This window comes from Anastrepha ludens, chromosome 5, assembly GCF_028408465.1.
Source record: "Anastrepha ludens isolate Willacy chromosome 5, idAnaLude1.1, whole genome shotgun sequence".
NCBI lineage: Eukaryota > Metazoa > Arthropoda > Insecta > Diptera > Tephritidae > Anastrepha > Anastrepha ludens.
The window spans coordinates 83,079,852-83,151,940 of NC_071501.1; positions in this window are offsets into that span (position 1 = coordinate 83,079,852).

A 72,089-nucleotide genomic window follows, 5' to 3' on the forward strand; every position below is an offset into this window, starting at 1 on the left:
CAGTTTTATTATTCAATTAGGAAAATTTTCTAGGACAACGATATTGGTCGATCGGACGGCTCTGGACTGCTCTCTGGGGAAGAGTGGACTAGCCTCCCCCCCCCCCCCTTTATGTAAATGGAGGCAGTCAAGAAATTCGAAATTCTACTCGTTGGAAAAATGTGGGTAATTTAGAACTGGAAATTATAGTCATACGAAAAACGTCTAAGAAGAAGTTTTGGAGGCTTTACACATTGTAGACTCGTGCTAGATTTAGATTTACTGGAGGCTTGCACCTCGTCCACTGGGTCTTTTTTGTCCCATACTCCTGAGTCTGGGTAAGCTTCCTGAGTCATTTTGACTCAGACTGATAACAGCTCTGACAAAAATCAACCTTTATTGTTGTCCAGAAAAATTCTATCTATATTCTTCATACTTTAATATGCTTATTCACGTCATGGACGGACAAAGAGAAGATAAAATATTTTTTTTTTTTTTTTTTTTTTGAAAATTGGTTTAAAATGGAAAAATAACTTATTTTTTGTTTTTTCTTTTCCGAAAATTTTATCTGAAAAAATCATGCCTATTATATGAGAATTTAGTTGAAGCTTCGTAACACCGAAAGGCGATTTTTCACGTCCTAAGTCATTCTTCAGCGCCCTAAAACAATATATTCCTGCAACTGGTGGTAAATGAGAACTTGAAGTGGGTACATTAATAAAGCTAATTTAATTTATGCTCAAACGATGGAATTGGAGCAAAAAGAACTCTGAAATCTACAGAAGTTACGGAGATAGCAGAAATCAAAAACGTCTCAAACAAGAATGCCCAAATTGGAGGTCATTGAGAAGTTGATACATCAAAGAGTATTATTTGTTTTTTTTTTTTGTTTTTTTTTTTGGTTTTTGATTATCTTCATAATATTAACTCTTACACTTAACACTTACGATTGGAATTAAAATAAAATAATAAAGAATTTGTACAACAAAAAATTGTGTAGGGAATTTAGATAAAGTATGGTCTATTATAACATTTTGGGAGCATTGATTGCTAGATTGGTTTGAACTTTTGCTCAAAAGAAAGGACTAAAACTTAAGACAATAAAACTAGTCCTGATTAAGACATAAGGGCAGTCCAATATTTCTTGATTAACGTTACAGATAAAAGTTACTGATAAAGTAGGCCTACAGCTTTCGAGAGTTTTCAGATTTATTCACCTAAGGCGAGAAGTGTACGATGGCATATGAGGTTCACAATACAGGAAGCGAAGAGAAAATTTCAAAAGAAATTTTTATATCCGCTCTATTCTTGCTGTAGAGAGTTGATCGTAAGGTCTCCTTATAAATACAGCAAATTCATATTCAATATTTTGCGAATCTTTTTAAAAAGTGATATTGTTGCCTCAAAGCACGCCAAATTACATGATCCACATTGAAACTAATCTACCTCCGGAAGATTTGCGTACTCTTTTACACTGCTTTTCTCTGCCAAATGACAGACTTCCACATATCCTTGCTAAAAAGAATAAGCGCCTTGAAGAACAATGGGTTAAAAATAGGAAGATTTATCGCAAACTGTGAACATGGAACCTCTAAATTTCTCTTCATCTGCTTTTTGAGTATTCATTCCGCAGCTTATAAAAAAACTAAATGTGAGAGAGTTCTCGGCATTTCTAAACTCAGCCAAAATATTTACATCTCACGATTTGTGTACTGGTCTCCTACTTACAAACTTCAACTATTTCAGTGCCGACTTGCGATGCTTGCGCTATAAATTTGATATATCGTGCAAGGAGAGGGCTTCTTAAGCTAAATGCAAGCCCTTTAAACAAGTACCTTCCACCACTTGTCCAGCTTGTAAATTGAATGTCCGAAAAAATATTCAGCACTTCTTTGGTGCCTGTGCTGTCTATACCAATTTTCGTTCTGAACATTTTGCTGAATATACATTAGATGTCTTAAATATTAACATGGCTTTGAACCATGGAGATTATAAAGCTATGCACAAGTCCTTCTCTAGCTACCTCAAATACAGGGTGCTTGTTTTTAATACCTACCATTCGGCGTGCGTAGGCTCGAATCTCCATGTATGAAACACTAATACCCTGCGGCAAGCAATGGCTAATCTTTCTGTGTGTTTCTGCCACGGAAAAGCTCGTCATAAAAAAATGTCTGCCACTCGGAGTCAGCTTAAAACTGGTCCCTCGGTCAAACACCTAACAGAAGTGGACGCGCTAATTATTAATTTTATTTTATTTTATTCTTAATGAATTCGAGTAACTTTCTTGTTACTTGTTGTACACTGATCAATTTATATTTTCATTTTAGTACTAGCCTTTGAATAAATTATGTTGAAAAACAACAAAAAGAACATGAAAGCACAACAATAACATACTCCATATTACCTTTTTTGTTTTTGTAAACCATGGTCATTAAAAATATATAAACTTACCTTTTCAATCAGATATTTTTCGAAATAGGGCTTCAAATGCTTTAGAAGTTATGACTTCTAGAAGACACACTACCCCACCTTAAAAAATAATAATACATAAATAAAGATAATACTACTGTGGGCAAAAAGTAAGGTGAATTTATTTGTCAAACTTCGCGGGATTAAAATTTCGCTCCAGTTATTTTTTTCATGAGTTGGCAGCACTGTTAATAACATCTGAGCCAACTTTCATGTGAATGTCATTATCAGTAATATATTTACGCTTGTGTTTACCAAACGACCAAGAGTGCATTTTTCGATTTTTACAATGTCTGATTTGATTGAGCAGAGAAGTGCCATCAAATTTTGTTTGAGGAATGAAACTTCGGCTGCGGAAACGTTCAGCATGTTGCAGAAGGCATTTGGTGATTCGACCATGTCGCAGAAAAATGTTTATAAATGGTACAAAGACTTCAAAGAGGGTCGAGAACGTGTTGATGACTTGGAGCGATCCGGACGACCATCGACGTCAACAGATGACCAACACGTCTATAAAGTGAAGGAGTTAGAGCTCAAAAATCGTCGGTTGACTGTTAAAGACCTTATTGATATGATCGGAATATCATAAGGATCTGTGAAAACCATTTTGAAAGACCATTTGGGCCTACGAAAAATCAAATCTCGTTTGGTACCGAAAACTCTCAATTTCTTGGAAAAAAGTCGTCGCGTTGATGTGTGTGAAACAATGCTTTCAGACTATCAGGACAAGCTCAAAAGCATCATTACGGGAGATGAGACTTGGATTTATGCTTACGACCCTGAAACGACCGACCAATCAAGCGAATATCGTTCTAAAGGCGAGGCCAGACCGAAAAGAGCACGTCAAAGTCGTTCAAAAATAAAGGTCATGATGACAGTTTTTTTCGATTTTCGTGGTGTGGGGCACTATGAACTCCTTCCACCTGGCCAAACTGTTAATAAGGAATATTATTTATTCGTTTGCGTGAAGCAATTCGTCTAAAAGGGCCAGAATTATGGGCCAACAACTCTTGGTTTTTGCATCACGATAATGCACCGTCTCACACTGCACTCGTTCTTCGTGACCATTTCGCCAAAAATTCCACGCATATCGTTCCGCAACCACCGTATTCGCCTGATTTGGCTCCGTGTGACTTCTGGCTATTCCCAAAGCTCAAGAGACCACTCCGGGGAACGCGTTTCGAGTCGATTGAGGAGATAAAAGCTGAATCGAAGAAGGTGCTGATGGCTATACCGGAAATGGACTATTTGGCATGTTTCGGGGATTGGAAAAATCGTTGGCATAAGTGTATTTCATCGAGAGGGGATAATTTTGAAGGGGATGAAATTGATTTACAAGAATAAATAAAGAATTCTCATTTTAGAACTAAATTCACCTTACTTTTTGCAGACAGTAGTAAAATTAAAATTATTCTAATTTTTTTTTTTTTTAATTTTTGAAATTTAATATAGAACAACTCTATTGCGCCCAAATTATTGCCTTACTATTCACAAAAGAGTTTATATTTCTGCATTTCTGCCATGAAACAGCTCCTCATAAAATCCATTTATGGTTCGGTTCTGTAGGTCCCTCTATGTGTGGAACAGCATCAAAACGCTCGATACAAATAGGAGGTTGTGCTCGGCCAAAAACCCAGCAGAAAAGTAGGCGCCAATTTATTTCATTTTTATTTCATTTATTCACAAAAGAACTTTTTCTCTTCGCATTTCGTTTAGCATTCCTCCCCATCAAGTAATGGCTTTATAGTGCTCGTAATGACCAAGTCGGCTGACCACTTTCGAGCAACTAACTAACTTCGCCTCAGAAGCATACAAATTGCTTTTATTATAAATTTCAAATAAATTACATTTTATTACATAACCGTCTTTTAGAATTTATTTGGGAAAATGCTTGCACTTAAAATCTAACCATCTTCAAGAGATACCCACCATTTCCAAAAAACCAGTTCCATTACAAATTGCTAAAGTAGTAGTAAATTAAAATAATTCAATTACGCTTTGAAATCTAAATTTTGCACACAAATACAACAAGATTGCCAAAGATAAATTTACTTTTTCCAACCGCACTCAGACCTACAACGGACTCGTGCCACTCCATGTAACTCACACTCTACACACTACTCACACATACATACAAGTAATACATTTTACAATATCGGTGTGGAGAGAAGCAGAGCAGTCATTTGCCATTAATTTTGAAGTGAAAAGATCAAAGTAAAAACTTAAAGACCATAAACCGGAAACCGCAAAACATCGCACTAAACACAGCACAAAGCAGAGAGCAAAACAGAAACCGGTGCGGAGATTAAAGCAGTCAAACGTTGAGCAAAGCAGTGGGCCAACGCCAGCGGTGCGGTGTGGGAATGGCAGACAAAGCGCAATAAAACTTGAATGTTGTAAGTAAAAAGGCTAACAAAGCAGAAATAATTGTCTAGTTCTGGGGTCGCTTTGGCTAGGCTGAGGCGCACCAGCAGGCAACCGGACAGGCGTACAATCGAACGAACGCAAAGGCAAGTACCACAATTTCAAGCATTGAGCAAATGGTTAGATGCATGAAGTGAATGGTAAGACACATGCAGTGTCCAGGAAAGGCGCTGCAAATGTAGCAAAAATTTAAATTTCACAGACAAGCGGCACAGAGGCTGAGGCATGAGCTGGACATTTGCTGAAATGACATGATCTTAGAGAAGAATGCGCCAAACTAAGAGGGAGGGGTTAGGAGGAGGAGGATATGCAACCGCATGAATGCATGTATTTACATGTACGTATGCACATTAGGGTGTGGTCTATCAACAAAACTTGAACTTAAAAAAAAGGCATTATTTTTTCAACGGATTTATGAAGACTTATTATACTTTAAGACTTTTGATATATGAAGATTCACGTGAGCTGAAGGCACTTGCAAAAATCTGATTACTTCGTTTCCTTTGATAACATTTTCAAACATTTTTATGCTGACATTTTAAGCATAAACTCCTCTGGCTCAAGTGACTTTTTTGTTAGAAATATTTTTACAAACTAATTCTATTCACAGATACGAAACTGACACTGAAGTTATGGAGGGATTATTTAGCCAAATTACTAATATATCTGGCGATGATGCTCTTAATATCGCCTCTAGGCAAATGAACTCGGTACCACCAATAGAAAACGACAGAAATCCACTCCACCTAGGTATGACAAGGTCAGTGCCGCTATCCAGCGACTGAAGAAAAACAAGGCAGCTGAAGCACATAAACTGCCAGAAGAACTAAAGTAGTTGACTGGGTGCATGCATCAGCTCATGAGTAAAATATGGCTAGTAGAAAGCATGCCCAATGATTGATACCTCAGTCTCCTTTGTCCAATATTGAAGAAAGGTGATCCTACTATATGCGCCAATTACCGGCCATCTAATAAAAGGTTCCGCAGGCCGTATTGCGTAAAACACCAAAACCATATGCCTACTCACTGACTGGACCTTATCAGTGTGGTTTTAGACCTGGAAAGTCCAACATCATCCAACATCGACCGAATCTTCACACTACGCCACATCCTGGAAAATAACTATGAAAAAGATAACGACATAACCCCTCATTTATTTCTCGATTATAAGGCTACTTTTGATAGACCAATATGGGATCGCCTATACGCCACAATGTCTGAGCTCGTTATTCCCGCAAAACTGATTCGACTTTGCAAAATGATATTGAGCTACACGTCCAACTCAGTCAAGGTAGAAAAATACCTCTCCGAGTCTTTCAATACTGAGCAGGGTTTCAGGAAAGGTGATCCACTAGCTTGCGACTTCTTCAACTTCATCTTGGAAGGGGTACTGCAGTGAGACGAGGCACTATTTCCACAAAAAGTGTCCAGCTCCTTGCATATGCTGCTAACATTGACATCATAGGGCTTCTTCTTCTTCTTCTTAATTGGCGCGATAACCGCTTACGCGATTTTGGCCGAGTTTAACAAGTCGTTTTTTTTCATGCTCATCTGCGCTAGTTGGAAGCACCAAGTGAAGCCAAGTCTTTCTCCACCTGATCTTTCCCACGCAGAGGAGGCCTTCTTACTCCTCTGCAGCCACCAGCTGGTATCGCATCGAATACTTTCAGAGCCGAAGCGCTTGTATCCATTCTGATGACATGACGCAGCCAACGTAGCTGCTGGATCTTTATTCGCTGCACTTTATCTATGCCGTCGTAAAGCTCATACAGCTCATCGTACCCTCGTCTGCGATATTCGCCATGGCCAACGCGCAAAGGTTCAAAAATCTTCTGCAGAATCAAACATTCCAAGTGACGCCTCATCAGATATTGTGATCAGAGCTTTTTAGAGTGCAAACAAGATGTTACCGCGGTTTTTGCCACTGTCGAAAGAGAGTGAACTAGAAATGGTATTGCGGATAACGAGGACAAGACGAAGTATATGTTGTCCACTAGAAAAGATACACGGCGTTTTGGATACAGTGACAAATCACGCTCGCTGATAGGTGTTACTATAGTCTCAGTAAGCAAATGTGCAGCAGAGACCTTTCACGCCCAACGAAACTAACACTCTGCCAGACGCTCTGGGCCACGTTCAGCGTATGAATGCAGAAACTTCAACAAAGAAAGTGTTCAGATGGCAATTTAGAGACCAACGATACAGGGGCAGACCATGTCTCCGATAAAAGAACCAAGTCGTGGGAAGTCTATCATCGCCTGTAGTAACACATTGGAGAAGACGCGAGTAAAGCAGAGACGCCTGGCGAGACTTGTTACAGTCGGCCATAATAATTAATAATTATATTAAAAAAGAGAATAAATTTTTGGAGGTTGAATTCCCTCGGAAATAGGAAATTTTAATATTTTTCCAACATAGTTTCCGAATAGTTTTAAATCTATTAAATTTTATAATTTTGTTGAAAAACCTTCAACTTTTCTTGCTGACTCACCCTAATGTTCATAGTACATACAAATAAATGTATTCAGTGTATGTTTCACATAGAAGAGGCAATATGCACTCGACTGACTGTGCTGTCAGCTGGTAGTCTCACTGGGTAATAGACATGGCTGATATGCTCCAACCGAGCGTACGAATTTCAAATTTCTATAAAATGTTATACACTCACTTTGCTCGGAAATATGCAAATGACAGCGCAGCAGAATACTTGTAGTAGTGCACTGTGCATTTCAGCTACATGCCACAGTGCCTATATGAGTGTGTGTGTGTGTGTGTACTTTAGTAATTCAGCTTGTAGCTGCCACATAATATTGAAATTGTCTGAGCTCGAGTACATAGCAGAGCGGCAAACGATGGCCGAAAAGGAAAATGAAGAGGAAAAATTCGCAAGCTGTGTAAATATTATTACAATTTGGTCAGTGGAAAGTAGGCAAAAGGGACAAGTAAAATGTATATAAAAACAGTAAAAAAAAAATGTTGTATTTGAATTCCTTAGCTTTGCGTGCTTATGTGGATTTTGTTACTAGCATTTATTTGAATATAATTTCAAAAGAGAGGACAATTTAATCCGCTATAAAAAGCGGTAGACTATCAAAAACTAATACCAGTTGTAATCAGTTTTATGACTAAGTGAAATAAACTTTTAACCTGTTTTTTTTTTAATTTTTTTTTTATTTTCTTCTCCACACATATACATATATGTAAATATATATTTTAAATTCCATCATTTGCTGCACCAGCGCTTACGCAAGAATACTCGACGTGCTTTAATTAACTAACGATTTTCAACAACTCCTACCAGAATCGTCCTTGTTCGATGTTCTCAAAATTTTGGTCCATATTCCCAACATTTTTTCCAACAATTTTATTGTTTTTAAAATTTATTTGTCCCAAAAGTAATAAATGAAAGGAACCAAAGACATTTTACTTTTTTTTCAAATTATTTTTTTTTTTTTCAAAAATAAAATGAAAAAAAATTTGATTTAAACTTAATTTCTTAAAAAGTTATTTTGTCACACAAGTAAGAAAAAAAGTGTTTGAATTAAAAAGAACTGTAGGCATTTCAAAATTCATGAAGAACTGTAGATATTTCAAAAAAATATAATTCATAAATATTTTTCTTTCTCAAAAAATTTAGTTTTTTGAAAAGTTGATTTGAAATAAAATTTAAAATGAAATAAACAGTAAAAGACTTATGCTAAAAAACTTTTCTTTCAAAAAACTTCATTTTTCACTAAGTTAATTTGTCCCAAAATAAGAAAAAAAAAATGTTTTTAATTAAAAAGAACTGAAGGCATTTCAAGAAAATAAAATTATTTAAAAAAATTATTTTTTTTTTTAATTTTTTAAAAAGTGTCGTAAACTTATTTTTCAAAACTTAATTTTTTAATAAATTAACTTGTCCCAAAAGTAACAACAAAATGTTTTAAAATGAAAAAGAACTGAAGATATTTCAAAATATATAAAAAAGAAAAAAAAAATTTTAAATTAAATTTTTAAAAAGGTTTTATAAAACTTTTTTTCAAAAATAAATTTTAAAAATATATAAGAAATAAAATTCATTTAAAAAATTGTTTATAGCAAACACTTAGATTAAAGGTTTCAATTTGTTTAAAAGTTTATTTGTCCCAAAAATAGCAATAAAAATGTGTTGAAATTAAAAAGAACCGAAAACTCTACTCGCTCTTCGAAAAATATCAGCAACATTTTTTGACTAAACTATAGCTATGTAATAAATATATAAAAAAAAACAACCCTCCCTATAATATATTTTTCGAATTGTAGTCTAGAAAAATTCAGAAGTTGTGAATATTTAAGAATACCCTACCAAAACCAACAAAATTTTTAAAATAGATAGTGAAATGAATCAACATCTTAAAAGAGAATTTTAGTAAATGAAACTTTTTTCAATACATAATTTGAACGCAAGTTTCGCATAAGATCGACGGCTGTTAATTTCGAAGTCATGAGTGTTAGCTTAAGCTTAAGAATCAACGTAACGAGCTTCATAATAAGTTCAAAGAACTAACGTACAGTCCCATTATATTAAGTATATGCAACTATTCAGCCAACATTTATGTGCCCAAGTGCCAGAACCTTTTTTTGGCATCATCTGCGTGAAGCGATATGTAGAAAGACTCCCTGCCTCCGAACGTGTTTCGCCTACTCCTTATTGTACTATTTTCCACGCTTTTTAGCTGCGCCTGCTCTTCTATTGTGCTTATAACTTCACCATATATATACAAACACAAAATTAGTCCCCTACACTGGAATGTGTTGTTGTGTGTCCTTAAAATGGTAAATCGAAGGATTACATTTTAAAGGCGTTTTCAATTTCTGTGCAATGGTTTGTTGCCTCAACATCCTGGCTGCTCTTAAATTCGATAAGAATTCCTCCTTTTTGCGGTGGCCACCTTATATTCACCTTCTTACTAAGGTTCTGGAGCTCTACACTATTCATCACCGTCCTCAACAAATCTGGAAATATGTTAATAATGATTGCGTCTGGTCTGGATAAAATAGATCTACCTTTATTACTTTTCACAGGTTTTCTTTTTTGGAATTTCGGCCACTATGTACATCTATGGGATGGGAAAGCATCAGCTTCTGTATATTTGTTGTTTACCTTCTTCTTTGCATATGAAGACTTCGCTACTGCCTGCGTTATTGCACTTTTAGGGCTTACTCTATCTCTAGTTCTCTTTTCGGAGATAGTCACAGATGGCACAACTGGTACCTTCAGTGCCGGCTTTAAGTTAAGTCTCGATCTTCGCTCTTCGACTTCAAGCTCCGTAATCAAAAAATTGTGTGCGCTTTATTGTGCTGCACATTCTTCTAATGCCGCCATGAACATTTTTTCGAGGTTCGAAATAAATTTACTTTTCAAAAAGTTAATATGAAATAAAATTTAAAATCAAATAAAATTGAAGAAAATTAAAAAAATTATATTGGGAGGTTGAACTAGTTTTAAAGGTGACACACAGATGGCGCTATTTATCACTTTATCGCGTTGGCAATACTGAATATATATTCATGACAAAGCCTCATCCCTAGGCTTTGTTTATCAGTATCTGTCATTTCGCTGAAGTATAAACAACGCCGTGTTTTCGTGCTCCGAGTATGTCAACTTTCGTGCCGTCGAAACGCAATTTGCGGGAAGCTTTGCTTTTCTGCTTCAGTTTGAAAAAAAAATACAGCCCAAGCCCGTGAATTGCTGCAGGAGGCCTACCCAGACCATACTCCGTCGATTTCAACATGTGAGTACTGGTTTCGACGATTCAAAAGTGGTGATTTTCACACCGAAGACAAGGAGCGTCTTGGCCAGCCCAAAAAGTTCGAGGACGCGGAATTGGGGGAATTGGTAAACGAGGACTCGTGCCAAACCCAAGAAGAGCTTGCTGAATCATTAGGCGTTGATAAATCAACCGTTTGCAAGCGTCTAAAAGCGATGGGAATGATCCAAAAGCAAGGACATTGGGTCCCGTACGAGTTGAAGCTGCGCGACGTCGAACGGCGACTTTTTACGTGCGATTTGCTGATCGAGCGACAAAATCGGAAGGGTTTTTTGCATCGGGTGGTGACTGGCGACGAAAAATGGATCCACTACGATAACCCAAAACGCAAAAAATCATGGGGTTTGCCCGGCCACGCATCAACGTCGACGGCCAAGCAGAATATTCACGGCAAGAAAATCATGCTCTGCATTTGGTGGGATCAGGTCGGCGTCGTATATTTTGAGCTGCTCCAACCGGGCGAAACAATCACGGGGGATCGTTACCGACTGCAATTGATGCGTTTAAGCCGGGCATTGAAAGAAAAACGGCCGGAAACGGTAAAAAGGCACGACAAGGTTATTTTGCAACATGACAACGCTCGGCCGCATGTTGCTCAACCTGTCAAAAAATACCTTGGAACGCTTGGCTGGGAAGTGTTACCCCACCCGCCGTATAGTCCAGACATAGCTCCCTCCGATTATCATTTGTTCCGGCATATGAGTCTCGATTTGGCGGACCAGCGGTTCTCCTCGTACGAGGCTACCAAAATATGGGTTGAGTCATGGATAGCCAAGCAGCGGCCAGAATTTTGGAGAAACGGCATCCGGAAATTGCCCGAAAGATGGGCGAAAGTTGTAGCTAGCGATGGCCAATACTTCGAATAAAATATTTTGTACCGTTTTTTCACAATAAAGCCCCAAATCTTCGAAAAAAACCTTTAAAACTAATTCAACTACGTTAAAATTTTTCTTTTCAAAAATAAAATATAAACATGTAAAAAACTAAAATTCTTATACAATTTTTTTTTCAAAATACTTCATTGTTTAATAAGTTAATTTTCCGAACAGTAACAAAACAAATGTTTTTAAGTTAAAGACATTTCAAAAGATAAATAAAAATTCTTTAAAAAATTGTTTTTTTTTAATTACATTTTTTTTAAACTTCTATCCTAAGCAATCCCGTGTAGTGCATCAGGTTTTGGCGTCGAGGTAAGGGACACCGCTATGCTTTGGGCGTCGTTTTTATTTGGCGTCACTTTATTTTGGAGCCATCTGACATAATTTTCGAGATGTGATGGAGGCGTGCTCCAGTCTATGCCTCCAGTCACTTTGCTTGTTTGCGTCGATTTATGCTTCGTACGCTTTTGATTTGCTTCTGTCAACGCGCTATTCTCTGTTTTATTTTCAGTTGTTGCTTCTGTCTCTGGGGGAACCTGCTGATAACAGTGCTCCTCTTGAAGTCTTTTACAATTCAATTGCTTAAATAAGTTTCGTTATAGAAACTATAATTTCAGTGTAGAATCGAATATAAAATCGAATCCAGAAACTATCTGGCTCCACACTGAATCAACCAAGTCCGGCATAGGTGTTCCTTCGCCCTTTTTTCTTGGGAAAAAACTGGCCAACTCATCTATAGAAGCCAATTTAAATCAAATTTTTCTAACAATGATGTTAGAGGCTCGCGCTCTTTATCACTAAACTTTGGCTTCTTAAGTATTACCTCTGATGGCATAATTCTAGGCATTCATTCTTTAAAAGTCTCAACACAGACAGGCACAGAAATTGACAGCATTTGTCTTGCCCATCTAAAAAAATGTCCAGCTAATCGTTGAAATTAATTTTCAGCATATCTTTAAGTGCAGGAGTATTTCTGGGTACGTGGAAATGAACATTAATTGCCCCAATTGGCTTATAGTAAAAGGGAAAACGTATAATTATTTCGCAGTTAAGAGTTTAACATCACCTCACGGTCTACGCCTACCAACCTAGAATATCCAATTTTTACCAGAATGAAGAATGGAATGGAAAAAGTGTTGGCTAATAATATTTAATACTCTGCACAAAAATCAACGCATGATTCTTTCACAAGAAATTTTTAGTTTTCTTGATTTCTTTCTTTTTCTTTTTTTTTTGGTGCATTGAAAAACGAAATATACTACACTTAACACATGTTTCCACTACTCTCCTATGAGTTAGAATTATACGAATAATAAATTGATACTTAGTAAAGGTTTGCACTGCCACTTTGATAAATATGTATAATGTCCTCGCCTCCTCACAGTCCTGCCTTATTGAGTCTAAAATGGCTTATGTGTATACACGAGCCAAATTATGTATCTAATATTTTTGAGATGGTATTGAATTTGAGAAGCAATATTACTTTGATACCAAAATTCATCCGAACATAAGGCATTGAAGCGGCGATTGAATACTTCATTAACTATAAATATTTACTCATAAAATTACTATAAGACACAAAACTTAACATACAGATAACTACAAGTTTTATCAATGTGCATCATATGGAAATCTTAGCACTTTGATACAAATAGTTTCATATGGTGATTTGTTCACTTGTCCTGGAATAATATTTTGCTGCAAGGCTTACATTCCTATAGACATTTCGAACATGTTTTTAATGCACAAAGTATTCGTATATATGTAAGGTAATAAATATTTACAATTGCAATTGTGTATGTCGGCATACACCTGTCATAATAGCGCTCGTACCGCCGTACCGCCTTGCAGCCACAAGGCGACGTCGGAAACGGAAGTGATACAGCTGCTGGAAGGGCAACCGAAACTGGCGGTAGCTCACCGGAAACGCACTAAGAGCAAAACGCATGACCACTAGTAACTCTACATTATATATAAATGAATATGTAACAAAATGTAAACGGCTATGAACAGCTTAAATATTGCATTAGGGTCATGCATTCTTGTGTTACAAGAAAAGCAGATAACACCTAAGTCGACTCATGTTGTTTTTCAAATATTCATATACAAGTATTTATATGTAGCGGACAAATATATTATTTACACACAGATTTATAAGCACTTGACAGAGGTCATCCTCCTATTTGTGGCGTGCGTCTCGATGTTTTCGACAAATGGAGGAACCTACAGTTTTACGCCGGCTCGGAACGGCAGATGGTTTTTTAAGAGAATCTTTTTCATGCCAGAAATATACTCAAACGTTTAGCATTATCATCCGAGGAGTGGAAAGAATTTGTTCTACAATTTGGTGCTTCGTGGCCAGTGCACTTCCGGATGGTAATCACGCACCAACCTATTCGGGGACTTATTTAACTATAAAACATGTAAACTTATAAGCCAAAATATTTTGAAAATTTATAAAATTAGTTCTAACATAACTCAAGGCAAATAACTGTTGAAGGCCTTTTTTTTTGCTATAATATTTTGAAATGTTGGCTATCTCTCTGCACTATTCAAGTGTATCAGTTATTTACTACTAAAATATTGAAATGAAAATGAACAAAAACTGCTCTTTGTGTGCAGACTCGCTGTGTGCCAAACTCCACTCAACGAGATAAGCTCTAATAAGTAGACAAAGCAGAGATGGTAAACGTATGCCGTCTGATTTCTATATCTGCTGACTTTTCGCTGTGTTTGCTTACTTTTTTTGTTTGTTGCAGTATTAACTTGTGAAGTTACGCTTGCGACTGTTGTTCCAGTTATCACAGATTCGCTGTACGTATTTGAATATAACTCGATGAATTGTGAGAATCCCATTGTGAAACGTTCAGAGCTTACTGAGCTTAGTATCAGCTATTAACAGAAAAAGTAAGAAACCAATTTGAGTTGAGGTGTTATTCAAAACTAAAGAGAAAAATATTTTTTGAATGAAATTTTAAACAAACAACGAGTTCAAAAAAAAATTAAAAAAAAAAATTATAGAAAACTCAATAAAAAACCCAAATCAGAAAAAAAATTTTTTTTTCAAACAAGAAATTAAGAAAAAAATTAATTTATAAAAAAATTGTTTCAATTGATTTATTTTTAAAAAGATTCTTTGCCCCAAAAAAAACAAAAAAAAGTCTTTAAATTACAATGAACAGCAGATATTTGATTTTTTTTACACAAAAAAATAACTGAAAGCGATCAAAAAGATTTAAAACAGTTTAAAAAACTAAATTAAATTAAATTAGAAAAAATTTAAAACAAAATTAAAAGTAATTGTTTTACAAAAAAAAATAACATAAATAATAAAAAAATAATATTAAAAAAAAAATTAAAAATGTTAAATCTTTTTCTCAAAATATAAAGTTAAAATATATGTATATAAAAAATTAAATTCATCAAACAAACAACTTTATTTTTATTTAATTTTTTAAAAAGTTTTTTGGTCCCAAAAATAAAAAACAAATGTTTTTAAATTAAAAAAAACCAAAGATATTTTAAAATATTAATTTCTAAAAAAAACATGTTATGAATTTTATGAAAAAACTTTTTTTTTTCAAACAAGAAATTAAAAATGAGAAAAAAAATTAAATTCATAAAAAAATTTGTTTCAAAAAATTTTATCTTTATACAGGTTCTTTTTCCCAAAAACAGCAAAACACACGTCTTTAAATTAAAATGAACAGCAAATATTTCACACAAAAAAAACAAACTAAAAACGATAAAAAAAATTTAAGAAAAAATTAAAAAAAAAAATTGTATTTCTTTCCCAAAAATAAAGTTAAAAAATATATAAAAAATTAGATTCGTATTACAAAAATCTTTATTTTTATATAATTTTTTAAAAAGTTTATTGGTCCCAAAAATAAAATGTCTTTAAATTAAAAAGAACCAAAGATATTTTAAAATATTAATTTGCTTTATAGAATTTTTTTTTTTTCAAAAATTTAATATATTAAAAAGTTTATTTGCCCCAAAAATAGCAAAACAAATGATTTTCAATTAAAATTAACAGAGGATATTTGACTAAACAAAAAAAAAATAAAACTAAAAGTAATAACAAAATTGAATTAAGCAATTTTATAAAGCTTTATAACACATTTAAAACATATGTAAAAAAAATTAAATTCATACAACAAAATTTTTTTTTTATTTAGTTTTTTAAAAAGTTTATTTGTTTCAAAACTAACAAAAAAAATTGGTTTATATTAAAATGAACAAAAAATATTTGAGCTAAAAAAACTCAATACGAAAATTTTCAGCAGTGAATAAATCCCAAATTATTCATATTTTTCAGTATGCGTCTCAATCGTACAACTAACCAAATTTCAAAAAAAATTTACTATAATTTCCAAAATACTTGCATCAATCGACCAATCAATCAAATGCACCTGATATAGAGCTTCGCATTCCTCTTTGTAAGAATTAAATTCTGCAGAATTAATTTTTTTACAGCTAACACTAAGATTACTTTAGTTATTATTTAAACTTAATGCTGAAGATAAAATTTTATTACTAATATTCCCTAATGGAAAATATAGTAGAATTAAGAAAGCAATCTATCCTAAGAATAATTCTGGAAAGCTATTCTGATGTTCAAAAATAGACACTCTCTTTTGGACCTTTACTTCAATTAATTTGTTTTGAAGAAACCTCAGTCTCTCAAGGACGATGCAGCAAACATTTTAATAATTCTCAAGGCAACAGTACTAAAGGTGGACTATTTTGGATGCATTGCTCGAAAATTACAAAATTCCGGCTCTGTCGAATCGTAGTTTAAGGCCCGCGTCACTATATAGTTTTATTAGTGGCCCCTTCTCAAACTGCTCGCCTTGTAGATGGAACTGGGATCGGTTCCAGTCGTAAATTGAGTTTATCCGAAAATATTTTCCAAAATTAAGTCTTCACATCCGTAAGTGTTTCTTTATTTCACACCAAGTGTGTAGAAATATTTCAAAGTAAGAGAGTACCCCTGATATAGCATATTTTTTAGAGAGTCCCAGTAATTCATGTATTTGTTTTTCCAAACGAATCATTGACCAATCGACCGATTTCCAATCGAAGTTGGCCGGCTTATTAGTAGTCGCAGCTCAAGAGCTAAATAAAATATAATTAATTTCGACATATCGGCAGAATTTTTTTAAATTATAATGCAGATTTATTATATCTGTCTACTCTATCATCTAGAGAAAATTTTGAAAACAAATTTAAGGGATTTAACTACCTCACGGAAATAAGTACATATACCTATGTATGTGCAAAGTTTTCTATACCGATATCTTTTTTGATAGTAACGGTACAGTTTTGTTTGGTATGCCAAAGTCTGTATTTCCAATCCAAGTGAACTATTCGCTTACACAATTCTTCTTTAGTCATTATGCTTAGTACCGTTATTACAAATTTGTGCTGTGAGATTTGGTTTTCATATGAAATAAGTATATGTGCAATCAGAGATCAGTATTGATAAAAAAATGTTGTATTATTTGCATTGGTATCATAAAGAAAAATGTAAGTAAAATAGATTACTTCTTTTGAACAAGGAATAATTGAATTATTGTTGGGTTAATTAGTAGAATGCCACGTGGAAGACATTTATCCCATGAAGAGCGTGGCCTGATTAAAGGGCTAAGCGAAAGTGGCAAAAGAATTCATGAAATTGCTGCTAGAGTAAATCGGCATAGCAATACCAACAGCAACTTTCTTAAAAATCCAGAAACATATGGTCAACTGTAAAGAAGAGGCAGATCAACTAACATCGACAGCAGATGCAAACGAGAAATTCGTTGTTTGGGTGCTCAAAAGGAAATGCCTTGCAAGAAAATCGAACACCATTTAAGTCTTAAGGTTACGTATAGACGAATACATCAAATTTTGGTCGAGAACGGAACACTTAAATATTGTTTGTGGGAGCCGGTATTAAGACTATTAGCACGCCACATTAAGGTGCGGTTAGCACTTGGGTTTTTCAGCAAGACAACGCCCCAAGGCCTTCCTATCGTCAAGAAAAATTTCAGTTCTGGATTGGCCAGCACTAAGTCCCGATTTAAACCCAATTGAGGACCTCTAAGAATATTGTCAGCCCGTATTTACAAAGATGGTCGGCATTTTGAGACAATCAAAGACTTCAAAGGTGCTTAAGTGGAAAAGTGGGATAATATAGGTGATTCCACTCTTCAAAACTTAGCAGACTCTATGCCTAAGTGTATAAATGATGTACTTTTTCAAAATGGAAAACATATTAATCGAAATTTATAGAAACGTTGAAAATAAGTATAAAGGAAGGTCAATGCATATATACTTATGTACTTCATATGAAGTTATTTCAGTTTCTTTTTTAATTTAATAAGTATAGTCAAGTTGAATTTTTGTTGTATAATTTTTTATTCCTATTTGTCCTAACTATATATTTACATTATTCGTTGAAGTAGTTTTCATTTAAAAATACCCTTGCACATACACATATACTTATTTCTGTGAGGTATAGGAAGAAAAACTTTCAAGAAAATCTAAATTTTCAGCAATAATTTCAAACGCAGTACCTCTGTGCTGAACCGGAATTTTATGTATCTATTTTGGTGTAAATGAATATAAGTTTACTCAACTACGTCTGGTTTTTTTTTTTCAATTTGTTTGGTGTTTTGGCCTTTTGGCTCGCTCTGGCTATTTTCAAGAGATATGCAGACTGATGCTCATGCATTTTTCAACTGTCTTGCCCTGCTGTGTTACATATTTGGAACGACGTTTGCCATTTTACTTTTGGTCAAATCCTGGTTAACGCTTTAAAAGCCATCAATGCAGAGCTGAATTCTACTACTGTGTATGTGTATATACTATTGTATATGTATTAGTATATATGTATGTGAGTATTTTTACAAACATGCATGCGAGGCGCGTAAAAGAACTGAAGTGTATGAATATTTGTAAATAACATTTTTATGCATATTTCGGCAATGCAAGTTTTCTGCATTGCTCCCAACTTTGGCAGCTCATATTTTTGGAAATATAATACATATATTCGTTTATGCTCCGGTTCTACAGCTTTGTCTGCTTTTACTTGCTCTTATATGGAAATATTTGGGCACTTACATTCACATAAATTTAAGGATGTTGCGTCTGCTGTTTTCCTCATATATTTAATATGGGACGCAATAAGCATAAGTTTGTTTATAGTGGATTTTTGAAGTACTTTATATTAAATATGTGGTGTGCAATAAATTAGTGCTTAATACTCCATAATGCATAAATATACTATTATATACTTGAATTTAACTGCTTTAACTGTCAAATCCATTATAGTATATTGGTGTATACTCTTTGACATGGTTCAAACGACATTAACATTATTAAAGAAAAATATTTAAAATTTGTTGCTGCCCTTAAGATGAAATAACCGACTATTGACAAATACTGAAATAGTTGCGGGTTAATGCTCATTATGCTTAACCTATTGCCAAAAGAGCAATTCGGCAACCAAACAGCTGGCAAGGCAGCTCTCAGAATAAGAGAAATCGGTTTACTCAGAATAAACCAGAGAGGGCACTCTTCAATTTTAGAAAAATTCCCCTGCATTCCTGTTACAACGGATTTCTGTAAGACCAAGGATATCAACTTAGATAAATACTTCGTCACAGTATTTCCTTCCAAAGAGGAATGGGATATTGTGATTTTTTCTATACAGAGGGCTCCAAACTAGGCCACAGAGTAGGTGGAGGGGTTCACTCCGATAAATTCGGAGTAAGCCAATCTTTTCGCCTACCTGATCATTGCAGTGTATTTCCGGCGGAAGTCATTCATGGCAGAGAGGGACTTACGGTAATAAAAACGAGAGTATAATTCACAAATGAAGTCTTCATATACTCGAACAGTCAAACGGCAATAAAAGCTATAGAATCTAAACCACACTCGTCCAAAACAGTCATAGAACGTTTTAAACTTCTAAATGACGTATCAAAATACTACAAAGTACAACTTATTTGGGTGCCAGACCACAGGAATATAGCAGGGAATTGCAAGGTACAACGCTCGAGGGGATGAGTCGCTGATACCCAGCCTTAAGCCACTTGTAAATTACTTATAGATAGGGAAACCATCAATAAAAGAATACAAGTTGGCAAAGCCTCTCAACATGCGAACTAAGCAGACAGACATCACCGGAATGGAGCAGCGGTCGATCAAAAAACTTGTAAAGACTTAACAGAGAAGCTATAAGAAAAATGATAAGGGTATTAACATTGTCTAAGAGGTCGCCACGCTAGACGGTTATCTCTCCCGTACTTTAATTTCTTCAGAAGCTGTCTTAATACAGAAGAAGAGGAAAAGGTCAGACACCTTTTATGTGAGTGTGAAAACTTAGCAAGAAGGAGGCTCCGCACTCTTTATACGAAATTTTTAACTGATGAAGCGGGCATAGCGTATCCAAAACTAACAAAGCTTTGATCGTTTATTAAAGCTACCGGATGGTTTGAAAAGGAACCCATGGGGTAAGGAGAAGCCCCTGTGGTATCACAATGGACCTGCGAAAGGTCTAAGTGTGCCGTTGCGACAGCCACCCAACCTACCTACCTACCTAATGCTCAAGTTTTTAATAAAGAGCAAAAACTTTAAGTTGTATTTTTGGTTTTCTGGATCGGTTTAATTGTTTAATTAAGAAAACGGAAACAATTTTAAACGGTATCAAGTACGTGCAAGTTCGCTATCATAAAACTTCTACGTCAAAAGGTATATCCTCTTTTTAGTCACACTCTCATAGCGAGGCAAGATAAAAGTAATAATAGTTGCCACTACCAGGGTGTTCGAGTTGGATTCATTTAATTAGAGCTTGAGAGGACAATCTAACTAAGGTATGTGTAGTGGCAGTGGAGCATAATCGACAACAAGAGTGATATATTTTGTGCCTTTGGTGCCTTAAATATGGTATAAAAATCTATTAACCAGAATTGATAGTTTAGAGTAATTTGCACAAAATTCAATGTAGGTATCTTAGATAAAACCAAACAACTTTGAAGAGGTTTAAATTTTATAAACGCTTTGAACATACGAGCTTGCAATTACTCCTAAGAAGCCTTCATACAGCATAAGTCAAAACAGAATCCATTGGAACTATTAGTTTTGTAAATCATTTCAAATAGAATTCCTGATCACTCAACCTGCTCATATACACCTATACATATACATATATATAACATAGAACTCTGCATATGTAACAGCAAGTAAATTCCCATCAAAGCCAATACCAACTAAAAGCAACATTAGGCATCTCGTTGCTAAGATGTAAGTAGACATGAATTCCTGCTATTGCCATAAACATGCAGCTCAAAATTCAGGCCAAAACTGCATTAGTTGTCACAACCACTACCACCTCACCAAACAACTATCAATACCGTTACCATTCCCATGACAGTTGCTTTTATTGCCGCCCATTTATGTCGCCGTCTATTACTATCAGCATTTCAGTGCAGTGGCGTATTGTACATCCACTCACTCACACAAACGCATTCATATGTACATAACTCTTATTTGCAGTTTCCCGTGTCGTTCTCCATGTATGGCAGCAACAAATATATTTTCGTTGCTATCTTGTCGCCAATTTTAGTTTTGCTATTGTCTGTAGTGCTCGTATTTTATGTCAACTGTGTAGAAATTTTATTTGTTTATTGGTCGCGTTGTTTTTCTTGTTTACATCGTGGCTCGTATTTGTGCATATATTTGGTTTCTAGTTTTATGGTAAACGTAAACTTATAGATTTTGACAATCAACATATTTTATTGGACGGAGTAAAAAGTTGTAAATGTTGTTCGCTGGATGTCTTTAGTGAGCCATATCTTACAATGTACATATTTATCGCTTGAAATTATACTATGCGGTGTTCAAGGCGATATATGCGTCAACAAAATTGTTTTGACAGTTTGGTGTTTGGTTAAGGTGCTTTTGTGTCACCTCGTTCCAAATTTAAATGTAAAATAGAGAAGGTTCGGCAAGTTCTTCAGTAGGTTTACAGTCGAGAAGAAAACTTGGAGTATGGAGCCAAAAAAAAATTGGAAAATTGTTCAATTCGATACAGTATCGAACGCAACTGCAAAACGGTGGTTCCAATGACAGTTCGTTCGTTGAACTTGTTTATAAAAGATGGAAATCCTCGTATCAACATGCGAACTCGTATTTCATTGCCCAGGAACTGAAGATCAGTGAATGATTGTCAATTACCTTGCATATTGTCATTAATTCCACTGAAAATTAGTATTTGTAGGTCTGAGAAAATAAGGCGTAAAATGAAAATATTTTGGAAAAAAATTTATAATATGAGCCGTTTTCTTCAAAAGTGGTGTAAGTCCATTTTATATTACATGGCGATATTTAAGAGTTTGCATTTGAATGGTTTGAAAAATATTGGAATATGTTAAAGCACTGATTTTATGTTTTGTAAAATATATAATTGCTTTTAAATTTATAATGTAATCATTTTTTAAGTGTGATTAACAAAAATTTATACTTTTAATGACTTCAGAAGGACTTACACCTCTTTCAAAGTCAGCAAAAAGTAAAAAAGTGAGCCGTTTGCTTTGAAAGTGGTGTAAGTCCATTTTGACAAAAAATTAGTTAATGACAAAAACAATGAAAATTTTAACAAATTTTTTTGGAATGAGTTGATAAATAAAAAGTTGATAGTAAATTGTATTAATTTTTATCATTAACTAATTTTTTGTCAAAAACGGCTCATTTAGAGATTTTATCAATGTTAAAAATTATGGTATAAAGCTTTTACGATCAAATAGACTTAAAAAAAGTAAATTATTCTAGAAAAAAAATGTTCGACAAAAACTTTTTTTAAAATTGTTGTATTTTTCGAAACCTCTCCTCAAATTTTTACTTATTTTTTTTTTTTTTTCAAAATTCTTACATAAACAAATTCTATACGGAGTTCACCATCAGATTCAATGTTACCAATATATTCCAAGCAGAGGCGGCTGATTGGCTGTTCACTTGTGGAATGTAACTGTTACGGAGGTTTACATCTACTCCGACAGCCAAACTGCAATCAGGGCCCTGGGCTCAATGACCGTGCACTCGAAACTGCTCAGGGAATGCCTGACTTCCCTTTAGATTGCAGTCTGCGATTTCTTTCATCTGGGTACCTGATCACAGCGTCATTGCAGGAAACTGCGAGGCGGATGAGCTGGCTTAACAAGCGACCTGTGAGGTAGTTGTACCGCGTAACTTGAGGATCGGTGCTCCGATGACTACCTGCGGTCTGCTCCTGGAGTGGTGGGCTTTGTGTCAACTCAGCGAACGCTAGACAAGTACAAACGTGTAAGGTCGCGCAATATAACTGCTCCGAAAACCTAATGAACTTCATCAGCAGTACGAAACTGTAATTTTTTAATTAAATTTGAACCTGAAAACGGACCTGAAGTTATGCTAAGTTTTTAAAATATTGCTAAACTTTTTACTATTTCTTTTTCTTTTTTGGTTTTTGGGTGTCCAAAACAAGTCGGTCACTAAATTGCTCTATGGGCAGTCAATTTCAAACTTACTTTCATGAAATTAAGTATAATTGAATTTTATAACTAAAGTTAATGCCACACTTTTTTGAACTCACACCGCCTGTCGATTTTGCATTTAATTACGAATTTGACAAGAATTTCTCGTCTTTTAGAGAAAATCAAAACAAAATAATTATGGATTTCCCTAACTTTTGGTGCATGCACCAGTTCGTTTTGTCAATCTAACCCCATCGTTGCTTCATTTTGTATGGAAAATATGAGTCAGTGTATCCTTTTTTTATTTTCTATTTATTTTTCAATGCACTTGGATTTGTTTTCTTTCAACATACAGACTTTTCTTACTTCTCCGCTTTTTATTGCTTCAATTTAATTTCTTCGATGAGGAGTCAAACATATATTTTTTTCCAAGGATTGATGCCTGTTAGAAAACCAACCACTTAAAATTTCTGCTTTCAACATCAAAGCCTACCTCTTAGAAAAAAACGGCTTCTTTCGTTCAAAATTTGACTGAAAGTGTATGCAGAATTAAAAGTATTTAAGCGATAATACAAAAATTCTATTGTATTTTCAGCTGTTTCCATGATTTTTAGTACTTAATTAACCGAGAGCAACTAAATGTTTCAATTATATTCGACTATTTTTCTTTTGTTTTTTTGATGTGATAACGTCTTATAATTCGATTTAGCCGGCTGCACGCACGAAAAAATGTGTCGTTACCTTGCTCATCAGTGTTACCTTGCTCATTTGTCGTTACCTTGCGCATTTGTCGTTACCTTGCTCATTGCCGTTACCTTGAATGAACTGCAAGCGAAAGCGCGGAACGAACAAAGCAAACGAACGGCAACGTTCGACATCTTGCTCTCTCCTACTTAAGTGAGCGTATATATGTATGTATATGCGCATATGTACATATATAAATTCACGTACTTGTATTTGCATATGCCTTCTTATTGATTATTATTAATTTGATTCACTTGAAGAATTTAAAATAAAACCAAGTTTGTTAATAATACCTGTTGTTTTAATGTTATTATTATTAATTTTTGTATTATATATGAAGGAAAAAATGTATGGTAATATTTACCACATACCTTATAAGATATATTGTATACTAATATATGTATATAAACATGCATATACATATACAATTTCGCGCAATTTTCAAAAAGAACAAATCTATATATAAAGATGCATTCAAATCATATGGACATATCAAATGTACGAATCTATTCCGTACGCAAGCAAATGTAAGCTAATGTGCTTGAACTGCAAGCGAGAGCGCGGAACGAACGACAAAGAGCACAATCGGCCCCCGCGTTCGGCAACGTTCGGCATCTGGCTCTGTCCTACTTGAGTGAGCATATATATGTGTGTATACGCGCATTTGTATATAAATTCACATACTTGTATTTGCATAGCCTTCTTCCTGTGTGTATGGTAATGAATCATTTCTCTGTTGAGAATAGGAACATGATAGAAAAAGTAAGAAATGAAAGGGAGTGTTTCGAGTGTAAAGTGTCTTGAAAAAGGCAAATCGATGATGGTGCCTCTTAGTGTTGTTGACTTATTAACGTCTGATGCACAATCGAAATTGAAGATATCTTTCATGAATTTGATAAATGTTTCGTCATTTTTCACGTTTGTGTAAATGTAACTTGACCTATTCCATTGCAATTCCATTTACCTCCTCCTCTATATCCATACAAAATATCTATCAAACAAATAAAATTAAAATTTTGTTTTGAAAATTGCAACCATTCCATCAATATTTTCTTATGACGTTGTCACGTTAAACTATCGTCAGTAAACCGACTTTACAGACAACCTCTTTTTGAAGTGAAAACTTCTTTAGAATCGTTGGGAGTGATTTGAGACTCGATGAAACGAAAAAGCGACACTCTTGGCTACGAAGCGTTATATGTTGATATACGCATATGTGTGTGGCTGCGTACTGCTGTGCCACGCTAGTATAGTGAGTATTGTAGTATGTATACTACACTGCCTATTACTTGCTTTGGTGTTTAGTTCAAGCGTCATACTTATGTATGTTTGTATGTATGCTAGTACGTATGTATTTGTGCGCGCCTGCGTATTACGGAGCCACAGTGAGCGAGAAGGCATTATGTATACCTATACTACACTACCTAATACTTGCTTAGACCAAGCGTCCTACGAATGTTTGTGTGTATGTTAGTACGTCTGTGTAATATACCCGTTACGAGGCTCATAATAGCAACCGCGTGTGCTGTATTGCGTCCGTATTTTTATATTCGTAAATATTTTCATTTTTAAATATTTACCACAATTGCAGGCGGTGTTGCAATATACCACAATCAAAATGACGGTGCTCGTATTGTACCTCCACAGATAGATCTGAATGCACAGCAACTGGAATCACTGTCTGTTCAGCTCTTTAAAGTGGGAGAAATATGTGCATGCGAAACCAGATTGAGCAATGGAAAAACAGTTTTAATTGTGGCAATTTATATTTCACCGAATCAATCAATAAATAGCATCACGGAATTCATTCACGAAAATTTAATAAAGTATACACCAGATGTATCGCGGATACTTAGAAAAGATTACGATAAAGTTCCAATGATTTTAAGTGGCGATTTTAACGTAAATTTTGCATTGGACACAGCGGTTCCTTTAATTGACTTTCTCAATACAACATTCAATTTAAAAATGTGTAACAATCGCACTGAATCGACAACACGATCAAAAACAACAATTGACGCGGTATTTCAAAGATATGTTGACAACATCGAAACCAAAGCATTTGTATCATATTTTAGCTATCATAAGCCACTCGTATGATTTGTTTAAATTGAAAGCATTGAGGATGAATAATAAGAAAATAAAATATGAACTTTATAGCAATATTATAATGAATCTATAATTATCCCGCTCCTAATGCTGCTTTAGTCTCATTCTCTCTCAGTTTGTTTTACGGAAGGTTTCACTTCTATCGCGTCTAACCGTTAGACTTTTTTTTATGATTTTTTTTTCTATAAAAGTGAGCTGATTGTATAAAACAAGCATATAAATCTAATTTGCAAATTCTATCCAAAAATTCGAAACATTCCACAAAATTTGTAATACAATTTCACGTTTTTTTTTTATAGAATTTGCAGAAAATAAAGGATGGTTAAATTTTAAGGGCCGATGTTGAATGTGAACCACACATAAACGTCAAGTATTTTTCTGCATTTTATTTGACACTTTTCAATTTCAGATTAATTCAATTTCAACCATGGAAAGATACACAATCGAGCAACGCGTTAAAGTTATACGTCGATAAGCCAGCAACAATTCACGAGCTATAGGATGAGATAATTCGGCACATTAACGGCATAGAACCTCAATTATGCCGATTTGGCCGATATTTTATTTTATTCGTAATTGAATTATACCAATTTTATTATAATAAAGAGAAATGATAATAATTTCTTAAAAAAATTTTATTTAAACTCAACACCGGCCCTTGAAACCTAACCACCCTTTACAATATTTTGATACGCAGTTTTGTAGCTCATTAAATTTTAGTATGATATGATAAGGTGCAGGTTTCATACTGCTAAAAATGCATTTGATTTTTTATAATTCTTGAAGCTGACAATGTGCACAAACTTCTTCCATATGAAAAAAATTCGTGCATAATTTCTATGAAGAAACTGCGCAACACCATCAAGGGAAAATAAGGTCGACAGAATAGTTTGGCAAGATCAACCTTAAACTCAATTATACTATAGGTTAGACTAGGTTAGGTTTGGCAGTCGCATAGCACATAGAGCCAGCGATACCACTTAGACCACGAAATTGGTCCGCTGTGAGCTGTAGGGGATGGGCTACATTTCCCCTTCCATACTGAACCATCCTGAGTTTTGTCCTAAAAGAGGTTGTTGACACCTAAAGTGTATAAATTATACATATTCTTAAGGAGTAGGAGTTCAAATATCGGTTTCTGCTTCTGGATAGGGCCGAGCATGTGCACAAAGGATGTTGAATTGTTTCCAACTCCTCTTTATTCCTGCAGCTACGACAGAGATCATGCATGTAAACGCCTAATCTTCTTGCGTGATTTTCTATGAGACAATGTATTGTGAGGGCCCAACTACGATCCTAATTTCTACTCAATTTTATTATATTCTTGAAGTGACGTAGACTTAGCCTTGGTCAGGTTTGCCTAGCAATTTCCACTTCTGATTAACAGAATTACGTAACAAGAAGCTTACAACTTGCGAGAGGTACCCTCATAAAATTATTTATTATTTAAAGTACTTTTAAATTATTATTTAGGTACCATCTCTTGCAAGTTGGTGAGCCCTATAGTTTCATGGTGTATCTCTGTTGCCTGGAGTCCACCATAAGATAATACGATATTGTTTGGCTCTCTCATTAAGAGATTGGCGACAATGTAAGACACTCCTTCAAGTTATTTGGAATATATCCAGGACAGACAGCTTGGCTGTCTAATAGAATACATATATCTCTTGATGATTTTCTGTTTATCTGTAACCATCTCAAGACTTCGTGAACAGCATTTATTTCTGCTTGAAAACCCCTAATGGACTAACTGGACAATTAAAGGATTCACTGATAAGAAGCTCTTCCCAATATAACCCTGATCTTACACCGGTATCCATTATAGATCCGTCCGTGGAGATCTTAACGGGTGTGTTGGGTGATGGATCTTCTTCAAGCCATTCCCATCTAGAAGGGATTTTCATTAAAAAATTCCATTCGAAACAGAGCATGAAAGGGTGACAATCACAGTCACTGGGTATACCCGTATAGGAGTCTAAGATGGTTGAATGTCCATGTGTGACAGTCCTCCATTGTGAGCTTGCTCTGAGCGTTAAAGCGGAGCAGGTCGCTGAGTATTTGCAGAAGAGATCTAGTGGTGGCAGATGTGATATGATATCCAAAGCCATGAAACATGGCGCAACATATTGCTAATTCCGCTGATCTCTGCACCTTACTCAACAAATTAGAATAGGTTTTTTTCTGCATGGCACACCAGCAGACAACATTTCCATATAGAAGAATAGATCTGACGACAGCAGTGTAGAGCCAGTGAGCAACCTTAGGTTTAATTCTCCAGGTCTTTCCTGTCTGTGTTTAGTTCCAAGTACTTGGTTTTCTATTATACTATAGTTTAATATTTTTTAAAACTACATATCGCTTTCTTGAAATTCTAATGAAAGTTGTATGGAATATTGATGAAAAGTGTGTGAAGTTTTTTCTAATTTTAATATATAATTTGAAAATTGAATTTATACGATTTTTATTAGACAATGAGCAATACTTGAACACACTATTAATGAACATTAAAAAATCAAAAATGTTACAGTCAAAAGTGAGGAAAATATTGATAAGGTATCACCTTCGTAGGGCTGTAGAAGCTTAATATCGAAGTATTTAATTACGCTGTAAGAAGAAGTCGAAAATTCGGGCTGCCAATTTCAAGCTCACTATCAGTCAGATGCTGGGCTTTTGAAGAGACTTTAGGCACCTTGAATTCAAACTAGCGCCATCAAATCCCCTTTAAGCACTGATTAGCTAAAAAATTCGTGTCAAATCAAATATGAAAAAAATGTATAGCAAAATGCCATCCAGCAAGAAAAACAGTGCTGTTAAAATAGGCTGGCAAAAGCTTAAAAACGAGAAATTACTAACTTTATACTCAGTTGAGTCAGCCCAAACGTCGTTTCTCTAGCCGTACTTGGACTTCACTTAGTTTCTAGCTGCAGTCAATACCAAACGCCACTGCATATAATATTTAATGTTACGTATACGCCACCGCCTAAAAGTGCTAAGCAAGTACTTGCTTAGTTACCTGAGAACTAAGGAGAATATGTTGTCTGGCACCCAGCTGACAACAACAAAATTAGTGTACGCAAAATTTAGCTTACAATGAAACACTTGTGGTGACAAAAAAGTGTGCAGTACATGCAAATGTGTGACTGCATAATATATCCAGGTACTTACATATTTATAGCAGATCGCATAGTGAATTTATGTACCGTAAGTGCATGTAAGTGTTAAATTATTTATCTGCATATTCGCTTGAAGTACTTGCTGGGGGTGGTGGCGGTAGTCAACCGCATCATTTATGCACATTCTGCATGTAATTTAAAAATTAATACTAATTGTATTTTTACCACCAGCCACAAACGGAGAAATTGCGCAGTGAAAAATAATAAAATAAAAAATAACAATGAAATTCAAACCAACACAACACTTGCAATATTCTGTTATTTGGTAACCGTTGATTGTTGCTGATTTTATGTATTTTTCATATTTATAATTTGCCTTCTTAATTGTCGCGTTTTCATTTTTTAATTAATGTAATGTAACAAGCGCGATTGCTGTGGTTCCATTGTTTGGTTGCTTAAGTGCTTATGTAAATAATAAGCAAAATTAATTTTAAATAAAAAGTAAATACACAGTAATTGTGGTTGGTGGGGTGTGGGTGTGGCAATTAGTCGCTTGAAAAAAAAAAAATTAAAGCACGTAATGTTTATTTTATTTTTTATCATCATATGGCCACTGCTTCGGTTCATGCAAAGCAATTTTAAGCCATTATTTGTTTACTCCTTTTTTGTAATTTGTTTCTTAGCACTTTTTAAGCTTTGCAAATCAAAAGTTTAAGTGTTGTGGCAAAGCTTATCTGGCTAAGTGTGCAGCTGCACAAAAATAAGACTACCGAAAAGTGAAGTAAAATTAAATGAAAGTATTCACCGAATTTTCCTTTCCACGCAGTTGACCTGTAAAACTCATTTCACCTTTGTAAGACAACAACCAACAACACAGACAACAGCACTCAGCATTGCACAAAAAATTGTTTGCGAAATCCGAAGCTGCAAAAATCCACTCAAAGGCGAAAAGCGCACTCACACAAGAATTTCGTGTGCCACATTCACTTGCGGCGTAGTTTTTCTCCGAGAAATAAAAACAAAAAACACGAAATATACGAGGCACAGCAAACTTGGAAAAACGCAAACTGGTGTTGCGCGCAATCCACCACAAAGAATATTCCGCCTGAAAATACGGATTCAACGATTGCTGCAACCGCAACAGCAACACAAACACACCAACACAGACACGAGCTGGCAAATGATGGCCGAATAACTTCAAGAGTTGGGCAAACAAAAAAGAAGAACGAACAAAAAAAAAAAAACAAAAGGAAACTAAATAAGTATGGCAACATGCACGCAGTTCCCCGTTATTGTTTAAAGCAGGGTACAGTCAACAATTTCTGCCAAAAACAAAATACAAAATAAGAACGAAAAAAATGTGGAAAAAGCAAAAACTGAAAAGAATTAAATGAATACGAGTAAAAACTGAAAACGCTGCCAACAAATTGGGTTAAAGTGCGCAGCGCCAGCAAGCGGCTAAAGAAAAGCTGTACAACCAGCAGAAATGCAGCACAAACAAAAGCAACCAACAACAGCAAAAAAATAAGTAAATAAATATCCAAACAAAAATTAAACAAAATAAGCAAAAACGGTGGAAAAACTGTAAAACCTTTGCGTACTAAATGCCCTGGCCGACTTAAGCGTTTCAGTCTGTTCTGAATGCAGCGGGGATATTTTAAATGCAATTTGGGTTTTCGCCCCATTTCTTTTGCCTCATATACGAGTACTTAAAATGCAACTCAGCTGCAGATGAAGACAGGTCACCGCTGCTAGTTGCACTTCGCCAGCAATGCGGCAAGCTTTTCCGAAAGCAGGCAATTAGCATGCAAATTCTGCGCGCTGCTACATACACTTCAACTAACTTAAAAAAATACGTGTGCACTTAAATTCACTGTCACACACACACACTTTCGCCTTGGTATGTACGACTAAGTGCAATCTTGTGCCATCGGAATCACTGTCATCAGCGCAGTTGCCTCACTTCGCGAAAGTTGTGCGCTTCAATAGGCAAAAGGCGAGCGCAGGTAATGGAAAAAGCTATGCAAGGAATAAAAGGTAAAAATTGTAGATTAATAAAAATAAGCATTGTATGACAGGTTGAATTTATTATAGAAATATTTCTTTTCATTTTCATTTATTAGTACCTCGCATTCAGCGTCCAAGGAAAGTGTACTTGGCATATTGACAAGTTTTGACTTTTTATTTACTCATTAATTTCAATTGTTTTTTTTTTTTATAAAAATATACTTCTTACTACAGCAGAAAGCATATAAAGCAAAGTTTCGAACTTTGTATAAAATGTTTAAAACTTCAGCGAATTTTCATCAAAATTTTTAATCAGAATTTCTGCGGTTGTTGGAAGGTTCAGCAATTAAGAGGTTTGAGTGCGATTGAAGTCTTACATTGTGTGACGTGGCAAGCTTTTTTATTCTTGAGCAACTGTGGGAAAGTTAAGATCATGATATATTTGGGCATTTGAGCTCACTCTGAGAGTTTTCGATTGCAATCTTTAGAATATTTCGATGTTTGAATTAGCTGCAGTGCCCCAGAGTTATATGCCTTATGTCCACACTGGGTTTAGGATTTTTTAGGAGTTTATTTTTTAGGGTAACACGGAAACTGTGATTTTACAGCCAATAAAGACTTCGGAGTATGATTCTTAGTACCTTGCGTCTAGCAAAAATATGGGTTTTCCATGTAAGCTTGCAGTCAAGATGCATTCCGAAATATTTTGTCAGATTACTAGGAGGTACGATTATGTTGGTGAGTTTAACGGGCGGGCGAGCGAGTACTTTGCTTGAGTGTGAAGATAAGTTCAATAAATTTTGTCTCATTTGGTTTTATTTTCCAGTTCATCAAAGCAAAAATTACGTAAACCCAAGTTTCAAATACGGGGTGGGCCATTTAGCGTTTGCTTTTTGAACCACCTATTTTTTTGAGAATGGTAACACAAATGACATGTCAAATGTGTTCGTAATTTACCTCAAGGTTTGACATTTACGAAATGGGACGCCATAGGCTTGAACAAAATTGGGAAAAATTTAAAAACTATTTCCAAAGTGGTGAGTCTTCTTCTTTTCTGATTTTCACATCGGTGGCTACGTCATTACGCAAAATTGTCGGATTTGAGGCTCAGAAAATCCACACGTTACTGTAGAGAAGCAAAAGCATCCACAACAAGTCACTGTTTGGTGCGGTTTTTGGTCTGGCGGCATCATCGGGCCATTTTTTTTCGAAAATGAGCGAGGAGCCGCGGTTACAGTAAATGGCGAGCGTTACCGTGACATGCTAAACGAGTTTTTGTTTCCAAAAATTGAAGAGGATGACATGGACGACATTTGGTTTCAACAGGACGGTCCAACTTGTCACACTGCCAGAGTTACACTCGAACTTTTGGCTACCGTTATTGAAAACCGAATAATCAGCCGAAATTCCGATATCAATTGGCCGCCTCGGAGCTGTGATTTAAGCTCGTTGGACTACTTTTTGTGGGGAGCCGTTAAGAACAAATGATATACGAACCATCCAGAGGCGATTGATGCTTTAAAACACGAAACCGAAGTTGCCATTCATGAAATTGGAGCCCAAACAATCGAAAATGTGCTTAAAAATTGGGTGGATCGAATGGCCTTCTGTAAAGCCAGTCATGGCAGTCATTTAACGTTATATTATTATTTTTCACTCATAAATGATACATACACACATACCACATTTTAATTTTTTATGTGAAAATAAACCATCAGAACGAAAAATTACCAATTAAAAAAATGATCAATGAACATTCAAAGAACAAAACGAAAATTAGCGGAACTGACCAAAATGATAAGCTGTTATCGTTTTGACACCCACTGCATAGTTAAAATGCAAGCATAAAAGTATATCCTAAGACAAAGTATATACAAGGTCGCGCAAAATTAATCACCCTATCGGAAAATTTATAACATTTACAAACGGCATCGTACGATAATCATATTCAGCACTTATAAACTAGACAGCGGCCACTGTAGCCGAATGGGTTGGTGCGTGACTTTCATTCAGAGTGTAGAAAAAGCTTTTTTTAATAGCGGTCGCCCCTCGGCAGGCAATGGCAAACCTCCGAGCGTATTTCTGCCATGAAAAAGCTCTTCATAAAAACATCTACCGTTCGGAGTCGGCTTGAAACTGTAGGTCCCTCCATTTGTGGAAGAACATCAAGACGTACGCCACAAATAGGAGGAGGAGCTCGCCCAAACATCCAGAAAGGGTATACGCGCCAATTATATGTATATAGACTAGACAGCTATAGCATGCAAATAGACGAACAGACTACCAATGAAGCGGGTAAAGGTCGAAGTAAAGATTTTCTTTACTCAAAATATGTTTTTTACTTAGTTTTTACTTACTTTCATAGCTAATAGAAAAGCTTCTAATAAATCGCCTCAGTCATATCATCGAAAAAACAAGTTAACACCGGATCATGAGCAAAACACTTAACAAAAGACCAATTAACCCGCATTATAATATAGAAATTACACTCGAAGAAAAAAAGGTATGTTCTGCGACCTTACTCTACGTTTCAAAAGTTTTTGATAAAGTGTGTTTACTAAGTGAAATTAAAATCATAATTGTTTCCGTGAATACCAAGCGGGGCATAGGGCACCAACAGCACCTGCGTGTCATCTCATCCGATACTGGATAACGCCTTCACCTGCTTCTAGCTCAACCCGAGTTCAACGGTCTCGCCATCTTCTTTTCAGTTCTTTTCCAGGTTTGCCTTGGCCTGCCAGGCGCTCTTCTTCTCGCTGTAAGTGGGTTTCATTCCATTGCCTTCTCCGCTATCTTACCGTCTTCTTTGTGTAAAAGGTGACCCATCCACTTCCATTTCTGTCTTCTTATACAAATGTCTAGCAGATCCAAGATTGCTTTTTTGAGCGATGCCTTGTTTGGCATCATTTTTGATCAGAATATTCGGAATATAATCTTTAAACAGCGGTAAACAAAGATTTGTAAGCGACTGGCTACAGAGTTGGGGATTTTCCAGGTAGAGGTACTGCACAACAGTACTGACAGCGCATTCGGCTTGGAAAGCTTCTAAACTTGAACTCAGTTTGTTATTTCGCCATACAGGGTGCTCCTCTAGCTTTTTAAATTCGTGAGACACATCTGTGTCACCTTCTTCTTCTTAATTAACGCGATAACCTCTTACGCGATTTCGGCCGAGTTTCCTCAAGTACGGTTGGGCGATGTGCCAGGAGGCATACATATGTCATCAGCATAATCGATGTGTTGTAGCGTGCTAGTTATCGTCAATTTAAGGTCGCAGTTGTGAAGAGGGCTTAAAGCTGCATTGAGGACGCATCCTAATACTAAAAGGAATAACACGGGCGATAGAATATATCTGTTTATGGCTCCTATACCTTACCCTTGTGCAGCACATGACATCTAGCCGCATCTTAAGTTGTTTTAAGTATTGAAATGAGTATTTTGGGAACGCTTCGACAGCGCTAGGCAACCCATAGGCAGTTTCGGTGCACACTGGCAAAAACTTTTTCAAAATCGATCAACATTAAATTAAAGTCAGCTTTGAACTCTTCGCATTGTTCGATGATCATTCTAACAGCATTTACATGGCGAGTACAAGAGGATCTTGCTTGGATGCAGTCGGATGTGGCATAGTGGCATCCCTTAGACGATCCAGGATAACCTGTACCACAATCTTAGATACCGCGCGCAGCACGCAAAAGGCACTGCTGCCCGTACAATATTACCACATATTAAAGTCATAGCTGTAGGATAGATTCTTCCGGGTCGAACAAGATGTTGAGTACAGTGAGCTGAAAGAAATGGAAGCTGCAGTTTCTCAGCGAAGGGTGTTGGCCCCCATTTTGTAGATACTTCTTACATGTTATTTACCAGTCAACCAAAACTACGTTACTGCAACGGTTGCCGATGAGCCAAATTAAGCTCAACGACTCAAAATCAGTCCATATAAATTTCTCTCATAATCAAATAAGATATCTTGCATTGCATCTAAATGACTTCCAAATACCGTATCAGAGCATGGCGAAATACTTAGATATGACTCTAGATGCTAAGTTTAAGTAGAATGAACATATTAAGAAACGCAGAAAAGCACTTGAAATGAAATATAAAAATATGTATTGGCTCATGAGCAAAAGGTCAAAGTTATCAATATTCAACAAATTCCTGCTGTATAAGCAAATTCCTGAACCTGTAAAGACATATGGAATACAACTTGGGTGTTGCTTTGCCTTGAGCAATGTAATGCAGATTCAAAGATTTCAGAATTGAGTATTAACATGCGCTTATGGCGCATGCTTCTTGGTATATTCGTCATACCGTCCTTGAACGCGATCTTGGCATCAAATCAGTCGCCACCAGAATACAAAAGTAAGCTGAGTCACACATGGATAGGCTTCAATAACACACAAACAGCGAAGCTGCGGTACTAGCTGACCTAAGCAATTGTAAGACAAGGCAAACAAGGCGAAAGAAGCCCCAAAATCTCTCTTGAAGTAAACAACATGTCACCAATTCTGCAGAATAGTCATTTATTCCGATTTCTCGAAGTAGGCAATCGTATTACTTTACGAATAAATTCTCAGATTCAAATTATAATAACAGCTGCAGATGTAATTCACTCATGCAGAGTGCCGGCTCCTAGAGTTAAAGCGCATAAAAAAATAACTTTAATTGGATTGAAAGCCTCTGTGATCGAACAATCAGGCGCCACACTTGTTGAAATGGAAATTATACACTAATTAAATGAGCTCTTCTAAAATTTCACATTTAGCTTTCAAACCATTTAGTTCAAATCGGTAACACTTCTGATCACAATTTGTTTCATTATTATCAAATGTGCATACTACGAATATTATGAACAGTCGCTTTTAAATGTACATTTTGAACAAAAAAACAGGAAAGTGCTGCCAAATGCACAAATCGAGCTTTCGAATATCAGCCACGAGCTGCTTCCCTGCATGATTTCATGAATAACCATTTCATGTACCAGAATTGTAAATTTGCATATGCACACATCTTTGAGCCTCAAACAACCTTATAACATAATAACATGAAATTCATACAAACTTGTGCCAATGTAGTAGTGCGAATACACCGTTAAATGGCAAATGGTAAATGGCAAATGGCAACTGTTTCACCCAACCAGTTGCTACAGCAACTGCCATTCTCATGCACAGCTATCAAATTAGTCTAATTAGTGGGGGAATATGCATATTTTGGCATTAATGTGCATACCAAAAGCCTATACCCGGAAATCATATGCGCACACACACACACACAACAACATAAATAGTAATTCAAACGGAATACCACATGAACGCGAATCGATATTAATAAATGTGGTTAGACTAAAATATACCCTGCAGGGAAATTCATGGACTGCGTAATGGGTTGCTTGTAGTGAAGTCAAAACGTCATCTGGGTACCTGGCCATAGGAACATAGAAGAAAATGAGAAAGTCGATAAACTGACAAGGCAGGGGGCGTCCTATAACGGATCCGAAGCGGTAGAAATAAGCTGACACCAAGGCGTGCGCCAAAGGGAGATCTTCACGCTATTTCAGAAGCAGGCCGTTGACAGATATAGTCCATCTGATATCTGCGAAATAACTATACAAAGGGGGCCTAATTTCAATGAATCTACCACCGACGAGTTGTTAAGAAAACCACGAGCTGACAGAATTACGTCAACAACAATCGGCCACTGGCCTTTGGGAGGGCATGCCAGGAAGGTGGGTTAGCTGCAGAACGATAGAAGTAAAAGTTGCAATCAAGAATAATCTTAGGACATAGACTTTCACTATCTCTGTGCGTGGCCAAGTCTGGGTGCTCTACGACCTAAAATACTGGGGGGCCTCTCGATAGTTAACTTGAAAGAAATTGCAGAAAATAAAATAGCCAACAAAACAGATTCATAGTCAAATCAACATGTTGTCACTAATAAAATGCAGTGTTTCTACAAGTGGTACATCAAAATGAAATGTGTTGCGCTAATTGGGTCTGTTCTGTTTCCTTCAGACAACATCTCCACCACCTCCTCTACCGATTTGGAAATACCTGCAAAAAGTTCGTTTTTATAAATGAAACTAGTTTTTAAAAATATTTCATCCAAAAATTCACTTTATATAATAAAAGCATTTAAGCTCAAAAGCTCGATTACATTTTTTTTTTTTTTAATTTTATAACTCCCTTAAGACTTAGCTGAGTTATGCAAGTTTTCCTTAAATGTTTCTTCCAAAACAGTCAGAAATAGCATCAAAAGTCTCATAACTCCCTGATAGGTTTTTTTTTTTTAATTTATAGAACAATAAAAGTCGGTATTTCTACTAATAAATCTTTATTTTACTAGTACCTGTTTTTTATGTTCTTCTTTTTCTTGCAACTCGTTTCTTATGCAGGCTAATTCTTATTGTGCTGGTGTCTATAAAGGGTTACCGAGAAGGTCGTTCTAGATACATACTTAAGAACATCATTAATAAGATACTTTCTGATTAATTTCGTTATATAACTTAATCTCAAATACTGATCCGCTTTCGAGATTTTTGATTTTAAAGATTTTTTAAGAAACTCAGTTTTTTTATCTTGTACGTCTACTTCTTCTAATAATTATTACGAAAAATTGTTTTATTATTTTATTTTATTTTATTTATTATTTACTTCGTAGTTAGTTTTCAGTTTGCTTGGCATAAAAATATTTGATTTTGAATTTTTTAACTCCCAACCAGTTGATGTATTGTAAAAGACGACAGAAAGATACTGCCTCATGGTTAATAAAAATAAATATATAAAGGAGCAAAAATAAAATTTCAAACTCGATTAAATATGGCATTTATTATGGGATGAATTATGTTTTTTATATTGTAAATAATATAAACTAAATTATTTTCTGCTTTTAGTTAGGGGTTATGTAGGTAAATGAAAATTATCAATAAGGTTTCAACCAAGCTTTGACAGTTAAACATGGCTCCCTGATATAGTTTTGAATATACGATTTTTCATTAAAAGTCTATTTAAAAATCAATTTTTGTGTGGAAATTATTCTGCAAATTATTTTAAAATCTAATTCCTCTTTTTAGCTATCCAGCAGAATCCTTAGAAAACAATGCCTTTAAAATAAGCAAGAATGCATCCCAAACAAGAGATCAACTACATACTGAGATTGTTTGACAAATACGAGTATCGAAAATCTTTTTATAATTCTTAATTGACTTAAACAAAAAAATACCTGCCGTTCGGAGTCGGCTCTCTCTTCTTCTTCTTAATTGGCGCGATAACCGCTTACGCGATTTTGGCCGAGCTTAACAAAGCGCGCCAGTCGTTTCTTTCTCGTGCTAACCGGCGCCAGTTGGACACACCAAGTGAAGGCAAGTCCTTCTCCACCTGATCTTTCCAACGCAGAGGAGGCCTTCCTCTTCCTCTGCTACCACCAGCTGGTACCGCATCGAATACTTTCAAGTCCGGAGCGTTTGTATCCATTCGGACGACATGACCCAGCCAACGAAGTCGCTGGATCTTTATTCGCTGCGCTATGTCTATGTCGCCGTAAAGCTCATACAGCTCATCGTTCCATCGTCTGCGATATTCGCCGTTGCCAACGTGCAAAGGTCCAAAAATCTTACGCAGAATCTTTCTCTCGAACACTCCAAGCGTCGCTTCATCGGATGTTGTCATCGTCCACGCTTCTGCGCCATACGTTAGGACGGGCATGATGAGAGTCTTGTAGAGTGTTAGTTTTGTTCGTCGAGAGAGGACTTTACTGCTCAGTTGCCTACTTAGTCCAAAGTAGCACTTGTTGGCAAGAGAGATTCTACGTTGGATTTCAAGGCTGACATTGTTATCGGTGTTAATGCTGGTTCCTAAATAAGCGAAGTCTTTTACAACCTCGAAATTATAACTGTCTACAGTGACGTGACTCGCCGATACGCGAGTGCGCCGACTGTTTGTTTGAAGACAGGAGGTACTTCGTTTTGTCCTCGTTCACCACCAAACCCATTCGCTTTGCCTCTTTATCCAGTTTGGAGAAGGCAGAACTAACAGCGCGGTTGTTAAGGCCGATGATATCAATATCAATATATCATCGGCTCTCTCTATTTTCTTATAATTATTTAACCTTTGCAGTGATATCATTTAAAAAAAAAAAATTTGGGAAAAAAAGTTTGGAAATAAAATTTTGGAAACCAAAATTTTTGTAAAAAAAATTTTTGGAAAAAACATTGTTGGGAACAAAATTTTAGAAAACAAAACTGTATTGAAAAAAAAAAACATTTGGAACAAAATGTTGAAAAATCATTAAAAAAAACCAAATTTGGGGGGAAAAAAATTGGAAAAACAATTTTGGAAAAAAAAATTTGGAAAACAAAATTTTTGAATAGCAAACATTTTGAAAAAAAATTGTTGGAACAAAATTTTGCTAATCAAAATTTTAGAAAAAAAACTTTTAGAAAAAAAATTTTAATATGTAAAATAAAAAATAAAAATTTGAAAAAATCATTTCGAAAAAAAATTGGGGAAAAAAAATTCTATAAAAAAACAAATTGTGGGGAAAAAAAATTTAGAAAACAAAATTTAAAAAAAAAAACCTTAAAAAAAAATTGTTGGAAAAAAATTTTTAGAGAAAACAAATCTCTTGAAAAAAAATTTTAATATGTAAATAAAAAAAAAACAATTGGAAAAAATGTGGAAAAATCATTTCAAAACACAAATTTGGGAAAAAAATGTTGGGAAAAATCATTTAAAAATACAAATTTTGGGAAAAAGATGTTTGGACAAACCATTTTGGAAAAAAAAAATGTTGGAAAAAAAATTTTGGAGAACAAAATTTTTGAAAACCCAAACTTTATGAAAAAAAATTGTTGAAAAAAAAATTGTTAGGAAAAAATTTTGGGAAACAAAATTTTAGAAAAAAAAACGTTTTGAAAAGAATTTTAATATGTAAAATAAAAAATAAAAAGTTTGAAAAATCATTTCGAAAAAAAATTTTGGAAAAAAAATTCTGGGAAAAAAATTTGGAAAATAAAATTTTTCAAAAACAAAAAAAAAATTGTTGGAAAAAAATTTTGGGAAACAAAATTTTAGAAAAAAAAATCGGTTTGAAAAAAAATTCCGGGAAAAAAATTTTGGAACCCAACATTTTTGAAAAACAAACTTCTTGGAGAAACTTAAAAATTTTTTTTAACCAAAAACATTCCTTTTTCAACATAACTTTGCAACAAATTTCCATTATCATTTACAAGCAAAAAGTTTTTTACGCAAATATCACTTTGTATCTCTGGCACTAAATAAAAATTTAATGTACTTTAAAAAGTTTATTAAACAATTTAGATTTTTCCTGCTGCGATAGACTTACACACGCATACACATACTTGGTGGTATGTATGCAATTTTATTAATTATTACTCACAAATGTTCATTTGAGTAACATAAAATAATTCACGAGTGACGCCATACATTTTTGAAATTTCATATTGTTGTAAATACCAGTACCAGTAAACATTAATGAAAATTTTCCAGTATAAATAACAAATGTCATTCACCGAATTATTTTTATAATTGAAATAAAATAGTAAATTGGTAGGTGCCAAATTTTTCAAATGGCATAAAATCGCTGCCATTTGTAGAAATGTAGTTGATTCCAAAGCTTTTGAAAGAATTTATTCCAATAATCAGCAGCTGCTGCCGTAGAAGGAGTAGGAGTTACTTCTATTCGTAATTAATTCTGCCACAATAACTCATGAAAAAAGCATAAGCATAGCAGATTTTTAGCTGCTGGCAGGCATACAAAGTGGTTCTTATTTGAAAAGCTTTCTGTTTGCGAATGGTATTCTAAACTTGTTTCAAAGTTATGGTAAAAAATATATTTTGCTAAAGAAAGGGTTTGATTGAAAGAAAAAATTATTTTTTCCAAATTTTTTTTTATCCAAATTTTTTTCCTCAAAATTAAAAAAGAAAAAAATTATGTTTATTTGTAGTAGAATAAGTATAACTGCACAGGGTAAAGGATTTAAAAAGGTTATAAAGAATTAGAGAGAATTATTTAAATTTAAATTTAAGGATTATGAAAAGGTTTTTCGATTGATTTATCAAATTTGTTACAAGGTTAAGTAAGATATATGTTTTTAAGGAATCCTCCTATGAGTTTAGTTCAAAAACAGTAATTTTTTTGTCTGAGTAAAAGAACTCTTCCATATTCGCAGTTCTCAACAAGTTTCAGTGTGTAATTGGACAGTTTATTTTAATCTTGAGAATTTATAAGAACTTTTGCTTTATTGATGTGAAGAAGGAAACATGGAAGAAAAATTATAAATTCAAAGTAAAATCAAGCAGTAATTTTTTAATGTCGGGGTTTGTTTCAAATTATTTCAAGTTATTTTAAGAAGAAACCATATTTAGTTAATTAATTTATGTAGTTTAACACGTTGGCTGCCAGTGCCTCAAAGGCTTTCACGGCAAAAATCATTCTCCATCATCTCATCTCCAGTGCATCATCTGTGATAAGTTGAAAGTCTAGGCGCCAATATATCGCCGATTATACATTTCTTGACACTACCATTCGACCCTTATAGTAGAAATTGTTGAGGAAATTTATTTTTATTTTTATATATTTTATAAAATTATTTATAATAAAGAAACAGATATTTTTTCTATAAGAATAAAACAGTTGGTTCATATTACTTACAAAAAATGTAAAAACATAAACATGGCTGCGCCCTTGGGATAGATTTCCGATTCAGCCAAGGCCTTGAAGAGTTAGGCCATTGTTTTTTTTTTTTTTTTTTGGCGAATGGGTTAATTTCTTTGTTTTACCAAAATGTTTGTTCTTTATACAATTCTAAAAGTTCTTGGTTCAAATTGTTCTGTTTTACAGCTCATCTTAATATTTTTTTTTGGCAGCATACCAGTATAACCACGCCATAATGCACCTAAGTGACTTCTACCTAAGCGATCCAAGTATTTTGGACATAGTCATCAGCTCTACTAAAAATTGATTTGTCATAAACTTTAAAATAATGAGAAGTAAATTTAACGGTCAAACACGTAACGGAAGTATACATGGCATAATGGTATATTTATTTTTAAACTGAAAAACATTTAAAAGATATTTTATAATTATGAGATTTCTTCAGTGTTGAAAATTTTAGTACGTTTTTTTGGGGGTTTTTTGGGCTCACCGTATAGAGACCGTTGTCCCTACGTGAGTGGTATGCCACTAAAACTATCCCTCTCCTTCCTTTACGGATGTTTTAGTAATTTTGGTAAAGTGTGTTTTAAAGTCAAATGCCTGCGGCACTTTTCATAAGTTCGTAAAAGTAACTCGAAAAGTCAATAGGAACCCACTACGAAACTTTCAAGAATTACTAGACATAAGTGAAAAACTGAGCTTATTAATGAAAAAGTAAATTCTTATAAAAAAAGTTATGTTGTCGCAAACTACGAGAAAAACAATTTTCTCAAAACTTTTGAAAGAAATTGAATTTTTTTTCCCAAGGACTTTTTTGATTCAGCATATTTTATAATAAACATAAAAAAATTAAAAAAAGGGTACCAAATATAACAAAAAAAAGTTATCAAAAATTTTGAAAAAAATTATTTAATTTCATTAAAAAAGCCGATTAAATTTTATGCATAAATTAAAAAAAGTATGCAAAAATTCTCTTCGGTATTTTTCAGTATTTTCGTACGTATTTGAATATACATCGAAAAGTCAATGGAATTCCACGATGAAAGTTACAGGGTTTACTGAGCATAAATAAATAAACTAAGACCAATAATTACAAAAAAATTAAAACAGAAGTTTTTCACAAATTACAAAAAAAAATTCCCAAAAATTTTGACAAAAAATAAATTTCTTTTTTTCCAAAAAAGTTTTTTTAATCAGAATATTTTTTACTAAAAATAAAAAAAAAAACGAAAAATGAAAACAAAGTTATCGCAAATTACAAACAAAAATTAAAAAAAAAAAAATTTTATTTTATTAAAAAACAAAAGCTTTTTAAATCGACATATTTTATGCCAAAATTGAAAAAAATATATAGATACTAGCAACCCGCCCAGCTTCGCACGGGTATAAAATATATACCCTATGTCACTCACTGAAAAAATGATTAAAATCGATCCAGTAGTTTTGGCTTATTCATTATTGCCCGTGGCCCGCACGCGTTAAATTTGGAGTAAAACAATTCTCCTTTCTTTATAGCATGAAGATTTCCTGCTATCTTTGGGATATCTAAATTCATACCCTACATTTTTGCATATTAACTTTTTGCATTTTTACATATGTATTTATTTTATTTTTACAACAATTACTATATTACAGAATGTCTTTATATACAACGTTCATAGCCTTCTTGTCATTAGACAATACAAATATGTTTTCTCTAGAGGTTACTCTTGTAAGAGCGACATACAGTTGGCCATGTGAAAAACAGTCAACACTCAAATCTAAGCCTGCAACGTTGAAGGTTTGACCCTGAGATTTATTAATGGTCATTGCAAAAGATGTCTTTACCGGAAATTGTAAGCGTTTAAATTGGAATGGTAGATCCGATGGTATCAGAGGGATTCGGGGAATCAATACATCTTCTCCGGTACCACATCCTGTGAGTATTGTGCACTCTATTATGAAAGTTTTCAGTGATTTTACCATCAAACGCGTGCCATTGCAAAGTTTAGGTGGACTTAGGTTTCTTAATAAAATAACAGGACAACCTATTTTCAGCTCCATTTTGTGAGGAGGGAGTCCAGACGGTTTCAAAGAATTTAGAAATTCTGTAGGAAATTGAACAGCTTCTTCCAAATCGAGAACAGTATCGACCGAGTAGTATATTTTCGTCGGCGCATCAATCTTTGAAATAATCAAGTTATTTACTTTATCTACTTGTTCGTTAGTTGGTGACGGAATAGTTCTTTCTTTAAACCAAGATATTGTCTTATAACTTATGTTATCAATGTCTGGATAGACATTGTTGACTAACTCTTGGATGTTGTCTATCAAAACACAAAGGTTTTCTAGGTTAATCCTTCCCTCACTTTGTGTTAATTCTCCATTGCCAACTTTTAGCAGCATCTCTGGAAATAGCCTGTTCTCACGTGAAGATGACGAAACCCTCATATTAGTTTTAAGATCTAATTTATTGACATGCGACCAAAGGTGGGATCTTTTTAGCGAAGCATTTATTTCGTCAGCACGTGTTCCTCGAGTCACAACTGGTAGGATTTGACGGAAATCTCCTGAGAACAGAATTGTATATCCACCCATAGGTGCATTTTTGTTGCGCAAATCGCGCATTGTCCTATCCAGTGCTTCGACAGACGTCTTGTTTGACATGGTAGCTTCGTCCCAGACTATTAATGAGCAGTCACGCATCAATTTTCCTGTATTGCTCTGTCTAGAAACTCTACAGACGCTGTTATCATCATCGGTGGCGATTTTCAGCGAGTGCTTCATTGTAGAGTGTGTGGTTCGGCCTCTTTCCAAAAGACTCTTTCCAAAAGAGTAGCGGCAATGCCGGATGACGCAACAGCTAACACAATTTTTCCGGTAGATCTCAATTACTAATTACTGTTGTAATATCTTGAAAAATATTGTTTTTAATTATATGCTGTAAAGAGCCATATACATAGATCTATATGAAAACAACAATGTATTTAAGGTATTTAATTGGATAAGGATTAATGTTGTACCCATTTGTTGAAATCGCTTCGAAAATAAGCTATTAGTTGTCGTAAAAAGTAAATGACAAAAAAAGTTATTGTATGGAATTGATAGCAAACTAAACGCGCTCCGAATCAATAAAAACTATTCAAAAACTGTATTTTAATTATGTGCGATTTACTAATATAGAACCTGAAAATAGCGTTTTATTTCGCTGTAAAATTGTATGTACATATAATTACATGGAATTCAGTACATACATAGATACATATGTACATATGTCCGAAATGAAATAATGCGATGGATTCGTAAATACATACATACATACGTCACCATACGATGTAATTCAACATTAATGAGGTGTGGTGAGATTATCGCTTAACGCCTGTTGCTTCATTCGGTTGACAGAGAACACACACACAAACAGCTTTTTTTGGAAAAAGAGCTGCTTTTGTTTAAACAATTTTGGTTAAATAACAAATAAATCAATTATTTTTTTTGATGCAGAACGAAAGTAAATATTTCAAAGTTAAACTTCAAGAAAGTTTCATTTTAATTGGTTCATTCGTTTATGATTTATGGCCGTGAAAACAAAAAAATTATGTTTTTTTGCCACATTTTGACCGATTGCCACGCCCCCTTTATATATTTCTTCACATTATATAGATATAAACCTTCCTCTTCAATCAATCTATCTTTAAAAAAAAACCGCATCAAAATCCGTTGCGTAGTTTTAAAGATTTAAGCGTATAAGGGGACATAGGGACAGAAAAAGCGACTTTGTTTTATAATATGTAGTGATATATAAAAATTATCTTCAGTATTTTTACGTAGTTCGTTGAGCGCATTTGAATATAACTCGAAAAGTCAATGGAATCCCATTATGAATAAAAAAAACTTGTAACAGAAGTTTTTCCCAAATTACAAAAAAACCGAAATTTTCCAAAAAGATTTAAAGAAAAAATTGTATTTGTTTAAAAAATCTGTTCTTAATCAGTATATTTTTTACTAAAAAGAAAATAAATTCCAAAAATAAAACTGAAGTTATCGCAAATTACAAAAAAAACAATCCAAAAATTTAAAATTTTTTATTTTATTTTATTAAAGCAGAAAAGCTTTTTAAATCGGCATATTTTATACTATAATTTAAAAAAATAATATATATATAAAAATTATTTTCATTATTTCTTAATAGTTCGTCATACGTATTTGAATATGAAATTCAAAACATAATAAAAGTTAAAAATGGAGTTCTTGCAAATTACAAAAAAAAACGTTTTGTAATAATTTTGAAAAACATTAAATTTTTGTATTAAATATTATTTTTATTATATTTTGTCCTAAAAATAAAAATTATAAAAATGCCGCCTAATAGTTCAAAAGCCTTCAAAGCCTTAAAACAATTCACCTGGAACTTAAAGACTTGCGCAACATGTTTTGTATACTTTCGAAACTTTTCCTCTGACCATTGTTGTGCAACTCGTTAGAAATTACAGTAATTTGAAGTATCTACTTTATTAAAACTTAATAGCCTACACCTCATTACAATTGCAATTATGTAAAAATATTTTCAACTGCAAACCGAAAAAACAAAATGTCCCGTTACTTTCGCCGAATCAGCTGTTTAACCACCACACAAAAACCAAAAGTAAAAAACAAAAACAACGATCCTCTTTGCTGAAGCAATTTTTAATTACAATGGTCTTATGCAGCAAATCTCTAAGGATGCCATTTTGCAATTAACCAACACTCGCCAGCACACACACATGAAATTATGCTTTCATATAAATTTTATATCATATAGCCGTGCACTAAATGCAATGCAGTCCTTTGGCTGTCACAGGAACACGTTCCTCAAATAATCCACAGGCACACACGCACACACCCATACCACACAGGCATATAAACACAAAAATTTTGCAGACCAACTGAAAAAGAAGAACTCGGCCGCTTGCCAGCCTATTGCTGTCAACCGCCAGTGTTGCGGGCTGTTCCTGCTGCTCTCATTGTTGGCCAACCGTAACCAGAAAACCAAACAAAAGAACAAAACTCATGCTGTTGCAAAAATTATAAACGCGAAAGTGTCAGGCACACCACAGTGCTGACAGAGCGCTGGAGAACTTGGCACAGCGTTGCAAAATGTTAGAAGTAAAAATTTGGTTGAGTTGCGTTAAAAATGCCCCGAAAATTAGAGTTGTCAAATATTAGAATTTATAGAGAGTGCGGCTTATATCATTAATGTGTAGCATTTATTAGCACTTGGGAATGGGAATTTTCCAGAAATCCTGATGAAGGTAGTAAAAAAATTATAATTTACACATTGGCGGTTAATATGCTATTTCTACCAAAGGATTTTGAAAGGTCTAAGAACTCATTATTTATAGTTCATATTATCCAATAACTGACTAGAGAACACCCAGCAAGCACTGCTCTGCCTTTGAACCTAAGAATATATAAAAGATCTTTGAGTAAAACATTAACAAATTAAGAGATATTAGGAGTACAGCGAATATATGACCAAACAGAAACTTTTTGAAAAAATCTTCCCTATTTTAAATTTTAATATTAATAGGCAATAATTGATAGACCCGATCGATGCAGATACGTAGCAAATAATTGTATGATTTTTTAACACATTTAAGCTTATGGAACGCTTCTTATGCAAGTTTATGTAACTTAAACGAACTTATGTCCTTTCAGATGGTATTAACTTTAAAACACCAAAAAAGTCTGTGTAAATCGGAGCAGTTTTTGCATAGTTATTACCGTACATACCCATTTTAAAGCTTTATTTGATAGGATATCGAGATAATTCGGAGCTCAAAATTAGCAAAAAATTAAACTAAAGTTTGTATGAGCAGCTTAATTTCTAATTTTCGACATTGTGAATAATTAAAAATATAATATCTTCAAAAAAAATATTCAGCGAGTTCTAATGGTGCCTAGACATATTTGCATATGGAATAAAAAATATTTAAAAAATACTAATTCTAATAAATCTTAAGCGGACAGATACCTGTAAACGGCCATATTTTCCATGATTTTCATTAAAATTATTTAAAATGAAGAAGTAAATATATTTTTTTCAAATTTGGCATACAGTTTGTTTATGCATTAAAATAATCTCATTTTTTTTTATTTTACTCATTTCAAATGGCGGATGTGCACTCAATTCCGCCAGGAAGATCGCAGCGGGGCTTCTCAATCGGAGGGCATTGTAGCGTCGGCGTCAGTGACCTGAATACAAAAAACCAACCATTTTTTTGTTTATTAATGTGATAATTTCTATGTGATTTAACAATAAATGAAAAAAAAACTTCGCGGAATAAAATGCTTAAAAAAAATTAATCATGGGCCGAATTTTCCCACTATTTTTGCTTCGAAAAAATAATTTTGTCACAAGATTTTCGAAAACTTGTAAATTCACATAGGAAATTTTTTTAACATATTTTTAAAGGATTATATTAACATTTTATGAAAATAAAATTTTTTTTTCGAAATTTTACCTTAATAATTGGAGTCGGCTCAAAATTGTAGGCTTCTCTCTATTTGTGTATAAAATATCAAGATGCACACCATAAATTGGCGGAAAAGCTAGGCCAAACACCAAAAACAAAGAGTGTAAGCGCCAACTTTGTTCCTATTAAATAAATTTATCAAAAGTAATCATTAGGATTTTCTGCAACGAAATTTACTTAAAGAAAATTTCCACTTAGAATATAGTAATTTTTTTTTTGTTTTAAGTCAGCAATAAATATTTCGTATAACCAACATTTGACATCCAGAAGCGCATTTATTCTGTATGGCCCACTGTAAATCAACTTTTAGCCAGTTCTTCTCAGAATTGTTTGCCTACAATGTACTCTATAACATTTTATACCCACTTTTTGACATAGTTCAAGAAGGTTGCGAATAATATTCTCGCCTGACGCCAAAGACTGCTGTTAGTTCACCCAGCTGTGTTCTATGGGATGAAGTCCGCTAGCTGGATATGCCATTAGAATACTTTAAAAGCATGTATGTGTGCTTGATTGCTATTTTGGTGATCATTACTTTGCTGAAAAGTATTACCTTCAAAAAAAAGTTCCAAAATCTCATGCTCTTAAACAGTTTGTAGTTGAAAGTATTCATTCGCAGGCATTCAGCTCTCCATTCCGTAAAAATTTTATTTTACCTTCGAAAAAAAATTGAACCCATTGTTGTTGTTGTAATAGCAGAAAAAATCTGTTAAATATTAACCTTCCGTTGGGCGTAGCTGATCTACGTAGTTGATAATGGAGCTCTTCATTTTGTTCTTCGGTTCTTCGAGCAGCCCGGGCGTATGAGCAACGTGCATCCGCATAGCTGTTCGATGCTCATTACTCGTGAGTAATTTGAATAATACTTGTTTTCGTTATTTTCACTTTTTTTCAGTACTTTTTTTAAGTTTTACAAATTATTCATTCACAGGCGCAACGTCGTTGGAGTGCTAAAAGAAAGAAAAATAAAGAAAAAAATGCTGAGAAAAAAATTGACAATTTTTGTTTGGCTACTCAAAAGTCGTAAGATGTACAAAAAATTTTAAACATTTGATCAGTTGAGCAAAAATTGAAATTCAAGCAGGTGTAGGGCTACTTACTCTGGCCGATACACTGGTAGCGTGAGCTCTAGTTGATACCAGCCACGATTTTTTTTTTTTGCTATTTCTTTGCGAGATTCCCACAAACCTGAATAAAGAATGGCCGACCTTTAAAATGAAATATTTCTTGAGAAATAATTTCAGCCTTTTACAGGAAATGCGTTGCCTTTTATTTCGGTCCACCATTTTACGCGCTCCTAGGGAAGACAAATAATTTATCGAAACACTCAAATCTGATTGCGGATGTAAAAGAAAGCGCTTAAAAACGATGAATTTAAAAACACATACTTCTTTCGCTCAAAAGCTTGAATTTGCTGAATTTTTTTATCGTTTTTTCCTTGTTCACTCCTCTCGGGAGCATAGGGCCTCGACAAGACTCAGTCTTGCGTTGGTTTCGTTAATCTGTTTTGATTTCTGACAGGGTAGGTGATTAGCCTGCCGCCTGCCAGTCTTAAATAGTGGGAATGCCCACCTGTCCTTACTTAGAAACAACGCCTTCTTTACTGCTTGGAGCGCCATCTGTGTGTCACATTTTTGTGGCAGAAGGATCGCACAGATGGTTGAGAACTTCGCTAAATTTCGCGCGTCTGCGGTATTACCGCGATTGCCCGCTTCCTCTTGCTAGCGCCGCTGAGGAATGATGTTTTTTTTAATTTTTTTTATTTTCAGAAACTAGGAAAGTGGTAAATTTGGAAAAGTGCGAGGACCGTGCTTGACGTAGGATTCGATTTCACAACCTCTGGCTCTGGGATGGCAGGCTGGTGCACTTACGTTAGACTACCAAGGCCGCCTGAACTTATTTAAATTAAATAAATAAATAAATAATTGTCTCGTGCACTTCTGTTAGATGCTTAGAGGAGCTCCTCCTCCAATTTGTGGCGCGTTTTATTTAAATACCTCATCATAAATTTAGAATCGCTGGAAGCGAACGTATTCAAAAGATCACTTTTCAAATTCCCCTAAATTTTCTACTATTTTCTTACCTTTCTCTCTGTCTGTTGTATTTGGCGTACGAAACGATAAATTTTTTATACCTACGAAAAGTCATTGTTCTTATTATCATTTCCACATCAAGGAACTCCATACAAAGCAAAAATGTGTTTTTGAAATGACTGAACTAAGTTTTAGTTTACTATTTTCCTCAAAATGTTTAAATCTCAGTTAGATTTTTAATCAGTAGAAACGATTGCGGTTAATTTTTTTTTCTATGAAATAAATAATTACATAAATACTTCGAGCCATTACATATGAGATATTGAACATATTTAGTCATCCAATCACTATTCTTTTCTTGAATTAAAACTTCACGAACAAAACATTACTCGAGATACTTCAAATATGTGCCAATTTCTCAAATTAATTTATGTATGAAACATTTTAAAATTTATACTCACTTTTCATGTCAATCTGGCAACATTTCGTACTCACACCACAAGCGAGCGCTAGCGCCTATGCTGCTTGAAAACTAGGTGACTGCTTCGACCACAAAATATGTAGTGAAACGACAAGGACTACACAAAAAACTGAAATTTACTCTACAAAACTCCAACAATTTCAGCATGAATTATGCATTTTTGGCTACCAAGTTGGTCTGCCTTCCCGAGAAAGATATTTAATTAACATTTGCTGTGTCAGCAACTGCCTGACAGTGCACTTTTTGAATAATTAAAATTAATGCTGCAGCAGGCTGTACATCATTTTTTGCGGCTAAATGGAAACCAACTATGTGCAGGGGAAGCAAATAATTTTTACTGCTGAAACAAAGGTTGGGCATAGCTTTTACTAAGGAATGAGAGAAGAAGGAAATTTGATTAAAACTGAAACTATAAATTGTCGATTTTCATAAAAGTTGAAGAAAAATTCTTCTTTACATAGATTTTTTTCTTGAAAAAGTATGTCACTAACTCATAAGAACAGCGAGGGTTGAAGAATCTGCAATCCTGTGCGCTTATAATAGATTTGACAACTTTCTTTCAATAAGCTTTTATTCCTAATCCTTTTTGCACTAAAAGTTTTCTCGACTTCATATTAGCTAATTCCGCAAATTTTTAACCTTAAAGAACACTGCCATACCGGGACTGACATATTTAACGTACACATTTATATAAGCGTTTGTTTGCCTACAATGTACTCTATACACACATACATTCATACATGTGTTTGTTTTCAAATATACAAACTCGTACTACATCAACTGTACAATCCCCGGTCCATTGCCTTGCAATGCACATTCGCGAAACAGTCCGGGGTCTCAGGTTAATTTTGACAAATGACATTGATTCCCCTGATGTATTGAAGTAATTTAGCAAAATTAATGCCCCAATTAATCAAGATGGTGGCGCTGTACTAAAACCACCCAGCTTAAGATTGATGCGCTACATCCAGCTACATTCGTAAATGGCGCTTACGGCTACAACCAAAGCGGAGGGCTGAGCTGCTGCTGGTATGGAATTGCAACTGTGGCTTTGGCAGTGCTGGTGATGTTATTGTCAGAGATCGCCTGTCAATCGGCTGCTAATGCTGACGACGTTGCTTGTCGAGACATTTGTGAACCGCCCTACCTGCGACTCGCTCATCAATACCGAAAACGAGTGTAGATTTTTTGCTTTTGGCATTGTCGGACAATTTTTCTCTCTCTGCAATTTGCCATTTACTTTGGTTGCTGCCTAATTTGGCAACAAGGCGCGTGGGTCGTGTTTTATTTATTTCTGATTTTGAGTTTAATTTACTTTCAGACCACTTACGTGCGCATTTTCATAGTATTTCATTTGTCAACTGTCCATCAATCGATATCGAATAAGTTGGCAATGGTTGGCTAAATATACGCGTATGGGGCCAATTAATATTGGTAAGTACAAAAACAAAAGGGAGGGGCATGAGGTTGAAACTGAATTTACAGGCAAATGGTTCAATTTGACGAGTGCTGAAAATTTAATTGTATATATAGAGAAATGTGTGTCTCTAAATAACCTTTATAAATACAGAGGTAAGAAAAGTAAGGCAAGCACGACTTATAGAAGAATAGAAGTTTGCAGGTAAAACTGCTGAAAGCGTGAGAAGACTCGAGAAAATAGTTAGAGGTAAATAAAAATTCGAATGTTAGCAGATATATACCTTTTCAATTCTATATAAGCAAAGGTAAGATTACATATAAGTGGCTGTGTAGGTGGTATTTTAATTCCCCTATCCAGTTTGGTAGTGCCAAAATATCACTTACGGGCCTCGCCTCATTTGAAATGATGTTTTTGGGTGTCTTTTTAAAAGCGGGTAAAAAGGAAAGGAAACAATTTTTTTTACTCTTGCTTTCAGTTTTTTTATTTTTTGACCTATTGTTAAAATACATATGGGGCATTCTTCGCCAACCGGACACCCCCATCTGCCCAGAACAGTTTTTATAAAAAAAATGTTTCCCTATGCCGAAATAAAAGCTTATGTCATGTACTTTAATTTGTCATGTGGCACTTTTTAAATATTCAAGATGGACGACGAATATTGACATGATGCTCGGGGGTTTCTGGGTTCGCTGCTGAATATAAATATTGAAGGAAATTGCTGAAATTGGAATTTTTTTTTCATAATACAGGATTTTTTTCACAATAAAACTTTTTTTTCTTCTGGAGAATTGGAAAATCTTTTAATAATCACTTCCTTTTTGTTTGAGATTTGGAAGGAATGGCTTTTTAGTATTTCTGGTACTGGTGCTGCAGACTCGAATCTTTTGTTAAGCTTCCAACATATTTGCCAATATTCGTCGTCCATCTTGAATATTTAAAAAGTGCCACATGACAAATTAAAGTATATGACATAAGCTTTTATTTCGGCATAGGGAAACATTTTTTTTATAAAAACTGTTCTGGGCAGATGGGGGTGTCCGGTTGGCGAAGAATGCCCCATATATAAATGTTTTTTGACCGTACGAGGTTCGCTCAAAACGATGTCAGCCTTACAAAAATGGTCTTCCAAAAAAGATAGTTCGCTGGCGGCACGGATTGCGGGACTCACAGGTGTCTGAAATCAAAGATAAGATAAAAAGGTTCTTGCTCAGTATGAATGCCGTGACAAAGTAGCCAAAAATTCGACAAAGTGCCGGACGTTCAAAAATGAAAAACCGTTGTTTGCACCTTTTTTTTTATTTCAAAAGTCCGAAAAAATACAACAAATCTTTTCCCAGGATGATCGTAGTTCACACGATAAAGGCATCAAATCTACGTCATTTAGATTTTATATCATAAAAATCGGTTAAGTATTTAAAATTAGCAATATCTGTATCCATAGTTCATGTGAAGACCATTTTGTGAAGGCTTTCAACATTTCATAAAACCTCGTATAGCCACACAACAATTTTTAATTTTTTAACAATGGATCAAAAATAAAATACCGAAAGCAAAAATAAAAATCTTGTTTCGTTTCCGTTTCGAACGCTTTTAAAGAAATGTCCGTAACACACCATTTCAAGTGAGGCGAGGGTCTTAAAAAAATTTTATCACTTAGAAAAAAAGGTTAACCAAAGTAGAAATGGCACGCACAAATTTTATAGATGTAAACAAAAGAAATATTCTGATTTTCATGTATAACTAAATTCAGTTCCTTTGCCTTGACAAATGTTCGCCGAGTGAATAAAACAACAACCACAACTGACAGCAGCAAGCATAAGCCATTGTTTTACTACAATCGCTTGCCAAATTCATTTGTTCATTGTACTTTTATGGCGTTCACCTCCCTTCCAAAATTTTCTACTTTAAACTTTAAATTCAAGCACTTTTTTGAGCAATTTCTCTATTTCTGCAATTCAAATCTTTATATTTTCAATTATTTGCTGGCTACGAAAAATTTATTTCATTCTCTGACAAAGGAAACTTGATTCATTTGCCAGCCTAAGTATTTAATGATAATATTTATTTATCAATGACCCCTTTTTCATTTCGAAAGTTAATGAATGCAAGGTGAAGCATAAATACAGGCGCAATACAGATAGTCCAATTATAATTGCCGCCAGATAAAAAGCAAAGAAGCATTCGAAAAAAAAACTTCGACTAGACATAAAGTAACCATTCGAAAGCTAAAAGACTAATTTATCTTGTCTAATTGGTCGACGTTTTGTTATTTAGTGTTATTTATTTATTTTCTTTGCACATCAAAGTCATACGAGTTGATATTAGGTCGCTCAGAGAAGAAAAAGAGAATATTTCCACTACCAATGTCATTGTCTTTACCATTGTTAATATTATCATAAGCATCACCACCGAAATTAGGCTGTCGAAGGCAGTCTAGGGCCCTTAAGTGTCTGCTCATCATCGAAAAAATGGTAAAAAGCGCGGAAAAATGTCGATTTATTGCCACCTATATAAAGCGAGTCGTGCGCGCCAAAAACTTAACATTGACAAAGCTAGATTAGGCGACATGCCAACCTCAACCTGCCTATCTCATTAAAAGATTATCCGATAGCAGTATGCTGGCTCTCCTGGACGCATGAAGAGTAGAAGAAGTGTCCCAACGCCTACCTGAATCTTCTCTGTCTTCGGTGAAATGTTGCCGTAGTACCGGCGAAGAGGAAATATCCAGGAAAGAAAGAGGAGGTATTGTTTTAGTGGTACAGCTCTTAACTCAGCAGACGACAGTCGCTGTAAATGCGAGGGCATCTTAAACCCAACATCACCGCCAAGAAAACATTACCATTACCGTCTTCATTACAAACATCATTAGCAACACCAACAACATTACCATTAATTAACTACCATTACTGTTCCCATTACAATTACTTTTACATATACCACGACCATTACCTTCATCATTACAATTATTACTACCAATGTCATTATCATTGCCATCGTAATCATAATTATATTACTATTAATATTAACGCTATCAATATCATTAAAACTAAAATTAGATAATCAGAAACGCTTAACATTACCTTTATCATTATCACTACAATTAAATTACATTACCATTACCGTTATTATCAATATTACAATTACCATTACTGCTATTATTACTATTATTATTACTAATACCATCATCATTACCATCACCATTACAATTATCATTACCATCATCATCATAATTACTATTAATAAAAACTCAAAATTACCTTTACCATTACATTTACCATTACCATTACACTTACCATTACCATTACTTTTATACCACAAGCATTACCATTTCCTTCATCACTACTATTAAAATTAAGAATACCTTCATCATTACAATTACATTATTATTACCACTACCATTACTATCGCTATTAAAATTGTCATTACCACTATAATCACAGATTACCAATACCATTATCATTACCATCGCCATTACAATTATGGTAATCATCATCATCATCATAATTACTCTTACTCTTATTAATAACCAATACCATTAAATATAAATTACAATACCATTACCATTACCACTACCATTACTATTACAATTGCACTATCATTACCATTACAATTACTCTCACTATTAAATTTATCAATACTTTCATCATTACAATTACACTAGCATTACCATTACCATTACTAGCACCATTTACCACCACCATCATCATTAAAATTAATATTAAAATTACATTTACCATTATTATTACCTTTATCATTACCTTCACCATTACCATTAAAAATACCTTTACTATTATCATAACCTTTCCCATTCAACTAAACCCATTCGAGTCAGCAGTGTAGTTTGAAGTAGTTTTCTATCCCAAAAAAACTAGTTTACAACTAGTTAATCACTAAAACAACCTTAAACCATGTCAACTTCAATAATATATTTGTATAAATTCTATTCCCTTAAGGATTTCAGATGCCCATTTTAAAATTGTTTCTACATACTTGACCATTCCGACTCCTCCATCCAGATTTGTGGCAGCGACAACATGGTGTTACAAGAAAATTTACAATATTTAGGCGGAGAAGGCTTACGCTATTATTTCACTGTATGGCAATTGGGTACGAGTGTCAATTTCAGCTACAATGCCACATACATAATAACAATAATGTCAGTTGCCCTGCTGTTGCATGTTGTTGTTTTTGTTGCATGTGTTACATTTTCCATGTTTGATGTAGTGCCAACAAACACAGTTACTTAGAAACTTTGTAACACAATTTACAGCCTCACTCAAGTACCAGGACCAACTGCGTAACAACAGTAGCAGAAGCGGCCATGTCAGTGTAGGCGCATACTGAATACTATCGCTGTAGAAAAAACCACTAGTGCCGATCTGCTACGCTTCTATTGAATTTGAACCGTGACTAGTTCGCGTTTATTGTTTTTCCAATACAGATATTCTAAGAAGTGGCTCGCGTTGCACTCATGCATAGTTTCAGCTGAGTATTAAATACTTTAAGAGCCTCGTAAGATCCGAATGGCATATTTATGTAGTAGTTCCAAAACCGTTCTAAGTTCGGGGAATTTATCTATGAAGAATCACATTTTAGCTCAACCAGCATCGGCGTGCTATTCAGCAGTTCATAGGATCGCCTCTGCGCGGGAAAAACTGGTTTGTGCTTTTTTTTTTAAAGACAGAATTCCAAATTATAAACTTTTTAATTGGCGCTTTATTAAATTCAGTTCCGAGACACTAATTTACTAAACTCACGTCACTTTCCAGTCCGACTCTTTACACTAAATTATCGCATCAAACGTGCGAGAAGAGCAACTATTTGCTTTACCTTCTGGCTTTGACAGCGAGGTTGAAGTAGTTCGCATTTTTGATGAAAACGCATTACTTCTGAACACTTCTGTTACATATCAGTACATGGATCTATGTAATACACTTGTGCAACTCACATAAATATTGAACTTTTAAGTGTCGTAAATGAAGTTTTTATGCTCCATGAAACTATTGGTTGGTTTTAGTAGATTTACAGCTGCGTTGTACAACACCAAAGAATAGCGAGGGTTATGTGAGCGTATAATAAATTGAGAAGAAAGACTGCAGAAGGTATTGTATGCGAAAGAGTAAAATTTGCAAACGATATCACGGGGCGTATGAGTAATTAAAAATTAATAAATAATTGGCGCGTACACTTCAGTTAAGTGTTTGGCCGAACTCCCCCTCCGATTTGTGGTGTGCAATTTGATGCTGTTCCACCAATGGAGGGACCTACAGTTTTAAGCCGACTCCGAACGGCAAATGGTTTTTTATGAAGATATTTTTCAAATACACTTAGAGATTTGCCATTGACTGACGAGGGGTGACCGCTATTAGAAAAAAATTTTTTTTTTCTATTTGGTGTTTCATGAATGGAGATTCGAATCTATCCACTCCCGAATGGTAGTGACGCACCACGGGGCCATGTAATTAGTAAGTTTAATTGTGGACAGATTTGAGACCTATAACAAGAAGGGCTTTCTCAAGGGCACCCGAAACTGTTTATTTGGAAACTGGGCATTTAATGTGTACAAATAACATCTGAGAAGAAAGTGTAGCAATCATGGGCGGTATACAAAAATATATCGTTCTTTAAAACGGGCATAGGTCAAAAGTTAAAAAATCTTTTTCGAGTTGGCAAGAGTTTTTTTTTTCAGTAAAGTTATCAAAAATGTGTAGCATTATATGCGACATTAAACTTCCTGCCGGTAAATCTGCAGGCAAAATATATCGTGCGTAGTACGGCAATAAGGCTGAACACTTTAAGGAAGTGGTCAGATAAGAGCTACGGCCACGGCAAAATCCTGGTTGGCACTTTGGGGCTTCCCGGACTAGTGGACTATTCACTCCCTCCCACACTTGCCATTACAACGTTCACGACCCTCCTACCTTCAAGGGAAGAGTGGGAACGGGACGATGTAAGACAGGGTGAGCACATCCATGTATACACAGATGGCTCAAAGCTCGAGGGCAGGGTGGGCGGAGGTGTATACTCCGAGCATCTGCGAATCTCCTTCAGTTTTCGGCTCTCCGACAACTGTAGTGTCTTTCAGGCTGAACTGATGGTAATAATGAAATCCGCGACACTGATACAGTATAATGCCATTTAGAAATGACATCTACATTTTCACTGGCAGCCAGGCGGCGATAAAATTCCTCACAAAACAGTCGACAACCTACCTCTAGGGTAGCCATGAAATGCCGCACATCTCTTAACGAGATGGCTGAGTCATTTCACCTAAAGGTAACATGGGTTCCTGGCCATCGCGACATTGAGGGTAACTGTAGAGCCGATGAACTAGCAAGACTCGCCAGTAAATTGTCTGACGAGCACATAGATAATGACATAGGGATACCCTTACAAACATGTAAGCTACTCATCCTTGAAGAAATTGTAAAGAAAGCAAACGAAAGATGGCGTAATGAAGTCACCTGCAAAATCGCCCGTCAACTGTGGCCGACTCTAAATGCTAAACGCACAGAATCTCTGCTAAGCCAAAATAAACACAGTCTTAGCATACTGATTTCAGTCATAACGGGACATTGTCTAATAGGTAGGCTCGCCCAAAGGATGAGTGCGCAAGCACATGACTTCTGTACAAGTTGTCTTGATGAGGAAGACGAAGAGATAATCTTACACCTTCTATGCCATTGTCCTGTTCTATCCAGAGGGAGATTTGCTGTTTTAGGCAGACATTTTTTTAACGAATGGGAAGATCTCAGTTCTGCAGAAATCAGAGGTATTCTAAAATTTTGGAAAAGCGCGCACTGGCTTAGGGAAAATAGGGACAGCTTCCCATGCGGCATCACAATGTGCTATGAGTCTGAGCGTGTTCCACAGGACAACCGCTTCAAAATGTAGTATTTTTAAATGTTAAATATTTTTGTTTTTTGTTTGGTCCGAATTCTTTTTCCTCCTTCTTTTTGGTTTCGGTATACTATGCAGTTAAACTTTCACATACAAATTTTTTTTAGCATTTAAAAAAATTATTTATTGTTGTATGGTTCAAATTTTGTTTCTTCTTTTAGTTTTTTTTTCTTTTTTCCTTTCGATATATTTTGCAGTTAAGCCTTGGAAAATGAAGTTTTTTGAATTTTTTTTTGCTTTGGTTTATGTATGCTCAGAATTCTTGTTTTTGGTTTTGGTTTTTTTTTTTTCTTGATTTCGATATACTCTGCAGATCAGCTTACAGCTTAAAAAGTAGATTTTTTTTTTACATTTAAAAATTTTTTTTTTTTTCTTTGCTAAGGTCCGATTTCTCTTTTTTTCTTGGTTTCGATATACTGGTCAGTTAACCTTTGAAAATTGTAGTTCTTTTAACATTTAAAATATTTTTGTTTTGTTATTTTTTTGTATCGTCCAAATTATTTTTCTTCTTTCAAAAATATTACTTAAGCCTTCAAAAATCTAGTTTGTTAAAGTTTTTTTCCGAATTCTTGTTATTTCTTTTTGTTTTTTGTTTTTGTGTAACATTTGAACATTTAAAAAACAAAGTTTTTTTTTGTATGGTCCGAAATTTTTCTTGGATTCGATATACTCGGCCTTAAGCTTTGAAAAATCTAGTTTTTCTAAGATTAAACAATTTTTTTTTGTTATTCTTTTTTATATGGTCCGAATCGTTTTTATTCTTATATGTATTTTTTTCATGGTTTCGAGTTTTTCATGGTCTAGTTTTTTAACTTTATTAAACTTTTCTCTTTGCTTTTTTTGGTTGGGCCCTTTTTTTAACTTGGCTTCGATATATTCTGCAGTCAAGCTTTCACAAATGTCCTTTTGTTTTTAATTATTTAGGGTCCTTTTTTTGTGTGGTCCAAATTCTCTATTTATTTATTTTTATTCATACACCGTCCAAAAAGCTTTCAAGAAGGAAAAGGGTTTTTCAATCTGTTGCTTTTGCATGGCGAATAACTCGTCTTAATATTATGTAAATATATTTGTAGTTGTGCTGCAAAATATCCCTCACATAACTATCCCATTACTTTTATGTAAGTGAGTTTATATTAACACGTAAAGGAGTAGAGAACTGGGTCATATGCAAAAAATTTTACGGCAAGCAATTCAATGTTGCAATTAAAGTAAAAAGAATGGGGCACCATGGAGGAGTTGTAATCAACTATTTACACTGTGCTAATTCAAAAACGCAACATTCGACTCATCAAAAGTTATTACGGATTACTCTTTGGTGATATTAACTTCCCACATTAGTTCAAATAAAAACGATTTTCGCCTTTGAAGTGGTAATGAAATTATCATTTGATTGGAACATTTGATATTATTATCACGCGACTTCGTCATCATATGATCTATTCATCACTTGCTCTCATAATCATATGATTTCATCACGTACTGAATATATTCCCTCAAATCAAATACATTTATTGATATGATATTTATGCCCAAACACTACACGCAATGGAGTATATATCAGAAATACGATGAGATTATAATATCGTTTTATTAAGAGGTCTTATGATGTAAGATAATATGATCAGTGAACATTTAAGATATCTTTAAAAGCTCAAATACTTCATATTTGCGCAAAACAATAAATATTTATAATATTTCAACAAAAATTTAAATATATGTGGCAAGTGAAAAATATTCCCCTGCAAGCACAGTGTTATTATTAACCTATTAATTTATTCGTCCATTCGCGTGCTTGCCAAGTGTTTATGAAGAAGTGTTGGCTTATTTTGCTAGTGGTCATGCGCGCACATTAATTAACGCGTTCAATATAATAAATGCAAACGGACTGAAAGGGGTGAAATACAAAAGAGTTATGTGAAAATTTTCCTTGACAAAAAGGAGAAATAATCGAAATTCAGTGGTACTTCATAAAAAACTTTAATTCATACTCACTTACAGTTAAAGAGAAAATTCTTATTACAAATTCGTTTTCGTCAGACAAAAGGCTTTTCAGGCGATTACGCACCAGCTCCAGCACTGGGTTTCAACCTGTATCGTAGTATGATACTTATATCAAAATAACTAGTGAGGCTCGTAAGATACTACCGGCTAACTGCTCGAGTACATAAATAATTGATCGGGCTATAGCTGGTTCACTTTTACTACTATAAAGAACACCTTCAGATAATTTCGGTCGAAATAAAACTGCTCGTTCCACGTCAATCCATTCGGTTTTTTGTTCAAGAGCACTCATATCTTAAGAGTTGTACATCAGGCAGAGTCACAAACGCTTCAAGTCGTGCAGCACAAAAGTGCTACAGTTTTTCACGAGGCAAAGCCCACAACCAACAACTTTCTAATGTAGTGCAAGTGAATTGTTTTCACACGATGAGCTACGCATGAATTAGCTGAGACAGTTTTTCTAATTAATATAATTCATAGTGAAATGATTTTTTGTTATCAATGACATAAAAGCATAGGATATTTCGAAAAATATTGGTTTTTATTTATTTTACTACTTTTATTTATTTCATTTTTTTATTTACGTTTTTATTGCACTTTTGCATTGGCAATCGAATTTCAATTCTGTTTCATTAGTTCGATTTGCCAGACAAGTTGCGTGTGGCAGTTTGTTAGCAATTGCAGTGCCGCATTTGCGCATTTTTTCCACCTCTTTTTATACCACTTTTTCTAACTTTACCTCAGCTTGCGTTACTGGCTAACATTTTTGCAGTTTCAATTTCAGTTTCGCTGCTTCGAAATTGCAATGGCTAAAAACTTTTTAATAGGATTTCAAACTCTGCCATTACGAAAACACTTGCATTTGAAGCACGCATACATCGACAAATGTATGTACGTTCGCTCACATACAGGTTTTAGCAGCAGTGTATTGTAGTCTTTGTTTAGTTTTGGAGGCCAATTCGGACATTTTTTTTTTACTGCATTTCGTTTTGGCTGGATTTTCGCTTACGGTTGGCGGAGTAGTGGTGATAAGCGATAAAAGCATTTCCGCATACAACATTAAATTGCACAAATGTATGCTACTACAAATCTCTGTTGAACCAATTTTTGAATATTAATTTTTTTTTAATAATTTCTTTTTTGTAATAATGTAATAATTTTGTAATAATCTGTTTAACCCTGTTTTGAACAAAAAAAAAAATTTATATTATAAAAAATTTTTATATACTTATTAAATACTTTTTTTTATAAATATTTTTTTTTTTAATTTTTTTTTTTATAAACTTTTTGATAAATATATACTTTGCTAATCCTACTTTTGAATAATAAACGTCTTTTTCATAAAAAAATTTTATTTTTTTTATAAATATTTTTTTCTATATTATTTTGTGAATAATAAACGTCTTTTTCATAAAAAAATAGTTTTCCGGTTTCATAAGTATAAACCTATAATAACATATTTTTAATTTCTGTTAAACTTGTTTTGAATAATAATTTTTTTTTTTCAACAATTTCCTTTTAGTAATAATTCTTTTTATAATAAATTTTTTTTTATAAAAAATAGTAATATTTTTTATGAAGCTACAAAACTCTGTTAAAGCTAGTTTTGAATAATAATTTTTTTTTATAATAAATTGTTCTTTTACAAAAAAAATTTTAATAATAGAATAGTAATCTCTTTTAAACCTAGTTTTGTAAAATATATTTTTTGTGAAAATAAATTTTTGAAAATATAAATTTTTTAATAAAAAATACTTTGTTAATCCTATTTTTGAATAATAAACGTCTTTTTTATAAAAAAAAATTTTATTCCGGTTTTAAAAGTATAAACCACTAATATTTTTTTTTATGCTAATGGACTATGAATAAGTTCGTGCGGTTTTTTCGAAATTTGAAACTTTATTGACGTAAAATGGTTACAAATTTAATATTCAAAATATTGTCCATCGCTTACTACTACTTTTTCCCATCTTTCTGGCAATTCACGGATTCCCTTTGTGAAAAATTCGGTCGGTTTTGCCGCAATCCACGAATCGATCCATTTTTTGACTTCATCGTAATTACGGAAGTGCTGGTCAGCCAGGCCATGTTGCATCGATCGGAAGAGATAGTAATCGGATGGCGCAAGGTCTGGACTATACGGCGGGTGGGGTAGGACATCCCATTTGAGCGTTTCTAAGTATGTTTTGACCACTTGTGCAACATGTGGCCGAGCATTGTCATGTTGCAAAATAACTTTGTCGTGTCTATCGGCGTATTGCGGCCGTTTTTCTCGCAGTGCTCGGCTCAAACGCATCAATTGTCGTCGGTAGACATCCCCCGTAATCGTTTCATTCGGTTTCAGTAGCTCATAATACACAACACCCAGCTGGTCCCACCAGATACACAGCATAACCTTCAGGCCATGAATATTCTGCGCCGACGTCGATGTTGAAGCATGGCCAGGGTATCCATACGTTGCCCGACGTTTTGGATTGTCGTAATGGACCCACTTTTCATCGCCAGTCACAATTCGATGCAAAAAACCCTTTCTTTTGTGCCGTTGAAGCAGTTGTTCGCATGCCATAAAACGGCGTTCAACGTCTCTTGGCTTCAATTCATACGGCACCCAATGGCTTACCTTTCGGATCATTCCCATGGCTTTTAAACGTTTGGAAATGGTTGATTGATCAACTCCCAAAGTTTTTGCAACCTCTTCTTGCGTTTGAGCCGGATCTTGATCGAGCAATTCCTCCAATTCGGTATCCATGAACTTTGGCGGCGCACCCTCGCGTTCTTCGTCTTCCAAGCCAAAATCACCACTTTTAAAGCGTGCAAACCACTTCTGGCACGTTCGCTCAGATAGAGCATGCTCACCATAAACTTCCACCAAGATACGATGACTTTCGGCTGCTTTTTTCTTCATATTAAAATAATGAAGAAGAATTCCCCGCAAAAACACATTATTTGGCACGAAATTCGACATTTTCAAGTGTGGTAAAAATATTGTTGTTTACGCTTCAAATAAAAAACTTATACTGACGTTTGTGCCTTACGACAGTAGCTCTCCAATGAATGTTTGGAAATGTGGATCGATGGAATAATAATCAAGTTACGCCATCTGTTGTAAAACCGTAACGAACTTATTCATAGTCCTATTAATAACCTTTTTAAAATAATAAATTTTTGATAAAAAATTTTAATATTTTTTATGATGCTACAAATCTCTGTTAAACCTTTGTTTTGAATAATAATTTTTTTATAACTTTTTTTTTGTTTTTATAATAAATTTTTTTGAATACTAATTTTTTTAAAATTTTTGTGATGCTACAAATCTCTGTTAAACCTTGTTTTGAATAATAAACTTTTTAATATATTAAAAAATTTTAATCTCTTTAAATCTATTTTTAAATTGTATTTCGGTTTCATAGGTATAACCCTGCAATATTTTTTATGCTGCTTAAGCTCCCTGTTAAACCCATTTTTGAATAATAAACACTCCTTACAAAAAATAGTATTCCGGTACATATTTAGTATAAATATAATTTAAGTCTAACATTGTAACATTTCCAAAAAAAAAGATTTTTGTCACGTGCAATGTCAATAAGCACAAAAATTTCGCCGCAATTATCAGAGTCGCTTCTACAAATAATGACGAACAATAACATAAATAATGTTGAGGTAAATATTACACTAAAAGGCTTAAAACTTGTTAGTTATATTAAAAATGGCAGACAACATTCCCCAACATTTAATATAATTTAATGAAAAATGCAAATAAGAAAACCTTAATAAAACAAACTTCATTTGCCTGCAAAATTCACTCCCCTCTGCTTGCCAGCATAACTTTTCTACTATTTTTTTTCTATTTGCTTTTGCCTTTTATGTCCTATGTTGCCTTCAAAAACTTGTATGCCTTTAACCTGTCATAGCAGCTTCCCTGGAGTAGCATTGTCTGAAAATTTTAAATTCATACCTATTTGCCCAACCAACTAGCCACCCTTTTTTTTTTGCAAGCGCACTCCACATCCATTTCACACTCCCTTCAGCAAAACTAACCAATATGCTCCCCATATGGCCTTGAGCAGCTTCTCCCTTACAAAACATTGCATCCACATGATTACTTTTTGCAAATTGCATTTATGTTCTTTAAATAATAAAGTTACCATTACCTGGTACAACAATATTTGCTTCACTCACCTGCCGACCCTCAACTCAACCACGTTCTCTCTCATTTTAGAGAAAAGGTCAAGTGTTAAAATTTAATATGCAGCTCCCTAGGCGCTAAAGGATATCTTAACCGATGTATTTAGCTTTGTGGTAGAAACAAAATCTAGTAAATTTGGTCATAACGAAAAATAGAAATATTAATGGAATAATTGAAGCTTTGCAATTTGCTGTGGCAGGCAGTGGAAAAATAGAGAATTTTTTATTTTATTTTGGATATTCTGTACAAAAGTAGGGAAGTACGGAAGTTTACTCATTTCGAAAGGGCGTTTTCAATAGATGGAGTATCAAATAAGAAGGCGTAATATGTAAAAATGTGTGTTTATGTATATGTATGTGTCAGACAGTAGCTGGAATGCTTGTGGAAATATTTGCAGGGAAATGCGCAAGGAATCTCATTTGAATTCAGGCGTGAGAATCAGTCAAATAGAAAACTATGTGAGGCAACTTGCACCATATTTCATTCTCTACTCGAATTGTGTATTTATGAATCCAAGTAGGGAGAAATTCTTTATTTGGCTGTACCCGGAAGGGTCAGGCAAATTATTTGTCATTCTAAGGGTGGTTAAATTTTAAGGGCCGATGTTAAATATGAACCACACCTAAACGCCAACGACACCGTTGGACTTCTTTCTTTGGGGTTATTTGAAAAAAAAAAGGTAAACGTCGATAAGCCAGCAACAATTCAAAAGCTAAAGGATGAGTTAATTCGGCACATTAACGGCATAGAACCTCAATTATGACTCAGCATCATCTAAAATTTGAACCATTGGATAGAGGTGTGTCGCGGCGGCCATTTGGCTGATATTTTGTTCCATACGTAATTGCGCCATACCAATTTTATCATAATAAAGAGAAATGATAATAATTTCCTAAAAAAATTGTATTTTATTCAAAATCAATACCGGCCCTTGAAACTTAACCACCCTTAATAATTCACCCGTTCATATTGGCACAATTACGAGACCGGGAAAAACTGACCTTTTCTCGAGCTTCGTAGGTAGCCACAAATGTAGAGAGAGTTTCATGCAACCTTCAGATATATTTCAGATATATTTGGAAAATAACACTGACCGAAAGAAATTGGCTTTAAATTTTTAACATGTCCTTTATAATATTTTTTTTATTATATTTTTCTCCCTACGGTGAAAAACAGGAGTAGAAAAAATGTACCACCCAATTTTTTTTTCAGTATTTATGAACAACAGCTTTAGACTCTACTTGAATTACAACTAAAAAGTATGTTTTTCAAAGCTAAAATATATGACTTTCTGGAGTATTTTATCTGAGGCTGGTCTCTTGTAAGCAAGTAACAAAAATGTCCCAACACATGAGGACTCATTTGCCTTGGTTTCGTTTTTATATCCTGATAGATCCTTTCTCACTGTTCGTGGTCAACGCTCACTAGATTGTCGGGAAAGAAGTGAAGGTGGAAGTAAAAGAAGTTAATTTTGATTGCCATATTACAACCCATCGTTTGATATGTCGATATTTTTTATTCTATCAGGTCCTTGTAGTTATTTGCTTTGCGCTTACCTACGCAAACTTTGAGTGACATTTTTAAAACTTTTCTAAGAAGATGCTCAAGCTTACCCAACTTTGCTTCGTCTATTCTTATATTTTAGCAGTTCCCTGGTCTAATTTCTGATGGAGTTTCCTCCTTTAGCGCCAGTAACTTTAGGAAACCTTTACTTTAAGTGTATGTTACCTCTGGTTACATAATAAAAGGTACATATTTTTAATATTTTTCATAAAAATAAAACTCTGTATACTTCAAAAGTGCTAAAAATTTATCGGTTACTTCATGCCATCTTGAAATTTCCAAAACTAAAAATGTTTTATCACATCCAATTTCAATTAACACATCTATGTGATAGTCCCAGGAGTTTTCAAAATTTTGGCTCAAACTATTGATTAATAAATTACAGCAATAGAGACAAGATTGCGGCACCACAAAGGTAAGTAATGTGCAACTTAATGGATTGGCCACATCATAAGAATGCGCAACGAAAGAATCCAAAAAAGGATGTTTGCTTTGCATCCAATTGGAGGAAGGAAGAGAACTCGCCCAAGAAAGACATGGCTTGGCTTGATAACATCGAAGCAGTCTTGAAAGCGATGAACGTTCGTAATTGGAAAAGTAATAGGCAAGAGAGAGACTGAATTGGAGGAGGATTGTTGATGAAGCTATGGAGTGAGAGAAGAAGCAAACAGTGAGAGAGAGAGAGACAAGATTGCGCCCATTAGAAAGTGAGTGCCGTCGCATTGGTGCAGTTGCATGAGAGATATTCGAAAATGCAAACAAGAATGCAAGAAGAAAAAGAAATTACACAAACAGCGCACGAATAAATTTCGACGTGACACACCCCGCGATTCTGTCGAATTCACTGAGAGAAAGTAGCGGTACACGATCGACGCCACAGTGATTGATACTAACAATGATTAGCTATGTAGGCTAAGCTCTCAATTTGACACCGTTTTAAAACAAAACTTGATGAAATTCGACACTATGAAAAATGGTATTAGCAGAAAATACAGTAAAATCATAAAATCAAGTCTGGGGGTGACAGAAAAAAAAAATGTTTAAACACCTTGTCAATTGGCGCAAAAAAATCATGGCACTGCTATGGTCGTTTTTTGTTGAGATTTTGAGCAGATATTACCAGTCGTAAAGCGAAAAGTAAAGATGGTTTATGCTTGAAAAATTCAAGTCTGTGGCGATTCGCTGGAATAATAAAGCGCGTAAAAATCTCGCGCACATCAGCTTCAAATTAAGAAGAACCCAACGTCGAATAAAGCTGATGTTAGTGGTGTCGCACCTTAGCCATAACCGTAACCATAGCAATCAGCTGTTCTGATCAAACATATGAACATCACTGTAAGCGATTTTAGGTGCCGCACCATGACGTCACAACCATAACCGTAGCCGTATGTACTATATGTATTGAATTTTGGTTTTTCCCCGTAACCCTAAGCTGCTGTGAAATACTTTACATTTGTTTCGCTGTTTGCGATAAAAATTAATGGAAAACTATCCATGTTTTTATGGCATGCAAATTTCGTCACTAATTCTACTTCAAAACCAACTATTTTTGATTCTTCTTCTTGATTGGCGCAATAACCGCTTATGTGATTTTGGCCGAGTTTAACAAAGCGCCAGCCGTTTCTTTCTCGTGCTAATCGGCGGCAGTTGGCCACACCAAGTGAAACCAAGTTCTTCTTCACCTGACTTTTCCAACGCAGTGGATGCCTTCCGCTTCATCTGCTTCGACTAGCTGGTACCGCATCGAATACTTTCAGAGCTGGCGCGTTTGTATCCATTCGGATAATATGACCCAGCTAACGAGGCCGGATTGGGCAACGCTATTCTCAAATATTTTCCACGGCTTGCCAAAAACCAGTTTTCTAATCAAAGAAAGCACAAGTTGCATTGCATTTCTTGTCGTATCATGGGACAGCGCACTGTTTATAAAGACCAGAAAAAAACAGTATTTTATTATGAACTAAAAAAAATTTAAATTCTAAACAAATCTGCATACGCCGAAACGTGCTTTGCTATGAATTCTAAAACCTTCCGATGCTCCAACATTTCCTATGTTAGGATATTCAATGCGCGCATGCATTGAAAACTCTTTTTGCAACACTTCAGCGTCATTGCTTAACATTGTCCATTACCGGCGCTATGCAGCGATTTCAATCTCCAATTGCCTGCTGCTGTTGACTTGCAACATCAACTTCAACTTGAGCTGCAGCTGCAAGTGACAGGCATCCAATGGGACAACATCGGCAAGAACAACAAGTAAATCAGCCACTGCATAGATGAAGTGAAGTGCTAGTAGTAGTAGCAGCAACAACTGCACCAACAACAACAACAACAGCAATGCAACAGCGAGTATGTGACAAGCATCTTTCAAATGTCAATGACAGACGAACAGCGCTGTGGGACAACAGCGGGCCAATGATCCATGTGGACTCAGCTTTGCGCCAACGGGCTTAGCTACTCCATTACCAGCAACAACAGTGCACACTACAAGTGACAGCAACAGTAGCTGATGAAAAGAAAGCAGCAACGCAGCAGGCAGCAAGAAGGTGTTGCAGCAACGTGTACGCGCACAAAGAATGTAAGTATGTAGATGTAAGTAGAGTGAATGAGTGTGTGATTATGTGTACTCGGATTTGAAGTGTACACGTGTGTGTGTGTGCATTGCATAGCCAACCACCTAGATCGTAAACTTTTTACGGTTCATCGTTCACCATTCAAGGCGCAGCGAAGTTGACAGTGAAGCAGCGCGCACTTACCAAGGCTATGCATTGCTATGAAAGGGGATTTCTTTGCACGCGCATGTGTATGTGTGTACTTATTGCGTGATTTCGTTTTCCTCTTGACTTGACAAAGACGCAGCAAAAATGGTGGCAGCCAAGCTGAAGTTTTCATCATTTCATTCAGGTCGTCAACGTCGTTGGTGTTGCTGCTGTTCACTGCAGCTGCTGCCACTTTAAGCCACTTTAGCCATGACGGCTCGCTCTTTTGTATATGCCTGACATCTCGTCGTAAGCGCGTGTGTGTGTGTGATAATAAATTAGTTTGCGTGTATGTGCTGCAGCAGTTCTGTTGCTGCTGCTTCTTCGTCTTCGCCTGCATTTGTTTGATTTTATTTCCTTGTTAAAATTGCAAAATTATGAAAAATGCACAAAGTCCCATCAGTGGCGCATCAACATGGCTTACTGCCTTCTTTAGCATCAGCGCCACACATACTTACAGCAACAACAACAAAGAGCAGCCGTGAAAAATGACAACAAAACTAGTAAAACTAATCGCAAGTAAGAGAAGCAGAAGCGTCAATTGGAACGCTAATGCCTTTAGCTAAGCTCAAGTTATTTACTTCCCGTTTTGGCTGGCATAGAAGCAGCACCAGCTAAGAGACAAATAAACCAGCAGCACTACTATGCTAGTGTATGTATGCGCAAGGGCTTGTGTGTGTGTGTGTGTGTGTGTGTGTGTGCGTTTATGTATATTTACCCTTACTTCTGCCTCTTTGGGCAAAGTCTGTCTAATGGCATGCCACTGCCTGTAAAGGTACAACACCTAATGCGACCTATACCTGAGCTTGTATGTGTGTATGAATGTGTGCATATTCGTGTGTGTAAGCATACCAACTTGGTCATTAATAATTGAAATATTCACTAACAGGAAGTTAGGGCAGACATTAATAGCTGCTTGACGTTGTACTACTGCACTATGTAATACAAATATATGAATCCGCACACACACATGGATGGTTATATGTATTTGCCTAGGTATGTATGTATGTATGCATGGATGTATACATATCAGTATGTGTGCATGTATTTGTGTATGAATACCTTTAAGCAGCCCAAATATGTGCGGACAAACTATGGATGGGCGTGTTTCCATATAAGCAGCCAGTTCGGTAATTTTGTTGTTATAGTTGTGTTTAGTAGTCGTGTCATTCAATGCCGTTGGCAAAGAGGTTTGCTGTACGTATTAGTTGACTGTGGCATGAATAGTAATTGTAAACGAAATAGTAGCACTTGAGTGGATCTTTGCTTAGATATGTACAAATACCACCATAGACTTATATGCATGTGCACTAGGGTGGTGCAAAAAAAATTGTGTTTTTTTTACTTGCTTTTACCCTCTACATTTTTTCTAAGGTCAAGCAACTGAGACACATATTTTTATTTCCGTTTTTTCTTCTCTTTGCGAGACCGGCAACGCTGTGAATCTTAACATTGAATCCCCATGGAGAAAATTCAGCGTTCCGTAAAACAAAAATAAAAAAAACATAAAAAAAAATGTTTTCAGATCGATTTTATTTAATATTCTCTTTTAATTTCCCTTCGTCAGTATCAAAAAGTTGAAAAAAAAATTTGAGGAGCCTCCAAAAACCCAACAATTTAGAAAAAACATTTATTTACAAAACTAAAATATTTGCCTCGCTCTTTTTAGATAGATGGATAGATAGATAGGTTCATTTATTTTTCATAGAAACTCTTACAAAACTATTTACAATATTTTTTACTTCATTTACTGTAAAAGAATGACTTTAAATCACCTATAACGAATTATCTGTACTTTAAACACCAGTAATAAAATTGATGAATTTTTTCCATTGAAAAACGTTTCGAACATGACTTATTTCGGTACTACTTTGGAAGATCTTTCCAAAGAAAGTACAGCGGTATTATTTTAAAATTGGGCATCTCTTATTTAATTGACTTAAAAATCACTTTTTATTGTAAAGCCTATTGTTCGCAATTACTTCTGGCTTTAAAAATTTATGTATAATAAAGTTGTCCCATTTCCTGCACAAGTATGTATATCTATTAGAAGCTTTCCAGCGATGACGCAAACGCGTCGTCTGATACGGTCCTGTTGCGCACGCGACTCCTAGTGCATTTCACCGGTGCACTTGAGCTGCTGGTGTAACATTCGATGGCTTAGCTCCTGCCCATATAGGAGCAACATATAAGATGACTGGATCCATCACACTTGCCAGGAGGTGCCTTCTGGCGCCTTGCGGTCCGCCTATGTTTGGAAGAATTCTTGTAAGAGCACCGTTGACTGCCGCTGCTTTGAAACCCACAGTTGCTAAATGTTGCTTAAAGCAGAGCCGTGCATCAATCATTACGCCTAAATACTTTATTGCCTCTTGCGACAGTATTTCATGGCCACCTATTCGCAATTTCGTGCACTCTTTTTTTCTTCGCGCAGTTACAAGGGATGGTTCTGTTTTTTGTACGGCCAACTTCAGCCCCGCTGCAGAAAGCCATAGTTGGACCCTAGCTGCTGCATCATTACACTTCTGCTGCAGGTGGTCTAGCTTCTTGTCCGTGACCACGAGA